This window comes from Gadus chalcogrammus, unplaced genomic scaffold (genome assembly GCF_026213295.1).
Source record: "Gadus chalcogrammus isolate NIFS_2021 unplaced genomic scaffold, NIFS_Gcha_1.0 GACHA068, whole genome shotgun sequence".
NCBI lineage: Eukaryota > Metazoa > Chordata > Actinopteri > Gadiformes > Gadidae > Gadus > Gadus chalcogrammus.
In genome coordinates, this window is record NW_026613503.1 from 116,275 (window position 1) to 188,079 (window position 71,805).

The 71,805-nt window shown below is 41.0% G+C and overlaps 4 protein-coding genes across 13 annotated transcripts; 1 reads left to right on the top strand and 3 right to left on the bottom strand.

Moving 5' to 3' along the window:
- Window positions 1–9,495: 9,495 nt before the first annotated feature.
- On the bottom strand, window positions 9,496–13,457 carry LOC130378170 (uncharacterized). Its single transcript, XM_056585064.1, has 8 exons — window positions 13,413–13,457; window positions 12,981–13,019; window positions 12,466–12,617; window positions 12,118–12,214; window positions 10,853–11,200; window positions 10,500–10,641; window positions 10,273–10,397; window positions 9,496–10,073 (listed from the first exon to the last, which is right to left on the bottom strand). Exons 1-8 carry the CDS (start codon window positions 13,416–13,418, stop codon window positions 9,825–9,827), a joined length of 1,158 nt encoding a protein of 385 aa, XP_056441039.1. The 5' UTR covers window positions 13,419–13,457; the 3' UTR covers window positions 9,496–9,824.
- Window positions 13,458–15,558: 2,101 nt separating this feature from the next.
- LOC130378164 (uncharacterized) lies at window positions 15,559–26,706 on the bottom strand. Of its 4 annotated transcripts, XM_056585047.1 has the most exons (13): window positions 25,869–26,706; window positions 24,726–24,776; window positions 22,143–22,190; window positions 21,355–21,532; window positions 20,854–20,994; window positions 18,975–19,130; window positions 18,630–18,722; window positions 18,321–18,422; window positions 18,057–18,149; window positions 17,462–17,511; window positions 16,933–17,041; window positions 16,616–16,641; window positions 15,559–16,443 (listed from the first exon to the last, which is right to left on the bottom strand). In XM_056585047.1, the coding sequence occupies exons 2-13, from the start codon at window positions 24,764–24,766 to the stop codon at window positions 16,125–16,127; spliced, it is 1,356 nt and encodes a 451-aa protein (XP_056441022.1). In that variant the 5' UTR covers window positions 24,767–24,776; window positions 25,869–26,706; the 3' UTR covers window positions 15,559–16,124. The 4 variants fall into 4 exon arrangements, with proteins under 4 accessions (XP_056441022.1, XP_056441024.1, XP_056441023.1 ...); XM_056585049.1 differs by lacking the exon at window positions 18,630–18,722; XM_056585048.1 differs by lacking the exon at window positions 25,869–26,706 and having other exon boundaries at window positions 24,726–25,795.
- A 5,639-nt stretch (window positions 26,707–32,345) lies between these two features.
- On the bottom strand, window positions 32,346–39,317 carry LOC130378163 (uncharacterized). Its single transcript, XM_056585046.1, has 5 exons — window positions 37,095–39,317; window positions 36,916–36,985; window positions 36,466–36,643; window positions 33,386–33,546; window positions 32,346–33,020 (listed from the first exon to the last, which is right to left on the bottom strand). The coding sequence occupies exons 1-4, from the start codon at window positions 38,088–38,090 to the stop codon at window positions 33,387–33,389; spliced, it is 1,404 nt and encodes a 467-aa protein (XP_056441021.1). The 5' UTR covers window positions 38,091–39,317; the 3' UTR covers window positions 32,346–33,020; window position 33,386.
- A 1,881-nt stretch (window positions 39,318–41,198) lies between these two features.
- On the top strand, window positions 41,199–52,982 carry LOC130378166 (uncharacterized). Of its 7 annotated transcripts, none has more exons than XM_056585057.1 (8): window positions 41,199–42,899; window positions 44,264–44,416; window positions 44,635–44,827; window positions 44,943–45,047; window positions 46,542–46,646; window positions 47,262–47,366; window positions 47,854–47,916; window positions 48,284–49,390. In XM_056585057.1, the coding sequence occupies exons 2-8, from the start codon at window positions 44,388–44,390 to the stop codon at window positions 48,380–48,382; spliced, it is 699 nt and encodes a 232-aa protein (XP_056441032.1). In that variant the 5' UTR covers window positions 41,199–42,899; window positions 44,264–44,387; the 3' UTR covers window positions 48,383–49,390. The 7 variants fall into 7 exon arrangements, with proteins under 7 accessions (XP_056441032.1, XP_056441027.1, XP_056441029.1 ...); XM_056585052.1 differs by lacking the exon at window positions 41,199–42,899 and adding an exon at window positions 52,851–52,982 and having other exon boundaries at window positions 42,909–44,416; window positions 48,284–48,397; XM_056585054.1 differs by lacking the exon at window positions 41,199–42,899 and adding an exon at window positions 50,545–50,650 and having other exon boundaries at window positions 42,909–44,416; window positions 48,284–48,397.
- The last annotated feature ends 18,823 nt before the right edge of the window (window positions 52,983–71,805 follow it).

The window sequence follows — 71,805 nt, forward strand, 5'->3', positions numbered from 1 at the left end:
CAGCGACTGGTATGGAAATGACACACGTGACAAACCCCCCAGATGTTTTTACTGCAAAAAGATAGGTCATCAGGAGAAATATTGCAGAAAGAAACACAGCGACGAGACCAAACCGTCGGCCCCGCCCACGGAACCAGTCCGCGCCCCCCCACACCATGAAGAACCCGCTACAACGCCCAGGTGAGTATAATCATTACTAGGACCCCTTGGAGAAGGAAACTACGATCCAGGCAACGCTTCTTCAACTGTCTTCCAGCCCCACCGAAAATCCAAAATGCTCCGTGCAGGTAGGACAAAACCATTTTGAATTTCTTGTCGATTCTGGTGCTACAGTATCAGCTATTAACAAAACTGGTATTTTACAAGAAAGTAACCAAACATTGAAAACGGTTGGTATTGCTGGCATTGCGATGAGTGAAACAATATCAAAACCGGTTCCTACTATTGTATCACATGTCCCGTTGGAACAGAAGTTTTTAATCTCTCCCTCCTCTCCTGTTAATTTAATGGGACGAGATATGTTGTGTAAACTAAATGCAGTAATCTTTTGCACCCCGGATGGTTTGTTTATGCGAATACCCGATGATAAGTTGATTCAGGCTTCCCAATTGTTAACGCACACCGAAGTAACTACTGCTTACTTGTGGAGATTGTTAGGAAAACCTAGTGTTGAAATCTGCAGTATCGAAAACATTCAAAGTTTGTCTAAAACGTCCCCATATCTCGCCGTTGGTCTAACGCAGATGTTGCCTTTTGAAACCTTTCATTGTAATGCTACATTGTTTAACGACGTCGTACCAATAGAATATCAACAGAAGACGTGCTCTTTTCTAAATCACGCTGATGCATTTAATCCTATCACGCAACTATACATTGGTCCGGCCGGTTATGCTGCAGTTGTGTCTCTCACAAAAGAACAATTTTCTCTCCTTCACGACGATACAGTACCACACATCATACTAGCTATTTCACCAACACATACACCCAAGAATTAGAAAACATGATTAAAACCCTACACAACACAGAACCCATTAGTTCATCAGCGACCTCTACAGGTATACTGCACACACTACAGTCTGACGGTTGGAGACTAGATTTGAAAACCCCGTTGTTTGCGAATTCGAGTTGTACATTCGAAAAACACTCTCCAGCACCGTCTCCTGATTACAGTCCACCCCAGAGTTTATCCCAGGTACCATCTAAACTATGGGCCATGCATAAAAATCATGCAGGATTTGTAACCTCTTCACCACCTCTTAAAGTTACATTAAAGTCAGATGCTACTTTGCCTTGTATTCGACAGTATCGTTTGTCCCCCGAAGCATTAGATGGGATTCAGCCAGTAATAACTTCTCTTTTATCTCATGGTATTCTAAAGGAAACTACTAGTCCTTGTAACACACCCATATTGCCCCTCCCGAAGCCAGGGAGACCAGATGAATGGAGATTTGTACAAGATTTGAGAGCAGTTAACAATTGCGTTGTTCCTATCACACCCATAGTACCAGACACACATACAATACTGTCATCAATCCCTTCAGATTCCACACATTACACAGTAATTGATCTGTGCTCAGCGTTTTTCTCTATTCCAGTCCATCCAGACAGCCAGTACTTGTTTTGCATTTACATACAAAAGGAAACAATACACATGGACCAGAATGCCACAAGGATACACTGAAAGCCCTACTATTTATGCTGCAGCAGTAAATCGTGATCTAGCTGACTTGCATTTGCTTGGTAACAGCACCCTCATCCAATACGCAGATGATCTACTTCTAGCTTCCCCTTCCAAAGATGTTTGCATTAAGGATACTCTTCTTTTACTCACACATCTAGCAAACAAAGGACACCGTGCAAGCCTCTCCAAAATGCAGTACTGTCAAGAACGTGTACAGTATTTAGGTCATGTACTTCATAACGGCACTCGCCAACTTTCTCAAGGTAGAATAACAACTCTGCTCTCAACTACACGCCCACAGACTAAGAAACAAATGATGTCTTTCCTCGGCATGGCTAATTTCTGCAGACAATGGATTTTTGAATATAGAGCAATGGAAGCTGTGCTGAGAAATGCTACTTTAAACGACAAGCCTGTTAGCATTGAGTGGTCAGAGGAAATAAATATTGCTTTTGAATCTCTAAAAAAAGCTTTAAGTACTGCCCCAGCTTTAGGATTGCCTGATTACTCATTACCATTTCACCTATTTGTCTCTGAATGCAACGGTCATGCTAATGGTATTCTGTCCCAGCAACACTGCTCAGGTAAACGCCCAGTAGCATACTACTCCACCTCTTTACCACCAGTTGTTCTCGGCATGCCAGGTTGTCTCCGGTCTGTAGCGGCTGCTGCAGTTATGGTTGAAAAGTCTTCACCAATTGTTTTAGATCATAATTGCACAATATATGTTCCACATGCAGTTCAATTATTACTTAATTCCGCAGCGACACAACATTTCACTAATGCACGAAGAACAGGTTATGAAGTGATACTATTAAGCAAACCAAATCTACATTTGAAACGCTCCCCCCCTGTAAACCCAGCAACACTAATGTTTGACTATTATGAAAATGACGCATATGAACATCCTTGTGTTGAAACTGTAGAACAATACACCTCACCACGACCAGATTTGAAACAAACGCCATTAGATAATTGCGATCTAATCTTGTATACTGATGGCTCTTCCTCCAGACTGACAGACACTGATTATAGATCAGGATATGCTGTTGTAACTGATTTTGACATTGTAGAATCAGCGTCACTCCCTCCGGGTACGTCAGCTCAATTGGCTGAGCTGTATGCATTGACTAGAGCTTGTGTTTTGGCTAAAGGAAAATCTGCTACTATTACACCGACTCTAGATATGCTTTCGGCGTAGTCCATGATTTTTGGTATGCTGTGGAAACATAGAGGATTCATTACCACCTCTGGTAAACCTATCCAACATTGTGCTATGGTAAAACATTTACTAGAATCTATAATGTTCCCATCCGAATTGTCTGTTGTAAAATGTGAAGCGCACACAGGTGGATCTGATTCAGTTTCCCAGGGTAATGCATTAGCAGATTTCGCTGCTAAACAAGCTGCATTGAACCCCTCCATGATGGTCCTACAAGGTCCCAAAACAGTGCAATCTAACTTGTTACCAGTCCCCTCACTTAATGATGTCACTATACTACAAAATAGTGCTGATGGTTGTGAAAAGGCAGTCTGGTCCAAGAATGGTTGTACACCCTCTGAGTCAGGCTTGTGGCTCCACCCTGATGGTAGGATAGTGGCCCCTCGATCCCTTCTCCACTCTCTGTGCCGGCTGGCACACACCCCTTCGCATGTAGGGAAAGGGGGGATGAACCATGTCATTCGATCTCAATGGTTGCACCAGGACATCCCACTGCAACTGAGCAATATTGCAATCGATGCTTAATATGTGCTCAACATGCAAGAGGTAACATTAAACTGGCAAAACATGATCACCTACCTCCTCCATCAAAACAAGGCTACAAGTATATGTTAGTATGCGTAGACATGTTTTCAAAGTGGGTAGAAGTATTCCCCACAAGAAAAGATGATACGTCTACTGTTGTAAAATGTCTAATGAGAGATGTGATTCCCCGATTTGGCCTCCCCCAAAGCATAAATAGTGACAGGGGAACTCATTTCACTGGCCAAATTGTAAAAAAGATGTGTCAAACACTAGAATAAATTGGCAGCTACATGTTCCTTACCATCCTCAATCATCAGGACAAGTAGAAAGGATGAATGGCACCATTAAATCCAAGTTAGGAAAAACTGTTGATGACACTGGCCTGGCCTGGCCAGATGCACTTCCCTTGGTATTATATACCATAAGAAGTACCCATGCAGAACAACAGAACTGTCACCCCATGAAGTACTCATGGGCAGAGTTATGTCCACAGGAGTTAGCCCACCTCCAACAACTAGCAGAGCAGCTCTAGTATGGACAGATGAAGCTATCACTGACTACACCATAGCTCTAGCTAAAGTGATAAGACAACATCATTTGAAAGTCAGTATAAGCCTCCCAATACCATCTGACAGCCCTACCCATGGCTTTCATCCTGGTGATATGATCATGTAAAGTCACTTAACCCAAATGTTCTCCTCCCCAGATGGCAAGGACCAATCCAGGTGTTACTGACCACGAGGACTGCAGTCAAACTCCAAGGAAAACCAGAATGGATCCATGCAAGCCGATGCCGACCAGCACCTCCGGAAGAGGAAAGCACCAAACGCCTCGGATGGACCAGCACCTCCGGAAGAGGAAAGCACCATCGCCTCGGATGGACCACCCCTACCCTGATCTGCATAATACTCCTGATGAGCCCAGCAGACCAATGCAACGCAACCACCAGCAACAACGACCGACTCCCAACCATAGCGGAACCCCAGCTAACCACATCATCACACAACCAGTTTGCAAGCCTACTTGCTGCAGCTCAAACCCACTTCAACACCACCAAGGTCTGTGGAATCAGACCCCACTCTGTATCATCAGGATTACCCTTGATGGCCGTAGCGCTATCCCCATGTGCTATGGCAGCCGCTTTCTACTCCTACTACAAATCAGGTTTGATTCCATTGAACACATCGGACAAACGATTGGAGTTGGATGAAAACAGAATGCCCTAACATCACACAGTATCCCCTAAGAACATACCCATGTGAAACGGTCATTTCAAAGCCCGGCTCCCTGATCCAGTGCACAAACTGCAAGAAACCCCTATCTGTAAAAATAGATGCAATAATGGGCCCCTTCCCATGGTGTGTCCAAACAACAGAAAAAGAAGACAATAATACCAGATACACTTCAATGGGAGATCTGGACCACCCCTACTGCTCAGAGCTGTATAACATGTTTAATTATACCATACCCATTCAACACAAACACAACGCATTAGAAATAAGAGGATCCCAAGACTTTCCCAAGTTGCCCTGGTGTTCCTATTAACACAAAACTGTACACTGCCTGCACCTCAGGGACTGTATTGGGTTGCAACAACTCAGCATATGATTTTCTGCCTCCAAAATGGACCGGGAAATGCGCTCTAGCCTCTGTAGTCCCAGCCCTACGCCCAGCCCCTCTGGGAAAACTTGTCATTAGAAGGGAAAAACGATCTGACCCACTTCACACACACACACAAACATCATGGTCCCGCATCCTAGGAGCATTAATCCCCAACTATGGAGTCATGGCAGCCGTAGACCAAGTCCGCGATTTATCTGTATCCGTGGAATCCCTAGCGAATCTCACCACTAACTCTATAACTTTAATAAACACACAACTGTCATCTACAAGACTCATGGTGCTGCAAAACCGTGCTGCATTGGATTATTTGTTAGCTGCTGTTGGAGGAACATGTAAAGTAGTTGGTCCCGAATGTTGCACCGATATCACAGATGTTTCAGCTAACCTCACACAAATGCTAAATGACATGAAAACAACCATCGCTGAAATACATAGTCGTAACAATAATAATGACTCTTGGGACCCTTTAGCACTGTCATTAGGGTCATTTGGTTACACTATTTTACAATATGCATTATACGCCGCCGTTGCAGTAAATCATTTTGTTAATAATAATCGCATGTATTAAAGCATTAATTTCAACCTGCTTTAAAAACTGCTACAAATATGATGAATAGCATCACACCAGACCTCTCCACCAACATCCCCTTGACTACTTCGCATTTCCTTCTCAGAATGGGCCCCTTACTCCAATGAAGAGTTACCAAATGGAAAATGAGTGACCTAACATGCTAAACATAATTTTTACTACTGTTCATTTTTATGGCCTTATTACTGATTGACACATAGTTAATCTTAAGCTCTCAATTTACAATTTTACTAATGTACATATTGATTACTTTCTTAATGATTTATTTTTACTAATTTCTTTGACTTTCATATTGATTACTTATTAATGATTTATTTTTACTAATTTCTTTGACTTTCATTGTATTACTTTATTAATGATTACTTTTACTTTTACTAATTTCTTTGAATTTGCAATTTTACTAAAATACATATTGATTACTTTCTTAATGATTTATTTTTACTAATTTCTTTGACTTTCATATTGATTACTTTATTAATGATTACTTTTACTTTTACTAATTTCTTTGAATTTGCAATTTTACTAATGTACATATTGATTACTTTCTTAATGATTTATTTTTACTAATTTCTTTGACTTTCATATTGATTACTTTATTAATGATTTATTTTTACTAATTTCTTTGACTTTCATTGATTACTTTCTTAATGATTTATTTTTACTAATTTCTTTGACTTTCATATTGATTACTTTATTAATGATTACTAATTTCTTTGAATTTGCAATTTTACTAATGTACATATTGATTACTTTCTTAATGATATATTTTTACTAATTTCTTTGACTTTCATATTGATTACTTTATTAATGATTTATTTTACTAATTTCTTTGACTTTCATTGTATTACTTTATTAATGATTACTTTTACTTTTACTAATTTCTTTGAATTTGCAATTTTACTAATGTACATATTGATTACTTTATTAATGATTGATTTTTACTAATTTCTTTGAATTTTATTCCTATTATTCTGTGTTTTAACTTGTTTTACCATCACTTGTAATCCTGTGACATAATATATCACCTGTAATAAGTGTTGATCTTATGATCAAAAAGGGAGGAACTGTCGTGGAAATATCAATCATAACTATAAATATACAATCACATACAAATTATATTAACCTTGTTTATATAATTATTACATTCTAAGGAACTGTATACATTCTCCCTGTAACTTAAGTTAATTCGTATTCAAGCTCCCACTGGAGCCAGGAAGTCTGGTTTTGTGACCAGGCCAATCGACTGACTTCTTTGTTGTGTAAATCGTTTAGAGCCAATTCTGTAGACATGTCCAATACCCACCCATTGTATTACAAATTGACTTGTCCTAAGGTCACTCCCCACTTCCTTCCCACAATGTTAATGTTCCCTATAAGAATCTTGTGAATCTATTGTCTCGTGGAATGTGTTCTTGGTAAACTTTGCTGCCGGTACTTTTCCCATGATCATGCTTTAAGATTAAATCAAATATTTCGCTGTCCGACGTGTCCGTGAGAGAACTTTCTCTTCATCATTTATATTTTAGTATTTTATTGATCTTAGCAGATAAGACAATTATGAAATTATTTAAATCAAGTAATGAGTGCAATAAAGATGAATTCCTGACAGCCTAATGTGAAATTATGTATTATTTATTAAAAATATTGTACACATAAACATTACACAAGTTCATAGCGAGGGTTTACAAAAATATCATTGTTAAATATCAAATGCATTGGTCTAAAATCAATTAAATCTCTTATACTAATTAGTTTAAAGTCCTCTGTTCTCTGGACTGCAATTGCATGGAAATGGTTATGTATTCTTAAGAAAAACAGAACATTTAGATTTTCACTTTCTGGTAAAATGTGCATTACTTCTCCAAAAACCAGCTCCCCATTTTCATTGCGGTTAAGGGGTAATATACAAGTTGTTTGATATCTCTGACCAAACACAGTCACAGAGTGTGCAACATGAACAGAGCTGCATTGTCCAACATCACGACCAATCGCCTTTAGGTTATCAATTAAGCAGACATCTTTTAATGAACCAAGTAAGACTGGAAAACGGTTTGCCACAGTAATTTTATCTTTAAGAGGACTACCCAATTTCCAGTTAAACATTGCCTGTACCTGATGCTTGAAGGCTAATGTTTTTGAGATATTAATAAAATTACACACAACCTGGGCCTGCCGTTTTAGTGGAGCATGCTTACCTTCAAAGCGCATGCACCAAAGTTTACCAAGTGGTCCAAAATACACCATCATTCGCCAATAATGCGTCATGAAATGGTGCTTCGGTATCAGAGGCCTGTCATATAGACTCTTGAACAAAGTGTGGTGATCAATGACTAACTGCTTCAACAACATCGCTAATCCTTTTGTTGCAACAGGTGCAAATATTATATCACAAATCTGCCTAAGTAAAAGAAATAATTGCCAATGTTTGTTTCCCTCATCAATAAAATCCCCAATAAGGAAAGGTAAAAAAAGCAACAAACACCACATCTGACTTGCATTTTGCCTAATGGGATTCTCTGATGTTCTTAAATGAATAATGGCAGTAGGTTTGCTTTTCATATTGTTTAAACCATGGTCGAAGCCAGCTATCCGGCTGTTAAGCTGGTCGTCTGTGAATAGTTGTTCATCATATACAAAATGTCTTAGCATAAGTTTCAATTCCAGCGGGGCTACTCCCTCCAACACGTCATGCATCACGTCGCCACAAACATTTTCAGTGATATGAAAAAAATTCAAAGAGTTAAGACAAGAGTCTTCTTTAATGCCGGTTAAAGGAGGATTGTTAAGTTCAACATGTTGACTGTAATTGTCTCTATTACGTAATTCTACGAGATCATCATTAAATATATGTTGCGCATTTTGTTTATGCACCAGGCATATATGGCAGAACCTATTGGCTGAAAAACTTTCAAAGAAACCCCCAACTGAATGACAGGCCAAATTATCTGCGGTAAATAAGCATAATGTACCATGTAATAAAGAGTTTTTCCCATGTATCTGTACTTCCACCCCTCTTGTTTCAAGAATGTTTAAATCCTCTAACAAAGGTTTGAATATTGAGTTAAACCCATAAACCTCCCTGTCTATGGAATTGAAAAGTAAACATAAATGAATATTTTCAAGAGAAGAGTTAAAACGAGCAGGTATGTTCCTGAGGCAAAAATACACAGCACCCAATTTATGCACCTTGGTTTGGACCCAAGAGGGTTTGTTGTTTCTAAATCATCAAAATAAAGTTGTATTTGTAAAGCTTTTGGAAATTTGTTGTAGAATTCATTATCTCTGAATCGAATACCATCACAGTAATCAGACATTTTAGCATCACTACTTTTATTGGTTTGACAACAAAGCTCCGGCATTTGTTCATTTTCAAATAGAAACCTGAGGGTATCAATAATTGATATGTACTGAAATGTATCTGCTATTAGAGCTTGTTTTAATACACCCTGTTTTCGTTCTGTGTCACTTCGATATCCCAAGAAAACTTATTTTGGCTTCACCAGAGACAGATTTTCTGAAAAATATTTGTTCATTTTGTAGGTGGTATCTAATCCATCAAACATATTCCTCCCACTTTCAAATTCCTCCATCAAACTTTGGACATCTGGATCATTACAAAGCATATCATGACTATTAAGTACAGATACAGTCTTTTCTTGCAACCTATCCAATACCCTGCCGAGTAACTCTTTAGAGCATGTCATGTTTCTTTGAACATCAGCAAGAGTGCAGTTGGAAGATGAGTACATTTTAGCAGCAAATTCTGCCGCGCACTTTTCATAGTTATAAGTTCTGTCTTCTGAAATGTCCATATCAGTTTCAGAACAATCATCAGCCTTAGAGCATGATGGTGGTGACAAGTCCGGCAAAGTCTCAGTGAAATTGGTATTTAAGCTTTGAGTATCAGGATGGTCTCTCCTGAGATGTCTGGCATATGAATTAAAGTTATGGTATGTCCGTTGGCAAACGTTTTGACCGCAAATAATTGTGTAATCCTGTCCATCAGATAATGCATGCACATGTCTAAGATGATTGATTAGTTTTCTTACATCTTTCACTCTAATTTTACACCTGGGACAACAGTACATGTTTGTAAAACTGGCTACATCATAGTTTGGAGCTTTGCAATGAGCTCCACAACTTTAGCTCTCTTCCTACCAGAGAGGGGCACTTCATAAAGACTCTCAAAGAAATGAAAGACAAGTGAGCTGGACAGGATATGCAACATTACACACCCAAATCATTTTGAAAAGTTTGTCAATGGCACAGGTCAAACCGTTATCCTTAAGAGGAATGGCAAGTTTGTCGTTTTCTGCAACAATGATGTATTGGGCGGAGGCGGAGGGATCTCCAATGCACACCAAGTGGGGCTGGCGATGTTCTACTGGTCTATCAGGAGGATTGTTCAGCACACTGGAAATGCTGGTTCCAGTCTGTTATTTTAAAGAAAGAACAAGAACATAAACAAGTCATTAGACATATGCAGGGTTTCAAGCCATTTACAAATTGACAATACTCATTTTACATTATACCAGATATAACATTGCACCATAAAACATACACAAAACATACAATATAGGCGTTCCGTACTGTAAGCACACAAAATAAACATTTACTATATGAGGGGCCTACCGGCTTTATATCCAAAAGGTAGCCCAAAGCTGACTTCACACTGCATTTGGTGTTCCCTTTGCCCCTGCCTGATGCAGTGGGGGGCAGCAGATGGACAAGCTTATGAAGAGCTCTGTAACATGAAACTATAAAAACAAACACAATTTAGTAAACTCTTACTTTCTTGTTAAAATCAAAAGCATTCATTCACTGTAGCACAAAAGCTTAACAGAGATAATTCCTCCAACCATCATCCTCAGGAACTGGTGTCAAGGCAGCTGCAGGTTCACTTGTGGACATTTTTAGTATCTTTGGGATGATGGTTCCCTCCCATTTTCGGATGAACATGTCATCTTTTCCAGGAAACATCTTTCCAAATTCTGTGTCAAACTACATAAATGGACAAAATACAGTCATTTGAATAATTATAATAATATCAGATGGGTTAAAGACAATTCATCCAACTTTCATTATTTTCATCTTCATTTTACAATTGTTATTACAAATAGGTAATTTGAATAATTAGAATGATATCAGAGGGATTAAAGACAACTCATCCAACTTTCATTATTTTCATTGTCCCAACACAATATGCACTCACCATGTATGGCATGTCCACAAAGCGTGGAAACTCTGCAAAAAATTCCTCCAACGTTGGATGTCTAGCAGCAATCCACAACCTTCGGCTAGCATAGGTTTTGTCCATGGCTTCTTTGATGGTGCTGAGGTTTTCCTGACACAGTCTCATTCTTTTTATAACCGTCATCCATTCGTTGACTGAATCATCCCCTTCTGCAGGCATTTCCACCCTAATGGACGCTCTAGGGTTATCAGTGGACTTGACACGCTTGCGCTGATAACGGCGTTGATCATCTTGAAGATTCCTCCTTAGATTTCGGAGTCGGATCTCAAGGAATCCACTGTGGGATATGGGGTCATAGAAATGTTCCTGGAAAAGAAAAGGAACTTAAATAGTTTTCCATTCTCAAAAGTATGTAGAATACATACAAGTGTGTACAAATAATAGGAAACCCTAAATGCTTAATCTCTATGCAGATATAGTGGTCATTATGTCTAGCTTTCAATTTTTTTCTGTCAGTTGAGTCACTCACTCTAAAGTAGATTACCAACTCACCACACTGAACCAGTATGTATGAATGATCTATATTGTACAATAGCAGTAAATATGCTTTAATTGTATAATTTCAAATCTTTTAAAATAAATTAAATTAAGTTATAAAACTCATATCAGAATTATAGTACTTTAACTTTCCCTGTTACAATAACACCACATTACATTTATATAGCGCTTTTCTTGACACTCAAAGTGCGTCACATGGAAGGGGGGACCTCACTAGCAACCACCACCAATGTGTAGCACCCACCTGGGTGATGCACGGCAGCCATTATGCACCAGAACGCTCACCACACACCAGCTTGAGGTGGAGTGAGGGAGTGAACGAGCCAATTACAGTGGGGAATGATTAGGGGGCCACATTGAATGAGCCAGGTTGGGAATTTAGCCAGGACACCGGGGAATCCCCTACTCTTTGCCATGGGATCTTTAATGAGCACAATGAGTCAGGACCTCGGTTTAACGTCTCATCCGAAGGACGGCATCTCCTACAGTGCAGTGTCCCCGTAACTGCACTGGGGCATTGGGATCTATCATTTTGGCCAGAGGGAAGAGTGCCACCTACTTGCCACCCACAAACACCACTTCCAGCGGCAACCTAGTTTTCCAAGGAGCTCTCTCATCCAAGTACTAACCAGGACCACACCTGCTTAGCTTCAGTAATTCAGCTAAGACAAGGTATCTGGCGGCTGGCATAACAGTTGTAATAACAATGAATGAGCACTACTTACAAATCCCTCATTCTCCTCTCCCATCTTGATTTTGAGTGACGGGAAAAGTGCTACCATAGATCTGGCCAACTTGGATTTGTCTTCACTTTGTGGATAACTGTCGATTAAAACAAATAATTCAAATCAGTGAAGTTAAAAGTTAAAAGAGTATACAGCTATCTTACAGACTTTTTAAACAGGCTTTCTTTCAGTCTATAACTATGTCACTACTTTCAAAAGTACTGATATACATTGTATTGATATTTTCAATGTACAATAGAAGTGACGTATTAATATTGAAACATTTTAAAAGAAGCGCTTTAAGTACCTATAAGCTAAAGTGAATTGTAAAATGGTGTATTAACTTACAATCCCTTCCTCTCAATCAACTCACTGACAGCGATTTTAACAAGGAGTTTCCTTGAAGACTCTGAGAGTGTTCCAGAGGCCTCATAATCTGCTAGAACACTTGCACCTTTCCTCACAAGAACTGCTCTCAGAGTTTCAACACCAATGGGATCCTGTTGATGGGAAGAAAACAAACAAATAAAATCCACATAATACATGAACCATTTCTGATGATTTCAGTGTTCATTAGTACAGAAAGTATTCACTGCATGCATTTGTTGACTACTGGATGAATGAAGTAGTTCCCAAAGACCAGTCACACAATTATGACAAGTAATGCTTATTTACTACATAGCTAAGATGTTCACTTGAGTGTTGACCTTCACATCACATGTTTTGTCCTGTCCAGCCATTCTTGTTCTATACTGTACATTCTAGTAGCTCTAAGTACACTTTTGTTTGCAAAGTTGCAAGCCCCATAAATATCTATTTCCAATTAGTATTTTTCATGTTATCACATTAGTTGGTGTACATACCCTGATTTGATTTGTTTCAACTGCATCCGACTGTTCAGTCTTAAAATGTTACAAGAGACAATTATTATTATCAAACATCACTTGTATTGGTCATTGTGTCTATACTAAAGCGGTAGTAGTTATTTAGAATATTCAAATCATAGTGGTACTTTTCTTGTTTCTTTGTTTAATTTGTTATATTATGTTATCACATTAGATGGTGTACATACCCTGATTTGATTTGTTGGGACTATTTCAACTGCATCCGAGTGTTCAGTCTTAAAATGTTACAAGAGACAAATTATTATTATCAAACATCCCTTGTATATATTGGTCATTGTGTCTATGCTAAGGCGGTAGTAGTTATTTAGAATATACAAATCATAGTGGTACTTTTCTTGTTTCTTTGTTTCATTCGTTATATTAAAGAATTATCATTGCAAAGATACATACCAACATTGATGCTTCACGTGTCTTGAAAAACACCTGGAACTTGTCCATGTGTTCAACAAAGTCATGGCAGTCTATATCAATGAATTCATTAAATTCAGGGGAGAATTTGAGAATTCTGTCACATTCAAGGAGTTCACTGTTAAGGAGTAGTGTTGCATTCGATTTGCAGTCATCCACTATCTCTTCGACAGACTCCAGCTGAAATATTTTTTTGCTGATTTCCTTGTCATCCAGAAATATGCTAACAAGCGATTTCGGCATCGCCATGTCTCCTTGTAGCTGCAACAAAATAGATTATTGATATTATCGATCAATATATTGATATTATTGATCGATGTTGTTGGTGATATCACACCATATTGTGAACACATAACTTATTTCAACTTCCATACTGTTTACATTTTAAATTATTCAGCATTTCCAAAATAAGAACACACAATCTTGGTGACTAGCGAACTGGTCAGAAACTAAATGTTACTTTAGGTTATTATCAAAATGCCAGCATTGATTACCGTTTCATTAATGCGTCACATTATTGCTTAACCTGCACCCCAAAAAAGCAAACTACACCCTCTATAAACTATAAACGATAGCTAATCATAACGTTATGCATAGATGTAGTTCAACACTGGGTCTAACTGCATGCAATAACGTTTCATCAAACCGTGTTCACTAACGTTAGTGTCACGTTCGGAATACAAATGTGTTTTCCCTTGGCAGCGCGGTAAATGCATTGAGTTAATTCAACATCGCTAACTTGTAGATTATACAGAACATGTTCTAATGTTATGTCCTGGAGCTAGGGTGGCCATTCGTCCGGCTTTAGGCCGGACAGTCCGGCTTTTAAATGCCCTGTCCGGCTACAGACGCAGCCTTAAGCCGGACACTCATTTGTCCTCCTTTTGAGAAAATAATAATAAAGGTCCGCCTTTTGGAAGTGTCGCGCGAACGTTCCAGATGTAAACAGGGAGCGATCGCCTCCCCCGAAATATCCCGTCTTTCAAAGGCTGTAATAGGGGCTAGAGACCCTCGGGGCGGGAGGAAATAACGCAATTTGCGATCAAATCGGCGATAAAATAGCCGAAATAACGATATAACGGCATATAAAAAACAGGACTACACTCACGTTACCTGACCTTAGGTTCTATGTCTGTTATGACTGTCACTTAAAGCTTGTAACCACCGATTGTTCGGAATAAAACGGTCACCGTTATCTATGCAACTAACGTTAAGTGAATTAAATCAATAACGGTGGTTATCATGATTTATAGTAGTTAGTACGTTAGATATTGTTGTAACTTATCGTAATGTGTAACGTAGATAGTAGTTTGTAGTTTTGACATCCTGAGCCCTAGCATTTCATACCTTGTTACAAGGTCATACCAGTTCCCACGAACAAAGCAAAGTTTCCCGCCTGTAATGTTAGCAATCATAGCGTCTAGCATTAGCATTCTAGCTGCTTTCCACCGAATTCGCTAGCTGAATTAGCTATCTTAAAATACATACCAATGTGGTCAGCTTGCTAACGTTAGCTGTCCATAGCTAAAACTTTACCCAAAATGCGGATTTACCCACATAGTAATACGAGTTGACGTAACGTTAGAATATTTTAGTTTCTACATGTATGCACTCGCAGAAATATTTAACCCTAAATTTTAAGATTTATGTAATTTAATTAATAACAAAGTTCCATTTGATTTTTTTTATATTTTGAACATAAACCTACCTAATAAACGTTACATGATCCATATGCATCAGTGTAATAAAGCCTATTCATTTGAAATGCATATTCCTCAGGTTTATGTATTCAGTATTAATATAATTTATTGAATTTAAATGCATATTATTCAGGTTATACGTTTAGAATACATTAAGTATATTTGTTTGAATTACATAGTAATTAGGTTACCTATTCAAGATTAATAAAGTGTATGTGTTTAAGATACATAACAATTAAGCTTAAATTCAATCAAAATGCATTAGATTTATGTATTTTTATGATTAACATCCATTAATATTTTTCTATTAGGTTACCTATTCAAGATGATTAATGTGTATGTTTTTGAAATACATAACAATTAAGCTTAAATGTAATCATAATGCATTATTTTTATGATTCATATTCAATGCATTTTTTCTATTAGGTTACCTATTCAAGATGATTGTGTATTTGTTTGAAATTCAACAATATCTCAATGATGCATACAATCAGACCACCTTGTTGATTCAACTAATTTATTAACGCTTCTCTTCACACAGACACTGTTCTCAGCAGGTAGTGTAGCTCTTCAACCAAGTCATCTACTGCTATAGATGGAACATGAAACATGTTTTGTAATTTCAATAGAACAGAGGCAAGTTAGTATCTGCTCCAACAATGGCAGTAAAGGACCTGCTCTTTTTTCTAGATCTAGAACAAACAAACAAACTACAGGCTCAACAACATTCCTTACATCTGTATCTGCTGGAACGATCGCAGTAATGGGATATGAAAGGACAGAACAAACTCTACAGGCTCAACAACATTAAACATATAGTAGTAGAACATAGTTAACTGAGCACCTTCCGTTTCTAGCTTTCTGTGTGTTCGATGTGTGAATCTTCAAGGTTGTGAACGTACTGGAACACTATAAAACACATGGTTATCAGCATGTATGGGCGGCCTCTTCCTGTACTTCCTCCTCCCATCACCACCCCACCCCAAAAAAAGAGTCACCTGAGCAATTTGAGTTTCAGTGCTCGTACTTTGGGGGAAGGTTTGGACGATTCCAGGTCCATCAGGATCTTCTGGTAAGCTTCGAATGTATACTTCAAGTTTTTTGGATAGCTCAAATTAAGAGCATAGACCAACCCATAAAGCATTACGGTTGATACTTTGGAGGTTGTTGAGAACTTGGACCCCTTCCAGGACCATACCGACATCTGCAAAGAGTCCACCAGGACCATCATGATCATCACCCTCAGCTTGAACGGTGTAGATTGCCATGGTTGTCCCTGCGACATCTGCCTCGGCCTCACTGCATTCGATGTCCTGAAAGATGGAGGGAACAGAGAACAATGAGCTGTGTCACCCTCACCTTTGACCACCAAATTCTAAGCAGCTCATCATTGAGGCCAAGTGCGTGTTAATTTGAAAAAATTCTCTGAAGGCACTGTAGATATAGCGTTCATGAGAATGGGATGGAGTTCAAGGTTACAATGACCTCAAGATCTTTGACTCCCTAAAAGCCTGGAAAACAAAACAAAAAGTCACGTTATGTATAAATGGAGTTGTACATTCAATGATCATCAACTATTTAAATATGATGAAAAAAAAAAGTGGTGTTTGAGCATTGTTGATTGTTGATCACAATGAGGGTTGTGTCAAAGAATCTAGATGCCATTCCTTACCGTGTTTGTGGTAACTGTGCCGTAAAGAATGGCATGTCGTGTCTCATTGCTTAAAATTAATACTCTTACGGTAATCCTTTAATTTAGTGAATATTTAATGGTGCACATGAAACATAAGAGACTAACTTACATGTTCATAGGTTCGTCCTACTCTGAGGCTAAGGTTTTGTGCTTCCTTAAGACGCAAGGATTTCCGGGAAGACAGAAGAGACTGCACTTTATCCAACGAAGCATTTGACCTGCCACAATAAAAATGAAGTCAACAAAACATCCCTTAAAAATGTAAAAAATCTGTGAGGTTTATGAAAATATTCAAAGTAACCAATACCAAAAAGAGCCAAAGTAGGGTGAAAGGACAGTAGGAAAGAGGCAAACCTACTGCTCCCTCACTCCTACCCTCCACCATCTCTCCTAATCTCCTCTCATAGGGTAAGGTTTACTCCTCCCTCCTATCCAACCCTCTCTCATGCCGTCCTCCCTCTCTCCTAACCTCCTTCTGTTTCCTGTTAGCAAATAGAAGGAACTAATCTCTTCCTATCCTGACTTTCTCTTCCCTAACCCATCAACCCTTGAAAATGCCCTATTCTACTAAATAGAAGCAGCCCCAACAGCCAAAACAAAACAAAGTATCCTTACTACTACACTGTTTTATGACTTACCTCTTCACATCCGGCTTTGGCTTTATAGTCTGCCTCAGATCCTCAGCTGCCTTTTGACAGACAAAACAATAATAATCCCATTATTTCTCTCCACAGATATCAGCCCTAAATACAATACAAGGTATGGTAAAGGATGAAGACAGGAATTGCATTATCTTTGTAAACCTCATTGTAGAAAAAATTGAGAAGTAACAATTTCGCCCTACTTTTACACCTTTTTAAAATCCCATGCTTTATGTATGTGTGAAGTTACACTGTGATAGGAGGTAACACACAATAAAGCTATATGTGTGAAGTGTGTGGGAGACAGAGAGAGAGAGACAGACCGAGAGGGAGAAGACCTAGGGGAAGAGAGAAAAGGAAGGACGGAGAGACAGAGAGAAGAGGGAGACAGAGGGAGATAGTCAGACACAGAAAGGGGGAGGGAGACAGAAAAGAGAGAGTAGGGGGAGACAGACAAAGTGTGGTAGGATAAAGAGAGGGGGGGGGGGGGGGGGGGGGGGGGGGGGGGGGGGGGGGGGGGGGGGGGGGGGGAGAGAGAGACAAGTCGATCAATCTTGTGTTGGTTAGAGTTCCAGTCAACATGTCCACTTACTTGCAATAACATCAAGGACGAAAAGAAGGCTTCCCTCTCCCCGATGTTCTTCAGGCGTTGGAGCTCATAAGCTGAGAGTCCACAACATGCATCCTGTTGACCCCACACACACACACACACACGAGAATCAAGCTGATCAGAATCAAGAATTAAAACCGAACTAACATAATCTGAAAGGCATTTCTTACTAAATAACATTTCCAAAACGGGTGTCAATTACATAACTGCTGCTTTATGAGAACTATCAAGTTTCTGTGTACTCACCTTCTTGTTTGGGGCAGAATTGTTGCTGGCAGATGGGAGACGCTTAGGTGCCAGGACCCGTCCCTTCACCTCAGGCCCCTCCGGACCATTTGGATTTACTTCCTACAAGTGACAGCACTACCACCATTGCCTTGAGGGAATTTCTTACTCAAAACATACAACCCATTGGACCCAATGACGAACTACTGGTGGTCAAGGTCAATGTGACCTAATGCCCATCCCATTCTCATGAACACCACATGTTATCAGGCGCACCTAGAGGGAAATTAATTACATCTGGCACAAAGGACAGAAAGATGACATACTTACCACGTATTCTTTGACCAATGTGTCCAGGTCTTCACAGAGGTAGATGCTGAGACATCTCAAAACGCAATCACGCCTCACGTTGATGTCTTGATTCTGAAACAAACATTGCATGATTCCATGCTGGTCAGTGTCAGATACACACTAACACGCATGTCAAGCCACTAACATTTCCCTCCTTGACCATCCTGAACTCAACTGGTTTCACTACACTCCATTAAAGCAACATGTAATTTCAATAAGTTCTCAATAAACAACCAGTCCAGCCCTTGACTTGTACACATTTTTTAATTTTGGCCCATGGCGTATGAGGTTGACACCCCTGGGTTAGACCAAAAAAATACTTACATTCTCCATCTTTGCCATCATGGCTCCGATTTTTTCCCCTGCAGCTCCCCCTTTAGTGTTGAAAACCCTGATCAGGTCGCCGGTCAGGCGGTCCAGTTCCCTCAAAAATGTTAAGGTCAGTGGTACAGTTGTCAGCCGCATAAACTCCAAGTTGATCTGTAAAAGACAACAGAGACAGGACACAGACTTAAACAGGGGCAGCTGTTGCTCAGTTGGTAAAGGGGTCAATCATAGACCGAAGGTCAGTGGTAGAGCCCGATTAGGCATTTTTCAAACTATTCGGTATCGGCATTATAATGGCCGATAAATGAATATAGAAAAAAAAAAAGTTTGTCCACCAGAGGGCGCTCTAACGCCCCAAACCCGCTGATTCAGGCAGAGTGAATGACGGAGATCGACGGAGATCATCGGTGTTGTTCATAGCTGTGTTCGAAATCATTCCCTATCACGGATATAGTGCACTATATAGGGTGCTCGCCATTTTGCAGTGGTGTTCGAATTCTCAGTGGTTAATTTCATGCACTAAAATTTGAGTGTACATACGATGTTCCCTACATGTTACTCCGTATACCACAATGCAATGCGGTAGTGTTCTTCCGGAGGAGAAGAAGAAGCTGAATAACCGCGAAAACGAATACATTTAATGATGGAGTCTCCGGCTTTCGTTTAGAAATGTCAATAATTTAATTGGGAGTTAACATAGAAAATGTAATATTCAAAATTAATAAAAAAAACTTGATCAAGGAAATGTTGCATTCAACATCAATACAAGCTCCAGCTTTCCTCGGGATTGCCCGGTTTGTTTACATGATGTGGGAGCATCTGTCTGCGTCACAGAAATACCCGGCGCATTTACTGACGCAAATGACGCTTAGAAATGTTCAGCGTAGTGTCCGAATTCTCGTTTGTTCGTTCCCTATATAGTGCACTATATCATAAACACTATATAGGGAATAGTGAGGGAGTGAATAGGGAATGATTTCGAACACAGCTCATGTGTGCAAGTGTGTTCATGGTAAGTTGGCAACTGTCACAAGACATACATTGCTTGAATAACAATTAAAAGAACATCCCCATCAATTCTCTAAAGTCGATAAGCATGACTTAATTCATGACTACCATGTCCAGTTTTGCTGTTGTTACGTGTTAGTTGAGAGTGAAAAGGATTTAAAGGATAACTACAAATAACCAATGTTAGGGAAATCTGTTTGTTTTGTTGTGCGTTTCTGGATTTTTTTTTAATATATATATCGGCCGATATATCGGCATATCGGATTTTTTAATCACAAAATATTAGTATCGGTATCGGCCTTAAAAATCCTATATCGGTCGGGCTCTAGTCAGTGGTTCAAATCCCGGCTCTGACTGTCCACATGTCAAAGGGTCCTTGAGCAAGGCTAGAGCACTGCACAGCAGTAGCATGGTAGCACTTGTGCTACCATGCTGAAAAATGAGGTAGCACACAACATTTTTTAGCAGCACAATGAAAATTCAGCAATTTTGGTAAAGATGTTATTTTGAAACAAATAAAGTACTTTAGCCTAATCCTAACCCTGCTAATTTTTAATGTTATAACTGGCTCTTTGCCTTAACAAAAATCAGGAAAGACAAACAATGCAAATGTGTGTGAGAAAATAGAATATTTATGTCACGGAAGGACTGCATGTACTACAGTTTCTGTTGGAGTCGCACTGATGCGACTGAATGTAATTTGCTATTCGCACTGGAAATTATCAACTCGAAAATGCGAGCAAAACAGTCGCACTGTCGAGCCCTGTGGGATGCACAAAAGCGCTATTGAAGTGCAGACCAATTACCACATGTGTGACAATGTGTGACATTGAATACACAAGTTACTAAACTTCAGATTCACACTTGCCTCAATGACGTCAAAGAGTGCTGGCCATTTATTGAAAAACTCTGGAATCTTTGGCTCCTGGAGAACCTCCTGTCTCCTGAGGGAGAATGTACGCTGCATCTTTTCCTTGATGAGGGCCTCATCCCTTTTCTTCTTTTTTACCTGAAATGGAATGAAACGTCATTGTCATTATACAGTAAAGATACTTGTATAACGAGATATGATGAGAAACTCTCAGCAATGGTACACAATACAATTGGAAACAGAAATATTAACAATATGAATAGGGAGTAAGAATATTTTCCAAACTGAGCGTAATAGATAAAGAAAAATGAACTGTGCAAAGTAACCACAAAACAGCTTAAGTGTCCAGTGCTGTGCAAAATGAACTGTTGGGCTGCTTGAGCTGAGCTGGACAGGAAGTATAGTGCAAAAAACATGACGGGTGAAAAGCTCTTATACTGGCTATGCCGTGAACATGGCGTAATCATGGATAGGTAAGATATGTATTGCACATTATACCTCCATCAGTAGAGCCACCCTTTCCATCTCCAAACTGTGTATTGTTTCACCACTAGGGATGTTCGGACAGAAATGTACATCTCCCTTCCTGGGCTTCTTGATGTTGGCTGCTGGAGACTGCTGGCCACTTCGCTTGTTTTTCAGAGAGTTGATGGCAACCTTGGGGTGTCCAGCTCGGCTGAGGAGAAGAACAATGATATTTTTTCAGCACCTTTCACTGACGATCAAAAATTGCTTCACAATTTAAACACAATGGGCTCCATTTTAGTTTTGTCCTTAGCGCCATGTCTTTCATACATTTATGCTGGTGCAAAGTGGCACAAGACCTTAAATGCAAGACTTCTAATCTGTCGGACTGGCATTTACTATCTTGCTCCACCCTCTGCTGGCACAAATATAAAGCATAAGCCTTGGTACTTAGGACAGCAACAAAAAAAGAACCCATTAAATAAAAAAAGTCTTGTTATTCAAATATTCAATCACTCAGGCAGAATACATGGTCAGGACACAGTCATTGCCTAGATGTGATGAGGCTAGGACAGCGAGGAGGGTAACAAAGGAAGTTAGTAAAGAGGAGACTAGGAGAGAATAGGAGAGTGAGAAGGTCAGTAGAGAGTGGAGACTAGGAGAGTGAGAAGGTCAGTAGAGAGTGGAGACTAGGAGAGTGAGAAGGTCAGTAGAGAGCAGACATGAGTACAGAGAAGTACCCACAAAGTTTATGTGGTGGACTAAAACCAAATTTGTTACTGAAGATTTTTACACGGCACTGTAAATTATCAAAATCAAACCTGTAATGACGATGTGTCTCTTCAGGGTCACCATACGTCTGGATCCGACTGTGTAGCCCCAAGTGGACAGTAATCCGTAAGCTCCTCAAGCTGAACAAGGGCAACCTCTCTTCCTGGTGACAATGTCAACTGGAACGCCCCAAAATGGTGCTGATACCAAGCAAAGTATAAACGAACTATGAAGCTCAACTCATCTCTCACTATACATATTTGTATGATCTCTGCAAATTCAGGCATTCCAGCCGTTGACCCACACGCCAAAAACATCCCATTTCTGTAATTGATCCCTTTAGTGGTGACATTCTTTGTGAGATTCACTTGACTGATGTCTGGATACTTCAGTCTGAGAGCCAATACAACCTCCTCATTCAAAACATCAACTGGGACTATGGAGACATTTGTAACTTCCACATTTGATGCACTGAGACTGGATGAATGCAAGTGATAACTGATCAATTGCTGGTGTTTGCTTGCCAGAGTAAGTGCAATATTCCTGAAATTATTTGTGTGTCGAGCTACTTGTTTAAAAAAACTGTGTTTGGCCTCAAACCTTATAGTCCATACACCCACAAGAGGCCCAAAGCACCTGATCAAGTGTGGGTAATGCTCGATATAATGGTGTTTAGGTTTCACCGTCCATCTGGGATAAGCTCAAGCAACCTGTGTCTGTGCTCAGACACTTTGACATCAAGGTACGCAATGGTCTTGTGCGTGTGAACAGGTGCCACAACCAACTCTACGATTTCCTTCAGGTCTAGTATCACTTGCCAAGCCAGCTCACCCTCTGGTATAAGGTCCCCTATGAGAAATGGAAGGAAACGTATGAGGCACCAATTTTCATGGGAGTTGCCACGTATCGTTTTCCTACTGGAATAGGCAAGTGGATTTTTTTTGTCACTCCACTTATAAGGAAATTTGAGTATACGCGTGTTAAGAGAATCCAAACTGAAGAACTTCTTCGAGATCAGAATGCTCAAACACAGTGCTAGTTCAAATGGGACAATGCCCTCAAACAAATCGTGTACTATATCTGGGGGGTAGCCTGTGCTGACGTGAAAATGTTGAAGATGTTTAGTTAAAGGGCAAGCTCTCTTCACTCCAAAGCAATTATTTTGAGTATCCTGTGCAATCTTCAGATGTGCTTCATGTATTTCTTTGGTTCGTAGACAAAAAGCACCTGAATGAACATCCTTTGACTGTATTTCTACTTTCTGAGCAGTACAAAATCGGCAAATATATTGCCCAGAAAAGCTCTCTATGAAACCAGCCAAACCGTGGGCGCCCAAATTATCAGCAATTACACTATGCACTGTTCCTTTGACAAAAGCTCCAAGCTTTGGAATGAACACACCATGCTCTTCTAGTGTAACAAGATCATGTAAAAGTGGCTCCAAAATTTTTTCATATCCATATGCCTTTACATCGTCACTCTTACACAAAACTGCCAAATAAATTGAGGTGAGTGCTGAGTGAAAGCCTGGTGCCAAGTTATTCAGAATCTAATATACACTACACAACTTGTGCTTCTTTCGTGACGTGCCCAAAGGATTACACAATTCAAAGTCATCAATGTATAAGGTTAAACAAAGTTTTAAATCATCACTTGAGAGGAACAGGTTTTCCTTGAAGTACACACCATCTCTTATGGAGCGATACTGCTGGTTTTCAGGCTGGTCAGTGTTACTGCTCTGTGTTCTGTGGGTATCAATAACTCTATTCAACACTTCAGTAGAATCAAGTATCTGCTGCAACGATCGCAGTAATGGGATATATTGAAAGGACCTGCAATTTTTTTGATCTAGAACAAACTCTACAGGCTCCACAACATTAAACACTTTTTTTAAGTATTCTTCTCTCTTATACGCTGTAGAAAGTGCACCACCTTTCCCCAGTGCATTAACCAAAGGATTCGATTTACATAGTAAATCAGCTAATTCATTAACAACAACACCATCAACCTCAATGTCTTTGTTTTTGAAAAAATCTGAGAGCCTGCTCCTAGTTATCGGCACAGACACTGTACTCAGCAGGTAGTGTAGCTCTTCAACCAAGTCATCTACTGCTATAGATGGAACATGACAAATGTTCTCTAATTTCAATAGAACAGAGGCAAGTTTTTTTTCTACTACTTCAGGAAGGTCCTCTGAATAATCAATATCACTATCTGCATCGGACTGACTATCATCTATGTTTGCAGAAGATGTGGGCCTATCATCAGGACTAGCAGACTGAACAGTGACCTTAACTACACCTGCCTTAAAATCTGATAGACTGTGGGGATTATGTTTACGATTTTTATGTGACTTAAAAGTACCATACACATGTGTCTGAAATGCACATCCCTCAAACATACAAGTTACATTTTCATACTGTCTAAGATGTTGATAAGTATGACTAAAGTAATCTTTCTCAGTTGAAAGTTCTTCACACCCACACGTCTGACATTTGAATGTAGTTGACTGAGCAACTGCTGTTTCTAGCTTTCTGTGTTCTCGATATATGTGAGTCAAAAGTTTCTTCCAGGTTGTGAATGTGCAAGGACACTCTACATAAATACAGGGATATTTGCATGTGCGAATATACCTTGAAGATAATATACTGTCACACAATCTGCATGGCCACATAACACAGCACCTGTGAATGAATACAAAGAACAATAAGTCAGTTACAGCATGTTATTAACAACCAAAAAACAAGTTCCACATGGCTACAAAAACATCCGTTTTCAAAGTGCATGTATAATCTACAGCACTACTGAAAAACCCACACACCCAACCTTCTACAAGATCAGAAATTTTAGGCCATTTGTATTTTCTGTTATCAATGAATTTATCCTTTTGACTCAATTTTTTAGCTTTGATATCTTAAACAATTTTGTGTGAAGGGGGGGAGCGAGGGAGGCGGCAGCGGCGGGGGTTTAGAGCATAGACATCTTATAGATAGACGGAGCATTGGCTCCTGAGACGCGAGAAATACGGCCGCCATCTTGGAGTGGTAATGATTTAACATTACCGTACTATTGGTATAATTAGTATTGAATAATAAAACACGCCAAACCATGTGGCCTTTATCATAGCTACACGTATGACAAAAAACCGCATGAAAATCAGTGGTATTCAGTGAGGTATGATTAATTAAATGCGCTGACAGTTCATTGCTCCAGCCAAACGGATTACACTGAGTGGAGCGGATGACCACTCCAAGATGGCGGCCCCGCATCTCGTCAGCGCCAGTAGGCGGTAGCATTCGATGCTCCGTCTATCATATACGATGTATATGGTTTAGAGGGTTCTAGACCAGACCGGATTGCTTCTGGTGTGAACGACATAATCGGTTAATATGTGCCCCGAAAGGAAAATGGCGGCGCTTCGCGGCTATTCGCTTCCACGTCCGGTGTGTCCCTGCCATTTCAGATACCCGAAAAGTTTTGAATGAAATATATTTCAATTCGCCAATCATTGATCATTTTTCCTACTCCACATCTGGATGAATAATACATCCATGCTCCGCATACAGCACGAAGTTTAGTGAATTGCTAGCTAACGTTAGCTAGCGAGTGCCAGCACATGAGGTAAATTAGTAGGCCTCAAGATAAAACTGCTTACAGTCATCACGAATTCCGCAGATTTGATCATTAGTGAATTGATATTAATGTAATACGATAAAAACTGCACGAATAATACACAGATTGGTGTAAAAATACAAAGGATGACTCGGATTACTCACCATTACACCTGAGCTGGGAAGATGGCGTCCAGTGGAAAACGAGGGTGGCATTTCCTGTTCCGCTTCACTTACCGGTAGCCTTAATTGTATGCGCACCAATCCCATACATTTTAAGTAAAAGAATCGTGTTTGTTTCACAGCTTTGATTATTTAAACCATTTTATTATGTATTAAGTAATTACATTTAATATATTTTAGAATTGACAGAATTACACAGATTATAATTAATTTCAATACATACATTTAAAAAAGATTTAATTTAAATAAAATCTAATAGATGTATATGCATAAATATAAACTCTACCATGATTCATTTCTGTGAGTGTGGCAGTGTTTTTCAAAGTGTGTTAATGTAAGGTCAGGGTTGACTTAACATGGACTAGTCTAGCATAACGATTGCTTATCAATAACCTAGCTGCTAGAGCTACTTGGCTAACAATCGATGCTGGACTTTATTTTAGTTTATTATCGTTTAACCTTTACAATATTGCAAGTTGCAACAGTCTTTAAAATAAACATAACAAATACGTCTGAAGACATGGGTCTACCTTACCTTTTATTCAGACATTTACATCCACTGTGTGCCAGTGCCACCTTCCAACTTCTTCAAGTGCGCGCCAAGATAAAATGAAGTGCTGAGAAAAATAACTTCTCTTCTCAGGGTAACGGCTCATCCAGGACACCAGGGATTGGCCAATAATTTAACACATTTTGTGTTGGGCAGTATATTCCAGTAATATAACACATTAACAACACAAAATAACACAAATTGTGTTAAAATTGTGATAACACAAAAAATGTGTAATTATTTAACACATCATTTTTGAGAGTGCACATAGTTGCCATTGTAAAGATTTTGTGAAAATTTGTGTGGAGTGAAAAAAAGTTCCCACAGAAAGTGTCTAGGAGCACGTTTTAGGGCATTTTGAGTCGTTTGGTGGTGGTCTGTGGTGATTTTTTTTCCACCGCTAGTTGGCGCTATCGCGCCCGACGATTATGGGTGAGTAGCTGGGCTCGGTCCGACCCTGAATCTGCAGGAATTATGTTTCTAGCCCCTTCCTAGGCCGAGAAAATTACTTAAAACCAATCCAAATAAATAGGGTTAGGGTTAGGAAATGTCATCAATTATTTTTTTTCCACCACTAGTTGGCGCAATCGCGTCCAGCGATTATGGGTGAGTAGCTGGACTCGGTCCGATCCTGAATCTGCAGGAATTATGTTTCTAGCCCCTTCCTAGGCCGAGAAAATAACTTACAACCGATCCAAATGAATAGGGTTAGGAAATGTCAGCAATTAATTATTTCTCAACCACTAGTTGGCGCAATCGCGCCCAACGAATATGGGTGAGTAGCTGGGCTCGGTCCGATCCTGAATCTGCAGGAATTATGTTTCTAGCCCCTTCCTAGGCCGAGAAAATAACTTAAAACCGATCCAAATCAATTGACGTTTGTTTAGGTTATTAAAAGTAGAAGGGAGATAGGTAGAAAGATAGGTAAAAATTTGAGAGTGTTTTAGAGCCCCCTGAGTCAGTCTGCACTGAGCCCGACGTAATTTTCCCCCAAATAGATTTCCCCCCATTGACAATGCATGGAGAGGCTAACCCTGAGCCTTAGAGATAGGCCATTGGGCTTGGCATGGCAAAACCCTACAGGTAAGTAAGGTAAGCACAGGTAAGTAAGGTAAGCACAGTTAAGTAAGGTAAGCACAGTTAAGTAAGGTAAGCACAGTTAAGTAAGGTAAGCACAGGTAAGCACAGTTAAGTAAGGTAAGCACAGTTAAGTAAGGTACACTGTAAACGATTTAATGTTAAATTAACAGTAACTTACTGGCAACAATTATCCAGTAGTTGATGTATTTCCTATCACAGTAAAACTACTGTCAAAACTTATAACAGTAGTACAACAGTACGGTCGTTTGTTTTACAGTAGTTGTATTGCACTGTAACAATATCAAACAATTTATCGTATATATATATATATATATATATAGTATCTTTAAAAAATAAATAGAAAACAAACAACAACAATATTACAACAATATTAAAATTATATATATACACTGTAAAAAATAGTTGTGCCCATTAGTCATGATAACTTCTAATTCATTGTCAGTATGACTACAAATTATTGAAACAGTTGGGATAACTCAGAATTTTGTGTTTAGGTCTTCTCAACTAGTGAAAAGTTTTCAAACTAAGAAACATGATTCAATTGAAATTAAGAATGTCAGTCAAAAGGATGTACGGATAATCGCTTCTGTCATTGGCTGCCTACGTCAGCCAATGACAGTCCAAAAAAAACGTTGACAGGCAAAAAACCTTTCTGCTGCCGCTCATTTTCACCATATCGAAGTCGGTTCGGTAGTTTGGATTACCCTGCTAGAATCAGAGATCTCTAAAATAGATAGTTTATTTGAAAATAAAAGAGAGAAAACTATTTTTTAAAGCCTTTTCTGGATATCTCTGATATAGTGAAACTTCAGTGTAACTGCGTGTCGCGTGTGACCCCGCCACTCTATCTCCAGCGCTGCGCGAGGCCGAGCTGATGGCCGAGCAGTGCACCGGGCAGATGAGCTCAATGTGACGGAGAAACCCACAGCCGTCGCACAGAGACACTCTCCTTTCTCCTCAGGAAGAAACTGGTGCCTGCTCCACAGTTTGTCATCACGGTGGGTTGAGTTAATTAAATGTGTTTTGTCTTGTCTTTTGCTAACTTGGTAAGTTAGCTACTGCTAACTTAGCCGTAGCTAACGTAGCTCGTGGTAACAGCTAGCTAGTTTCAGCCCAGCTCGGATGGATAGGTTTTTCAGGGGTATGTCATGATGACCATGAGACTCTAGGTCTCACGTCCAATTTCTCACAAAATTAGTAAGTAGTTAATAAAAAACTAAAACACATTCATAACTGACAATGTCACGGCGCGAAAAAGAGGGGTCATCCCTATGTTCCCCGGGCCCTATTTTCCAGGTTTTCCCAAAAAGGATCATATGTTCCCCTGTAGCCATACATACCGGGGAGCATAGGACCCTTTTTGGGAAAAGCGGGGAACATAGGACCCTTTTCTGGGAAAAGGTTCTCCGACGTCTCTCCCTCTTCCACAAAAGGTGAAGACATGCAATGGTAGTTATCTCGGCCAGAATTTGGCAGTAATGGTGGAAAAAGTAACAGACCGGGGAACATAGAACCCTTTTTTTAAAAAAGGGTCCTATTCCCTGTTCCCCAGTCTCATACAAAGAGGGGAACATAGCATAGGACCCGGGGAACATAGACACGCTCCCGAAGGAGCCACGCATGCGCACAGACAGAGCGGCGCACAACGCTTTCTCTACTGTGCTGTTACTTTATTCAGAGAAAAGAGAAATATTCAATTAAATTAAATTGTATTTGTGTAGCCCTTAATCACCTGTCTCTGATAAATCGCTGTCTAATCAATACTTCATTCACTGCCTCTTCCGTGGTCATTACAATATTATGAATAGACTGCAGTCGAGTTCTCCGACGTCTCCCCCTCATGGCCTGCCCATAACTGGTTCGAATATTAAGGGCTGCCTAATGTTCGTTCGAATTTTGATTTATTTTTTGATATTTGAATTATATTCGAATAACGAAGTTCGGAGTCAAAGCCAAACACAGGAGTGACAGTGAGTTACTGTACTTGAGAGGACGCTTGTGTCTCTGTCACACTGAAACTTTCTCATGATTGGAAAGAAACATTAAGTTCTATTGAAGTAGTAGCCTTAAAAATTGAAAACAATTACCCTACTCTAATTTCAGTGTGATGAGGATTGTAATGGAATGTTGACACACACAAACTGTCATTTCACCATATTAATTTGCATTGTTGCCCGTATAAACTGTTTGTAAATTGATTGTGTTGCAATTGTAGGGTGTATTGTAACTCTTGCCATTATACTGACATGACATTTTATCTTTTAGGTCCTGGTCTGATATGCTCTATTTCGCCTCCTCTTGATCAATGAGATGGATATGTAAGTTTTGCACGTACGTCACAAGAAATCGTCGAAGAATCCTTGAACACTACAGATCCAGTCATGGTCACTATGATATATATTTTATATTTTCAACTTATACAACTACTAATGCTAACACATAGTAGCATTGTTATCAGCAGCAACCTCACTAACTCACACATACTTATACTCTTACTGTTCGTTGATTGTTATTGAAGTGAGGTGTCCTCATGGCTACATCTACTTGACAGGCTAGTTGCTTTAATTGTGTATTCTGTCTCTTAACAGAATTCCAACCAAAGAAAAGAGGATGTCATTCTGAGGGGCCTGCCGTATTTCCTCCGTGAAGATCCTTCAAAGTTCCTCAGGACTGCAGAGGTAAGCTTAGTTATTGTTACTGAATGAATTGATGAAACTGTTGCTTGCTGTAAATGTTTTAATGCCTGTGAAAAACTGTCCCCGTTTTATTCACCCAATCTTTTTGGTTACAATATATGGCATGCCGTTAAGGAAATTTACTTTGAATATATTGAATGAATGTTTGAATATATTGAATGAAAACTGACTCACTGGTGCCATCTTTCGTATGGGCCTATCTGCTTCTACCGGAAGTGTTATTTCAACCAACATCTCCTTCAAGAATGATGCATAATGTTCTTTCAGCAATGTTTTGTTGAACATGATTACTCATAAGAGGGTCTCCTGGCTGGGGGCTTCGTAGCGGTGGTTGAGGCAGGTCAGTAGTCTGATGGCGTGCGGGTAGAAGCTGTCTCTGAACCTGCTGGTCCTGGTTTGGATGCTCCTAACCCACCTGCCTGACGGCAGGAGCGTGAACAGACTGCGGCTGGGATGGCCTGAGCCAGAGAGGACGCGCCGTGCCCTCCCCCCGCAGCACTGGCTGTACAGGACCCGAACGGCCGGCAGCCCACTCCCGACGACCCGTCCCCGATCACTCTCTGCAGAGCTCCGTGCCCGAGGACAGCACAGCCGCCGCACCAGGCTGCGAAGCCCCCAGCCGGGACACCCTCTTATGAGTAATCATGTTCGCTAACCCTAACCCTAACAAAACATTGCTGAAAGAACATTATGCATCATTCTTGAAGGAGAGATGTTGGTCGAAATTTCACTTCAGGTAGAAGCTGCCCATACGAAAGATGGCGCCAGTGCCTTCATGACGTCAGTTTTCATTCAATATATTCCAACATTCGTTCCAGATATATTTAATTTCCTAAACAGCATGCCATAATGCCAAACCTGTTCTTCTTTCTCATAGACAGTTAGACAAATACTGAAGAATACAAAAAAAAACGTAATGCTCAAATATATCTTCCTTTCTTTGTGAAGCCCACAGACATGGAGGACAGCATGACTAGGGGAATGAATGTTGGCATTGTCGTAGTCAAACAAGGAGAGGATCTTCTTGACATATCGGTGGTCCTAGAGGAACAGATCATTCTGCATGGAATCAAGGACTACTCACATGCAGTAGTTATGTTAATGGGGCTGCTATATGCACTGAACATTGACTACCCGAAGGAGCTGCAATACACCTTCGAAGTCATTCAGAAGGTTCTCATGAACATCGGCATTGAGAACTGCTCTGCCAGGGTTCATGGACTGAGGAATAGACTTTTTCGTAAAACTGTGTAGACACTACACTGAGACTGAGAGTTTTCTTTTGAGTTCTGTTACTACTATTCTGTTACTACTATCTGTTACTAGTTCATTACTATTGTAATGGTCACTGACATTCTCAGTTGCAAGAGTTTACAGAAGTAGACTGGGTTTGAGGTCTTTCCTGGAAAGTCTTTTTGACCTGTTTGGTTCTGCATCATTTTATTTTATATTTTTCTCATGTTATGAAAGACGTAATGAGTAGAGAACTAATTTGTGTTATTCTAAATGTGTTATTGTTCGTGTTATTGTAATATTCTAAATAGACACATACACACACACGGATCTCTCTAATTTTTTTGTATACATCCCATATCTGCTTCCTCTGGTCTCATCTCCCATATTGCTAATTAATGTTTTATTTTCTCTTTAATAAAACAGTGACACACACACACACACACACCTCTGTTTAAATATTTCTCTCCCGCCTGCCTCACTTCCCCTCACTTCATCTTGTCATTGCCTGTCAGTAGGGATCCTTCTCTTGCTGGTACTCAATGGACGTAATGAGTACTCATTTGTGTTATTCTAAAGAGGAGATGTTTTACCCATAAGCTTGTGCTGTTTTTGGGGACGTTTTGTACTTGATGGGATGTGTTGCTGTGTTTACCTTGCCCATCTGGTTTATTAAAGCTTTGAAGAACTGGAATTGATTTGGTTTCTTTGGAACAACCAATAACCTATAGAGATGAGATCTTTAAGCATAATGTAAAATAAAGTTAAAAGAGAATTAACAATTATGTAGTACAAATTTAATCTTAAGAACTCAATTATGAAAGTTGACTCAAATAGAAATGTATAATGAAGTTGACATAACATAATAAGTTAGGTAAACTAGATATTGTAGGTAGACTGAAATGTAGATTAATTCTTTTCAGCTTTGGAATTCCAGTTGAAATAAATTAAGATTGTGTTGACTCAACTAAATAATTCTATGGGAACTGAATTTTGATTAAGTTATGTAAACTAAAGGTTCATTTTATTTGACTAGAAAAGTTTATTTGTTTTGAACCATTACACAATTGTCTCAACTAATCTTCACAAGTTCAGCTAACTTAACATTTTAAGGCAGCCCGGACACTAACTTTTGTTAGTTGTAACAACTTTTTTTTTTTTTACAGTGTACAACATCAGTGTGTTATCTCTTTTTTAATGAAGTGTTCTGAATGTGAGTGGTTCAGGAACTAAATACTCAATAAATGGGGAGATATTGAAGAACAGAAGACAGGGAGCGGAAAGCCAACAGGGATAACACACAGGGCCTTTTTTAGACGAAAAACTCTTGGGCAAAAGTAGTTTTGGAGTATACAAATGACTGCAGGGTGGAAAATGCCAACATACCAAACCTGGACCCACTCTCTCATTGTCCATGCATATAAATAAAACACAATATTATATATTATATTATCTATCAACATTATTTATTATTATTATTATTATTTATCAATCGAAGCAGCAGCTCCTGGTACAGCAACGCAGGCTGAAACCCTGTCAAGTTCTGAAAGTGGTCTGTAAAGGGAAAAAAAAATAAGTTGACTCAGCAAAAAATAATTAAAAAGGCAAAACTCACATTATTAAAACAGTGTGAAGGCACAGGGACACTGCTCTTCACTTATCACACTGGACAAGCAATTTTAAAAGGCTAAGTGAATGAAAATATAAGTCTTGACATGATATGTATTGGCCCCTTTCAATTGCATTCTGATGGAGTACAGAGCCAAAAAAAAAAGTCACTGGACTCAAGACTGCCCTATGTGCAGTAGCACTGTGAAATATAGGTGGTATGTTCATTTGGTTACTGTTAATTAATTAGTCTACTTGACTATGTGCACAGTCTTATTTGCCCATAATAGTCATTCAATTAATACTCTTACCTTAGAAATTCTGCCAATCAAATTCGGTGAAGTCCCTTATGAATGCAGCCACGTGGGGATTGAGGGACACCTGCTTCCTCTGCACCATCTTATTTGTCTTCTTGCTCGTCTGGATCTTCGCCGTGCACTTGGAAAATTCAGGATTGATCCTGACGAGAAACCTAAAAAATACAAAAATTAATTAAACCCATCGCTCGTGCACAATCTGTTTTGAGTGGTTTAAATCTGATTGAAATAATATGATAGCAATGTGTGACATGCACGCAAAGATATATGTAACCTAAAATAAAATAAGACTTCTCCTTTTGATCAGCAATCAAATTAACCTAATAGGCTCGTTACGTTAGATCTAAATGCTGGGAATTGTATGTTACATGTTACACATCATAATAAAGTTCATCATAGCCATCTCTACAGTAATAATAAGGGATCTTTTATTAGACCTTTAACTGTCTTTAGGCTGTTACGTATTTTAAGAACCCAAGCTGTATTTCCCTCACTTAACCACTAGGAAGTAGGACCAAACATATAAGCCGTAAATACTATACATAGCCACAAGGGGAGCAAGACCTTACTGAACGCTGCAATAAATACTTCAGCCACAGAAGGCAGCACCACAGACAAATGAGGAAGCCCAGGGTAATACGTCACACCGGCTCCTCTCCCCTACTTCCGGGCCACGCGGACCAGACTATAACCTCCTTTATTTGGATTTGTAAATTAATTTGTATCACTTAAGTTTTTCTAGTAAAATAACAAGAAAGATAAAGATGTGTGGGGAATGGGGAGCCATGGACTTATAAGCCACTGTTAAATATGATCTGCGATTATAAAGGACCTGGCCGTATCACTGACATGTGCCTGGCATGAACCGATCATGCACTCAGTGCATGCTGATTCACGCACTTATTGGTTGGGAGCGGAGCGTATCTGCAAACTGCCGAGGGGAGAGACAACGCAGAGAAAAAAAAGGCAATGGAGCGATTTTGTTTACAGGCTGAGTTTGGAGTTTTCCCTAAACAAGAAGTGTGCGTCGTTGAAGATGTGTAAGTGATGATCACCTGAGTTTGTTTTGTGTGTTTGTATAGATATATATATATATATATATATATATATATATATATATATATATATATATGTGTGTGTTTAGAGCAGCTGTTGAATTCGGTGAAGTTCCGTGCCTCGTGCCCTTACTAGCGTTCGACTTGGAGCCGTCTTGCTCAGACCTGAACAACTATGATGCGCGTCTTTTGCAGAGCACACAACAAAAATGCTGTGCGCTCTGCAAGCCGAGCGTCATAATTGCGCAGACGCAGACATCTCAAACAAGGCTATTTACCGTCTGTATACATAGCCATCTTATAGATAGACGGAGCATTGGCTGCTGGGACGCGAGAAATACGGCCGCCATCTTGGAGTGGTCAACCGGGAGCAGCAACAGCAGCAGAAACAGGATGCCGGGCTGTTGTTCAGCGTATTCCTGCTCAAATCGGCGGACCATCCACAATAGGAATCGGGGGATTACTTTTCACAAGCAAGGTCTAACATTGCCGTACTATTGGTATAATTGGTATTGAATAATAAAACACGCAAAACCATGTGGCCTTTATCATAGCTACACGTATGACAAAAAAACGCATGAAAATCGGTGGTATTCAGTGAGGTATGATTAATTAAATGCGCTGACAGTTCATTGCTCCAGCCAAACGGATTACACTGAGTGGAGCGGATGACCACTCCAAGATGGCGGCCCCGCGTCTCGTCAGCGCCAGTAGGCGGTAGCATTCGATGCTCCGTCTATCATATAAGATGTCTACCCATAGGGTGTGTTCGAAACCGCCTATTTGCTTACTACTCTTACTAACTATGACGTCAAATTGAGTAAGCAGAACGTAGTAAGCGAGTTTTAGGTAAGCGAGTAGTATCCGAATGTCTTCTACTTCCGGAAAGATTTTGTGCAAGCATCGCTAGCTTACTAGACGTACTCAACTGCCCCAGAATGCACTGCGTCTATTCAAAAGAACAGTGGAAGCAATGGCGCTAAACGGGGAGCCGCAGCAGCAGAGCCCACAGCCAAAACCGATGTAATTGTTTAATAATTGTTTTTAACACATCACCGCAAATCCTTAGGTTGAAGATGTACTGTGACGTTAAATGTGACGTTTATAATATTTATTAACGGCGCCCGGCCGGTAGGTTATTGACACGTCATTTGATTCACGTCACCTGAGGTGGTTAAGTAAGGACGGTCTTCTGAACGTCGATTACTCAAATGGATTACTCAATCATTATTTAAGGATTCGAGAAGTAAGCCAAATATTTAGTAGGTAGTAAGCAGTAAGCAAGTAGGTGGTTTCGAACACACCCATATGTCTGTATAGGCCTAGATGTTATGAGCCAATGCTACGACACTTTTAAACATGCTACGACACTTTTAAACACATATTTGCCTCCTTAGATGCTGCCATGCACTGCATAAGGGCACGGCACGGTTCTGAGTGGTAAAGGACCTAACGTTACTTCATCTAAAAAACAAAATGTGCAAATAAGTTCCCTGATGAAGGCAAAGTAGGAAAGCATAGCGCCATTTATGCTAGCGAGCCAACGTGACGCGGTCGGATCGGATGTAGGCTTCAATGAACAAGTGATACATATAAATTATGTAGTATATCATTTCTGTTGTCGTGTTGTTGTACTTATAGCAATGTTTAATGACTTGGTTGTTTTCGGTTCTAAAGCTGTCCGATGCCAAACTTCGTCTTGACTTCGTCATGTTTTTGACAGTTACGGCAGCTCGCAGGCTGTTGCCTGAGCCTGTTCTGTTGTCTACTACTACTAGTATCTCCCCCTGCTGGTAGGTTTTGCCCCCTGGGTACCATACATTCTTTAGTGCTGCCACATAGTGAAATTCATTGCACTGCATCGGGACTCACACTGCGCAACACAACGGCTATTAGATCATAATAATTTCACATGATCGATCATTGATTAATCATGCCCATCCCTAGTGTGCTTTAAAAGAAATGTATGGTGATCATGAATGTGGAAATTACATGATTATTTGTTTTCCTTGTTTTTACCTCTGAATGAAATCCAGGGTAGAAGCTGCCTCGGGCTGGTACTCAATATTGAAGGCATAATGAGACCCAAAGAGGACCGCCAGGGCAGAGGTGAAGTCCATCTGGAGGTTGGTTGGTGTTATAAACACCTTGCCCTCCAAGGCCAGCATCCATTGCTTCGCTGAGAGAATGGAATCTCCTAGCAGAGATATGTATGTGTTAAACTTAATTGTTCACAAAAGTAATTACATATCAGAAGTTAATAAATAACTTAAAGAAGAAAATATTGTATATAGAAAATTTACATCATAAATATTGGTATAAAATAAAAAAAGGTAAAAAAAAAAAGGAGGAGAAACAATTGCCAAAAAAGTGTATATTAGAAAACCCATTTTATTCATCTGTTTTTTCTTTAAAGGATTTTTTGGACTCTGGGAACCCTTAATGATTGTTCAAGTGTAGCAATCTTACCCAGCAGGATTATTCTTGGCGTCCTGGGAAGGGAAAGCTGGGTCTCTGCGTCTGCCTGAGTGGTGGTGAGCTATATGAAAAAGTAACACAAAAGAACAAAAAACAGTACTTGGATTCAATATTATAGTATCTAAGTATACTGTACGTTATCATGGAAATAACATAAAACAATTACTTACATCAGCTAGAATGAACAGGGCGTCCTCTTTTTCATGAAAGAAGGCCATCATGGTCAATACGACAGCAAGGCAGGGGTCAACTTCTGGCTCTTTTGCCAAGTTGGCGAGGACTGTCCTTACTTCTTTTCCCCAACGAAGCAGCTGTGACTGGAAAAATGTCATTACCCTCTTCCCCTTGCTTTCCATGGACTCCCTGAGTCTTGCATCCAGCTCGATCCCTGTCAGCTGGTTGAAGTGATCAAGGAGGAATCTCTTCTGGAAGAGGAATGGCCATTCTTTAATCAGTTCCTGCATAGCTGGCAGCATGTTTATATTGCGCCTTTGGGTCTCGAAAGTAGTCTCCATCAGTTCTGCTACTCTTGCCCTGTCCGCTCCTCTTTGGCCCTCGTGGCTGAAAATGAGCTTGAGCTCCTCTTTTTTATGAAGAAGAGACTCCTTCGTTTCTCCCTCTGGGAGAACGATTGGCTGCCAGTTAATGCAGCCATATGAGTCTGTTTTGGCACATTTTCTGGCTGGCTGACTGTTGCCAGCAGTGGCAGCAGGAGTCACAGCAGGCCTTCTCTCTTTTCTCAATCGAGCTAGAGTGTTGTTTCTGTTGAGATTGTCGACTCTGGACTTCAGCTGCTGACAGAGCGTGTAGTGGCCACTCCCCATCTTTTCTCCCTCTTCTGTCCTGTCTTGAAGGCTATTAGGATATTTTTCTATGATGCCTTTTGCAATAAATGCACACTGGCTGAGGGTGGGGTTTAGGCAATGCTGTCTCATTTCATCCACCATCATTCTAACCATATGTCTCCTGTCCGAGATATCGGGCTTCTCCTTCTCATTCAGCATTCTCCGGAGGCTGGCTCTACACTTCTCTAGGGGTACTCTAAATGATGTGGTCCAGTTGCTGTTTCCAGCTGGAATCATGGGGGACTGCACTGTTGTTTCCAGTTCTGAGACTGGTGTCAGGGTCAGTATTTGTGAGAGGTCTTGATGGCTCATAGTCGTCATTTGTTGGCTGCCTTTATGTACAGATATAGTTTAATGTTTCTCTGCATACCAACATTTAAGATATACAATTTCTATATAAAATATTTACATTTAAAATCTAATTTTGTTTCAATTAATTTATTAATTTAGTTGGTAGCCATCTAGTAAGTGGAATAATGTATAGCAAACGGGTCACAATTCGAGGCGAACAAGATATCTCTGCATACAGATCCTGTCAGTATTATTGTGTTGTTTTTCTCATATTTATTTTTTTAATAATGAATACATTTGATTCATTCCCTTTTCCTCCTTAGTGGGGACAAGGGGTCTGCCAGCGACGTGGCCAGACAGCAGACCCACTGGATTTCTCAAGAGTGACCCTTTTGCTATAAATGATGCCTTACCTCTGTTGCTGAATTTGTGAAGAAGTTTCCTGCAATCAACAATTGACAGCAGGTCTTTTATGTCATCTTATCTGATATACATCATGTCGTCTGCCTCCCTCAGACCCATTGCAGAGAGACTTTCTACAAGTCTCCCGTGAGTCTCGTCATCAATATGGGGGAGGGTGCCACGTATGATGTCCTCCATCACTCGTGACCTAAACAGACTGGTGGAGAACAGCAAGATCGAGATCAAACCTCCTATATACAGGCACCGGGTAATAGTCAGCAAGACTGTCAGCACCTACACAAACATACTGAGTCTCACAGCTATGCTGTAGACTAGAGCTGGGTTTCGATTCACATTTCAAGAATCGATTCGATTCCGATTTTTAAGTTTCAGAATCGATTTTTTTCCGATTTTCTCCGATTCCATCCGATTCTGATCTGATTTCCGATTCGATCCGATTTCGATCCGATCCGGGGGTTAATGTTATTAAAAATGAAAAATGTATTTGAACCGTTTCCTTCACTTCATGACTGTGTAGAGAAGCAACATATTAAAACTAGTATTATATCAATATTAAACAGCAAATCTTACAAGTATTGGTAGTTACTGATGGCTGGAAGACTGATGAAAAGGTTAAGGGTCAATCTACCTTCAAGAAAGATAATTCAGGACAATAAATGGAGGACATCATTGAGGTGACTATATCTGCAACAGTGGATTCCCACTGGGACACTAACCAGTGCATTATTATTACGCTTGAAAATAATTAAGAATTCACCCAAAAGCGGTTGCTACCAAAAGCATTTTTATTTTAAAACTGCTCACACTTAATAAACTGAGAAGTACTGAAACTGGAATTATAAAATGTAAACGTTGAGCATTTTTCTTTAAAGTGCGAACATAAGAACAGAACATTTTAAACTGTAAAAGCACTGAATGGCGTCTATATGAGCATGTTCAAATCTGTTCTAAAACCACACTCAAGATTTGTTTTCAAGAATATGCAGCACCCTAAGTGTTCAGGGGAATCCCATGAATATTTTCCATGAATATATAAAATATTAATTTTTTAAATTTTTTATTATTTTTTTTATTAAAGAAAATCGATCTTTGGACGTACAAATCGATAATCGGTCATTAATATGCGAATCGATTAAAAATCGGAAAATCGATTTTTTCAACACAGCTCTACTGTAGACAGTGCACAGTCCAAAACTGGAACTGACTGATATTTTTCCGAAACAAAATACACCTTTTCCTGTTTGACTATTATTCGAGCAATCTTACCCAGCACATTGCCACTGTCATTGAGATTAAGAACAACAGTCATGCCCTTTTTGTGTGTGGTGCCTTTGTATGTGGCACTTGCTGTTTCCATTGTGGTGTCTTTTGTTAACCCCCTGCACGTCACTGCTTGCTGAATCGCTGCATTGTAGATTTGACTATCAAATGCATTTGCCTGATCAATTTGGAGAACGGGAGCAAAATGTTCCCACTGTGCAGGTAGGCCTGTAGTAACTGGTGCCTTTCTGCCAGAGTGCTACCGAGACTCTTAAAGTTGCGGAGCTTTCGTGCACACTGCTTAAAATATGTGTGCTTACTTTCAAAGCGCAATGTCCAGAGGCGAATGAGAGGACCAAATTTTAAGATAAGGTCTGGATAGTGGAGAAGGTAGTGGTGTTTTGGTTTTGCAGATTTGTCTGGAAAAAGAGACACTCTAGAGTCCAGATATTCCCTGATTAGAATGTTAAGATAGGCCACCTGGTTGGCATGGATTTTGGGTGCACAAATAAGCTCCACTATCTCCCTAAGTTTAAGGCACAACAACCAGACTTGGTCTTCCAGGGGATTCTTTATTCGATCACCAATAAGAATTGGGAGAAGCCGCAATAGGCACCAGTTCTGAGCAGCACTCCCACCCAACTTTTGCCCTTTTGGCCTTACATCACATGGCCGGTTACTGGCATCACTTCCTTGTAATTTCAGATTAGATATACTTCTGTTCAACTGAGTATACGAAAAGTGTTTTCCCACAGACACCAGGTTCTCAATGTACAACGCGAGATCATTGGAAACAATCCCCTCAAAAAGATCGTGCCCTAGGCATGGTGGAAGGCCTGGTTGGCACACATGAAAATGTTTAAGTTAGTTGAAAACTGAGTCAAACTTCACACCCTCAATCATGAATTCCTGACCCCTGGACAACTCCTCAACACAGTTTTCATAGGTTTCTTTTGTCCTTACTGGGCCAAGCTTTGTGGGCTCTCTTTCAAAACTTTCTGTATCTATACTGCAGTATCGACAAAAGTTTTTGCTTCTGCTGAAATTTTCTGTGAATCCCCCAATAGAATGTGATCCCAGGTTATCACCTACGATTGCTATCACTGCCCCCTGCAAGGTCACACCACTGTTTAAAGTAATGCCAGACTCTTCAATCTCCTTAAGCTCATCTACTAGGGTAGAAAATACTTTTTCTTGGCCAAAATGGCGAATATCAACTTCCCTGCAAAGAAGCACCAACTGCACAGGGTCTATAGCGGATCTATTATGTGGCAGTATTTCACCCAGTGTCATGTAAACAGCAAGGAGCTTGTGCTTCTTCTTGCCTGATCCAAGTGGGTTTGCAACCTCAAAAGCATCCTGATATAGTATGATTGACACAGAGGATGGTGCTTGCTGTAACAGGGGGTTTTCTCTACAATCGTGTTCTTACAATCGTGCACATCCTCTAACACATGTGCGGCTCCCGCAGAGTGCATCTTTGTAGCATTGTACTGTTACCAAACTTTAGGGTTGCTCAGAAGTGCTTTTAAAGTGTCTTTAACTGGCACATACTGGCAGAAACGTTCTTTACCATTAGGATCAATTCCAAGATAAACCTGAGTTGGCTCAACGTAACTGAAATTACTCTTGAAAAATGTCTTTCTAGTTTGATCTGAGCGAAAAACACCCTCATTGTGCATCTTCAGTAGATTTTCTTTTGATAGGCCATCCAGTATTTCATTGATTCTATCTCTGGGTATCCCAAGTTTTTCTAGTTCTTGACTTATTATAGTCAGTATGTGTGCCATTCCATTTGAATTGATTTCTTGGAACTCTTCAATTAGAGCTGAGATTGTTGTGGCTGGCAAAAGCATCTTAGCTTGCATTCTAAGATAGAAGAGCGCTAAGTTTGTCAGGAATACATCTCCATCTTCTTTGTTTGAGAAACTCTCCCCAATTTCAGCAAATTCTGCATGGTCTGTGCCATAATCATTCCCATTTCCATCATCAGGATTGTCGGTATTATCACCAGACACTCCGCCGGCAGAAGCTGCTTGCTCAGCTGAATGCTTTCTGCTCATTTGTGAGAGGAAAGAAGACCTCACCCTGAAATTATTTTTGCAACTTTCAAAAGGGCATTCAATTTTCTTGCCATCTCTAATGTGCCATTTCAAATGTTCACATAAGCTGGAAAAGTTTGTTGAGGTGAAGGCACATCCCTCAATATGGCAGGTCAGATCAATACATCTTGGAGACCTGCTGACAGCTGGTTTGGGCTTTGAGTGGTTGCGATCCATGTGAATCTGAAGGGCAGTGGCAGTCCTAAAACTACAAGGACACCCAACAAGCCCACAAGAAAATCTAAAGTTAGCAAGATTCCTGTGTTCCTTGACATGCCTAATAAACACAGAGATAGTCTCTGCAGAGTAACAACATTGTTTGCAAGAGAAACCCATTTCTAAAGATCCCCAATGTATTTATTATTTATTCACATCTTTAGTGCTCACCTTAAATCTACATTGTTTCCTCACTTCCTTTTTTTATATCTCTTGTTTAAATGTTTCTAATTAATCCATGTTTTTACTTTTATTTACTCTGTGCCTATCAAGTAGTCCTGTATGAAATGAATTTAATTTCTGAATTGAATGTGTTGATTGGTGATTTGTAGAGAGGGGTTGGGGGGTATTATACTGTTTCCTTTTATGCTACTTTTGTGTGTGTGTGTGTGTGTGTGTGCTGGTCTTTATCACGTCATGGGGACATCAATCTGTAAACACAGTCACGTCATGGGGACCTCTTGCAGTGTGGGGACAAAAAAGCAGGTCCCCATAAGGATAACCCATTACAATGAATACAGGAACTTTTTCTAAAGGTGCCTGTGTGGTTTTTAGCCATGGCCCATAACACACGTTTACCGGTAGGTGTGTGAGTGTTTGGGAGGGTGCCAAGATGCGCCCCTAAAGGTTTGCGGCTGTAAGTGCACTCACTGCGCCAAACACGGATTCCAAATATGGTTGGGTACCGCCCACTTCCAGGTAGGTACCCGCTAGCAGTAACTGTGCCTGACTGTTCGCTGGTCTGGTAAATTGCTTGGAGCTCATTAAGGATTGATACGGCGATTTAAGGACATAATGACAGAAGAGCTTTTTCTAAGGAGCAAAGGGGAAACACACGGTAGGTACTTTGGCATGACAAACCAGTATTACCAGTATTCATCCCTCAAATGAACTCTAATTAGTTAGCCGGACAGCTAGTTAAATAGCATCCAGCTGCAGCCCTGGAGCCGGAGCCGGGGCCTGTGGTGGGGAAACGGGACCTGTTGTGTGGGACTGGGAGGTCGTTTTTTCCGGCGGTTTTTGCGTCACAGTCGGCCCCTTGGTTGCCCCAGTCGAGTTTTTCAACATTCATTTTTGGTGTTTTATGCTAAAAATGGATAAACTCTTAATTCCTCGAGCTGCTACACCACGTGCCCCGGCCCGGATACCTCCGGGTCTACAGCTGGATGCTACTCCGCTAGTTGGCTGGATTACAAACGTTACCTATCAGAACTATTTCACTGTTTTTTCCAACCAGCGAGGGACATTCACATTGTCATGCAATGCATTGTGAAGGAGTTACACATAATACAAACTAAAAACGTTTGAATGTTTAACAGTGTTAAAAGAGTTATCTCTTTGCGTATCTCATTATGCAGTTTAAAGACTGCGTTGGGTTCTCGGGCGTCCCTGGTACTTCCACTTCCACATAAACCCTGAAGCCAGATTGAACTGTACATGGAGGAGAAAGTGATTGTTGCATTTTGCGACTCCCGGATCTCCTGCGGGGGGACTCCGGTGAGTTCAGCTCCGGGGGCGACGGGAGTCCGCATACGGCAACAATCACTTTCTCCTCCATGTCGCAGTTTCACCTGGACTTCAGGGCGTCAAATCCAAAGTTCCTTTTCCCCAATTCCTTCCCAACCATGGCAGAGAAGCACCACTACGAGTCTTTACTTGTTGTGGAAGTACCAGAGACGTAGGAGTACCCGACCCCGTGATATTATATAGATATCTCCTCCATGCTGGGTTCATTCTGGCATGCAGGGAGTGAAAGATTTCAACTTGAGTGAAGTGCCGCGTAGTGTACTGCGAGTAGGGGTATAGAGGATCTCCACTACTAAACGAATTTAAATTAACTTATGTATTTAAATGTTCCTGTAGTTGAAAATGGCTCCACGCATCAGTCCCCTTAAAGATGCCAGGAATCATGTGATTGCAAAGACGGACAAAACTTGCATGTTGGATGTGCAGTAGGCTACATCAATGCATTGAAAGGAAAGATATTAAATGTGGGGATTTCTCAGTTAATAATTGCTATCATATACAATATTTATGACATGCAATCGGTTATGTCAAATCAGCTGCAATCTATTGTCAGTTTTTGTGTTATCAATCCTTTTTAGACAATATTTGCATTTGTAAAACATTACGGTTAACTTATTTTTAAACCAAAATGGACATGCATGCTTTCTTTTTATGGTGCAAATGTTTTTTTTACAGGTCGTGGTGTATTTGCAAAGGGTTCCATTTCTCAAGGAGATTTCGTTCTCGAATACAGGGGAGAATTCCTGTTGTTGAAGCCCAGAGAAGGAGGCTGATATACCACGAATCATGTACTGCATTCATGTTTAGGTGGAGAGGGAAAACATGGTGGTAAGTATTTATGTTGCGCCTAAACTATACTCTATACTCTATTTTAGGTGAGGCTCTGATTTTGTGGAATACATTGTCTGTTAAATATGACTGACAATGTATTCCAGAAAGTTAAACTGATTGAGCCATGTGATCCTGCATTGTAACTATAACAATTATTTTTCCATGAACTTGTCATGACATTTATGTTCCCCTTTCCTCATGTTTCATCTTTTTAGTATCGATGCCGCCAGAGATGACGGTTCACTTGGGCGCCTCGTTAACGACGAACACAGGCGTCCAAACTGTAAAATGAAAAATATTGATGTCAATGGAAGCCCACATCTTTGTTTGTTTGCCCTTATGGACATAAAACAAGGAGAAGAAATTTCATACGATTATGGAGGTGAAGACTGCCCATGGAGAACAGAAGTATGTGGCGCAATTACAGTTTGTTAAACAGTGACTTCAAATTACTACTTACTAATTTAAGTTCTACTTCTGCTTTCTTGTAAATGATTTTCATTGTTAAATGTATGTCTTGCAGACGACCACAGTTGGACCAAATGCACTGCTGGTAGAAGATTTGCATACTGTTGTCCTGGCAAATACCGAAGTGGGTGATGCTACTCATCCAAACATCGCTCAACAGGTACATGCTTGTTTACTTCAAATGTTATTAATCTCTCTATAGCCTTTCTTTTTCAGTTTTTATGTTTAAAGCTAGCCAAAATAGGAAACTTAAAGGTCCCATGACATGCAAATCTCACTATGAGGTTTTCTAACATAAATATGAGTTCCCCTAGCCTGCCTATGGTCCCCCAGTTGCGTTTGGTGTAAAACGAGCACTAGCTGTTCTGCTCGCCTTTGAAAAAACGGAGGCTCAAGCGCGCTGAGGCTCAAGCCGCTTATGTGGTCATAAAGCATCTAAGCTCCTCCCCTTACTCTGCCTGGCCCGCCCAGAGACGTTGGCCCGCCAATGAGACACGACCGTGCGAGCGCCACATGTGCGTGTGTGAATACACACACTGTAACGCAAATGTTTCTTGTCGGTTCTTTGACGTCTCTTGTATTTCCACAACGAGACAGTGGGGGCTATCTGAGCCATGGTTGAGAAGGAATTGGGGGAAAGGATCTTTGGCTTTGACTCGCTGAAGTACATGAACTGCGATATGCCGCCGGTTGCCGCGAGGCACCATCGCCCGGCAGAGGGCAGCAGGCAGCAGGCAGAAGTGGAAGAACCAGAGACGTCGCAGAACCCGACAAAGTCGTTTGTGATTCATAATATCGTCTGGAGGCGCACACAGCTTTTGGCCGTGATAATATGTATTATATGATATAGATATCTATTTATTATATGATATTATTTAGACATAGAGCTCCAGGACTGCAACGCAAGTGTTGTACACTTCCTTGTTATTTGGATAACTGTTCTGCTTTTGGTGTTATGGCGCATTACACGTCGGACTCTCGTCTCTGGTATTTCTACAACGAGACTCGTAGTGGGGGTTATCTCACCCAAGGTTGAGAATGAATTGGGGGGGAAGGAACTTTGGCTTTGACTCCCTCTTCTTTCTAGGTTAATTATCACTCTATTCTGGACACTCACGACGTCCCCACAACACACCTTTTTAGTCAGTGTTTGGCTAGAAGCTTTGGGTGAAACATTGGAGACAACTGGTCCCCACGAGGAACATTAACATTGTGTTTGAAATGTCCCCACAAAGCATGTTATTAAAGAGTGATCTCAGAAAGAGCAATTATCACTCTATTCTGGACACTCACGACGTCCCCACAACACACCTTTTAGTCAGTGTTTGGCTAGAAGCTTTGGGTGAAACATTGGAGACAACTGGTCCCCACGAGGAACATTAACATTGTGTTTGAAATGTCCCCACAAAGCATGTTATTAAAGAGTGATCTCAGAAAGAGCTGGGCTGGGCAGGAACAGATGTTTTGACTATGAATGTATAGTTTATTTTATCTACGGCCTGGTGTATATCGGCATGCATGTCATCCAAGAGATTTGTCGGAATCTGTCGTTAATCTTATTCATGTTTTACAGTGGACATCAAATCGACACGTTATGTTTTCAGAATGTAAAATAGTCTTTGTGAAATGTTTTTTGTTTTTGTTTTTTTTACAGATGACCACAGTTGGAGACGATGCCCTGCTAGATGGGGGCTTGAAACCTGTCCTTTCAAATACCGAAGGGGATGATGATGCTACTCGTCCAAAAATCACTCAACAGGTACATTCATGTTTATCACTTCAAATGTATTTGTAGTCTCTCTCATAAGCTTGCTTTTTCAGTTTTTGTGTTTTTAAAGCTAGCCAAAATGGGAAAGGAAGTATATTTTGGTTGTGTTCTGGTTTAAATAAATACAGCCAAAAAGTTTAATGTAATGCAACTATAAGATGTATGGTAGTGGGATATTTAAAATATATTTTAACCTTCAGAGGGACTTTCTTTCTTGGTCAATTATCACTCTATTCTGGACACTCACGACGTCCCCACAACACACCTTTTAGTCAGTGTTTGGCTAGAAGCTTTGGGTGAAACATTGGAGACAACTGGTCCCCACGAGGAACATTAACATTGTGTTTGAAATGTCCCCACAAAGCATGTTATTAAAGAGTGATCTCAGAAAGAGCTGGGCTGGGCAGGAACAGATATTTTGACAATGAATGTATCGTTTATTTTCTCTACGGCCTGGTGTATATCGGCATGCATGTCATACAAGAGATTTTTCGGAATCTGTCGTTAATCTTAATCATGTTTTACAGTGGACATCAAATTGACATGTTTTGTTTTCAGAATGTAAAATAGTCATTGTGAAATGTTTTTTGTTTGTTTTTTTTACAGATGACCACAGTTGGAGACGATGCCCTGCTAGATGGGGGCTCGAAACCTGTCCTTTCAAATACCGAAGGGGATGATGATGCTACTCGTCCAAAAATCACTAAACAGGTACATTCATGTTTATCACTTCAAATGTAATTATAGTCTCTCTGATAGCCTTGCTTTTTCAGTTTTTGTGTTTTTAAAGCTAGCCAAAATAGGAAAGGAAGTATATTTTGGTTGTGTTCTGGTTTAAATAAATACAGCCAAAAAGTTTGATGTAATGCAACTATAAGATGTATGGTCGTGGGATATTTAAAATATATTTTAACCTTCAGAGGGACTTTCTTTCTAGGTTAATTATCACTCTATTCTGGACACTCACGACGTCCCCACAACACACCTTTTAGTCAGTGTTTGGCTAGAAGCTTTGGGTGAAACGTTGGAGACAACTGGTCCCCACAAGGAACATTAACATTGTGTTTGAAATGTCCCCACAAAGCATGTTATTAAAGTGTGATCTCAGAGAGAGCTGGGCTGGGCAGGAACAGATATTTGTGTTTTGATATCAATTATTGATAACTGGTATGAATGATAACTTGTATGAATTCCACAGAAAAGGTTCTTGAAAGTGAAGACGAAAGCACACAGGGGGCACACTGTTCATCTACTGTTGATGGTATGTAATGTCAATTGTAAGTGTCATTTGGGGACATATGGAATAACTATTTAGGAATTTAAAGCTAAAATTATGCAAAGAATCTAACATAATCCATGGCATACTTCAATCAAACTTAAGTCCTTAAAAAAACACTTTACTGTATTGCCTGCTCAGGTAAAGTTGACCTCAAGAGTTGGTTGGCACTTGGTTATTTCTAACCATCAACAACTTTAATGATTGAATACACTTGTTTTCACTAAATACAACAAACATCCCTGCAAAAAAGGACATAAATTGGGTTTTGTCTTCAAGCTATAGTACATGTAAAGTATGTGTCTTACTGGTAATGTTGAATTTTGATTATTTTCCATAAAACCATCAGTAGAAGAGACTCTTCCTCACATCGAGAGCCCTGAAATTCCACCAACCAAGAAGCGAAGACAACGGCCGTTGGTTGAAATGCCGGAAGAAGTCGGCGCTATGAGGCCTTCCTCCCAAGGTGAACTCTTTACACATGTCTTTTGTACGTCAGTAAAGATTGTCTGTTCCTCTTTGGAAATGGATTTTATTCAGTGTACCAATTTCAAGTTGTATTAGTTATAACAGCCCTATCAGAATATACAAAGGTTGGGGGATGAATTGTCATTAGTTTATTTTCAATGCATATGCCTATAATGGGGGGATTTATGCAATATCTGTTTGGAAATTGAAAGCTAAGATGATGCATATTAGCTTTCAATTGGCTCACGTGGCATACTTAATCAACATGCATCCTTAAAGAGCCCATGCCATTAAAATCACATTTTTCCTATTGTTTGTTAAATAACATAGGTCTGAATAAGTTTGTGAGCTGTGGTAAGTTTGAAATCTATGCAGTTTGTCTGCTGAATGCAATAGGCAATGTCTGTGTTGATAGAATAATGTTAGAAATAAAACTAACCAAAATTCCGTTTCATTATTATTATCCCCATGGCAATAGCTGTCAAACATCAGATACTCGACTAAAGTATGCTACAACTTGTCACCTTATGCCTTATGACCTCACAAATTTTAAAGGACAATTTTTAAAAACTTACCACAAAATAAAGCAAGGTCCATCATCAGAGTTGTTTGGACCATGGTTCAATGATGTGATGTGATTAAAATGGAGACTTGAAGTTCTTTTTACCGGTTTTTATTATTACTGTATTAAAATTGACAGTAGTGTAATATTTCCCAGAATGCATTTGCAAATCAAACAGTAATTTACTGTCGAACGCAAACACAGTAAGATACATTTGTTATAACAGTAATAGTACTGTGAAAACAACGAAATCGACAGTACTTTATTGCATAACGCAAATACAGTAAGAAACGACATGACATTACAGTAATATTAATGTGAAAACAACAGAAATCGTTTACAGTGTAAGCACAGTTAATTAAGGTAAGCACAGTTAAGTAAGGTAAGCACAGTTAATTAAGGTAAGCACAGTTAAGTAAGGTAGATAGATAGATAGATAGATAGATAGATAGATAGATAGATAGATAGATAGATAGATAGATAGATAGATAGATAGATAGATAGATAGATAGATACTTTAATAATCCCAGAGGGAAATTATTTAATTATTTATACAGGGCTGGTGTGAGTTGAGGATATGTATAAAGTGGTTGAATTCCGCTTCGGATTTGTCCCAGAGGCCAAAGATGTCATCTAGATAATGGAAGTAAATGAAGGGGCGTGACGGGCATTTAAGAAACGCAGATTCCTCCCAGTCGGTTAGATAAATGTCCGCGTAGGCCGGTGAATATTTCCTCCCCATAGCGCAGCCGCATATCTGTAAAAAGAACGATTTGTCAAATAAAAACTCGTTACGGGTGAGAGTGATTTCTAAAAACTTTAAAATAAATGTATCAGGACGAGATGGATCAGGTGACAAACCCAATGCTCTTTCACAGCCTCAAGGCCCAGGACAGTGTCGATTTTAGGGTTAGGGTTAGGTTTAACCTAAGGTTCGTATGGGTTAGTATGTGAGAAATTAATGAGGTGGACATCGATTGTGGCCTGCGGGTATTTTTCTACGGTTTTACGGTGCAGTGCCTGGAGAAAGCCCGTTGTCGACTCAAACAGGTTCTCCCTATGGTTTATGCCCAGAGATAGCACCACACCCTTTGTGTGTGAATTGGGGGGATTTTTATCTAAGATCCGTGTGATGTGTTGGTATTTGGCACTGGGGTAGCTGTCAATTTGGACGTCTATGTGTGTGTGTGTGGGAAGGGATCCGACTCAGGTTTGAGTCACCGATGATCACTACGGGCTTGATGGAATGAATAGTCCAATCCCTAACTTTATGCCCCGTAGGATCATGTCTGGTCATTTCGAATATCGTCTTGTTCGGTCAAGGCTTGGGGTCGGTAGTTACACTCGGCCGTCTGCTCTCGGGATTGATGGTGCGGGGACTTAACGTGGCCGAATTAAGGGTGTGGTGGAGTCTAAGCTGCACAGTGCGCTGTGAAGGTGTAGATAAAGGTGGTCTGGGCTGCTGCGAGGTGGAATCTACAGGAGGGGGAGGAGGAGCAGAGTGAGTGGGGGATGGATCTAATTCTATTAAGGGGGAGGCTAAGGTGACTATGTGGCTGAGATTATGTGTGTCAATGTATAAGTGTGCAGGTGCCGGTGGTGCTGTCGCTGGGCTGGTGGTGGGCGAACGCTGTGAGGACAACGGGCTGCGCAGTGAGTGTGTGACCGTATTGAGGACCCGGAATGTAAGGAACAACAGTTGATTAAGGTAGCCGGAACGGGAGTCAACGTCTTCAATGTTATCTCTAACAAAGGTGTTAAAGGTCTTTACGCAACGTGATTGCTTACGGCTCAAAAGCTGTTTGATACATTTGTTCAGCTTGGTCTGAAGATCATATATGCCAAGTTCCATGAAGATTGGACATAATTTGATATGTCAAAGGGCTGCAGAGATATTGGCGTGTTTCCGGTTTGGCGGCTTCGGGGTCGAATATCGTTGGCTGTCGCGGATATTTCTGCAAGAAATAATATACTAGCTATACGGGGAGGTCTGATAGTATCACCAGACATTGAAAATAAGCTTTAAATGTACTCATGTGAAGAGAGAGGAGTCAAAAGATATCGACATTAATAACAGCGCCACCCCTTTGCTTATTATGCTAATTATGCAAATTGCCCAAAGTGCAAATTTAAGCAACCAAGTTCAATTCCATCCATTTGGCCTATAAATGACATTTCTGCAACAAAACTTTAGGGTACTCAACATTTCTGGGTTCAAGAAATTACAACTAGACTAGAAGATGTGTTGGTGGTTCAGCCTTTGGACCTAAACCTGGGCCGTGTTCCAATACCCGTACTGTCCGTACTTTGAGTACGCAGTACGTTCCAATTCAGATCCGGCGAAAAGAAGTATACTTCAAGGACCCGGATGCCGTACTCAAAACGGGCTAATCGTGAAGTGTGGATCGAAGGACACTCTCCGTACTCAACGGCAGCCATCTTAGCTACGTAGCGGAAGAGGCGGAGCCAGGCTGAGCCAAAGTCGGCGCATTTTCCACATAGCCTGCATTAATAGTCATTTTGTAGTTTTTATAGTTTCTATAGCTTTTTATAGCTGCTAGGCGTAAAGAGTTCACCGTTCAAAGCGGGATGTTTATTGCGGGGGAGGAGCCGCGGCGGCAGTCGTGATCGTAATTTCCGGTAAGTGCACCACGGAGTACTCGATTTGGAACAGCACTCACATCTGAAAAATGACCGTACTCAAGTGAGTACGGATAGTGCAGATAGTGTACTTCCTTTAAGTATACTCATGGAAGTACGGTAATGGAACACGGCACTGGCCTTCCAAGAGTCCCTCACAGATGCCCCGTCAGGTGACAATTAATTAACATCTATGATCCCCCTCTGCCCCACAACATATGTATGTGGACCTCCCAAAATATTAACTAATTCATGAAGTGGTTCATGTTCCATTCAATAACAACATAACTTGTGGGTTGCAAAACCTGCTAGTGTGCCAAGCGCAGTGTTCCAGCTTCCTAGGTTTGATTCCTACTAGGGATGGGCAAAATGATTCTTTTCCGGGAACTAGTTCTTTCAGTTCAGTTCACTATAACGATTCGTTTTGTTTGATTCGTTCGTTTTGATTCATTCGTTACGTCAGATTACGTCATTTGGTGTCTGCATTACAGAACTTTCATGGTCATAAATAAAAAATACGAACTGCAGTTTAATTTCTTTGTTTGTTCTTAAATTGACGTAGAATTGGGGATTGGGAAATGCCCTCCAATAGCAGATGGAGGGCAAGTCTATTTTCGAAAAAATGTAGGGGGATATATGAGTGGCCCCACGTCGAATGGTATGACCCAAGATATGTCAGACAGAAAGCGAGCATATTCGACGGTACCCGCCTTGTCATTTGTTTACCCAGGTGCCATTGCAACACCATTGCTACCTCTCATTGGCTGAATCTTTGAGAACGTTGTAGACTCAATCAATATAAGTCGCGGGGATACGAAGCTCTGTTCGTTTGTATATTTTATTTACGTGGCCATATTTTTGGTTTATGTTAAAAGAAAAGAATCAAAGAACCAGTTCTTCTTGTTTTGGAGAACCATTTTATGTCGTTCACGTTCGGGATCGTTCGTTGTGAACGAATAGGTCGCGACCGACTCATCCCTAATTCCTACCGTCCTGCGGTCCTATGCATTACGTCTTTCCCTCGCTCCTTCAACCAACCCAACTGTCCATTTGAACTTCCTTCCAGTCCAAGTAAAAAGCAATACTTTGTGTCAACCAATCGACCCTGACGCTGACATGCCAACACACCCATAGTGTCGGACTCACAGCTTGTTATGTGTTGGAATTCTTGAAGTTGGCGTGCCAACCCGAGCCCTCTGAGCTCCTGGTCACTCCCCCATGCTGATGCCAAAGCGTATGCCTGCCACAGGTGGTGCTGCTGCAGCAGAGCCCGGGGCCCCCACCCTTGGAAGACCCTCAGGCCCCCCCAGAGGAGCCCCCACAAGCCCAGCTAGAAGGACCTGGACCTGAACCAGAGAGCGCTGTCGACTAGGGTTGGGTATCGTTTGGCTTCTATCCGATACCGGTGCCTACTCGGTACTTTTCAAACGGTTCCGGTGCTAAAACGGTTCTCGAACCGGTAGCCTACTTAAAAAAAAGAAACCGTACACACTTGCATACATGCACGAATTGTTATGAGTTTCACATTAAGCAGAAAGTCAGCGGACACTGAGTTGAATGACAACGGTGTTTGCTAGCCTACTTGATATGCAAGATTTACGGTTGGTATTAAATTACTCGACTTACACGAAGAGGCTGCTGTGAGTGCTGTGACTGATAAATATCTTTTTAAAAAATAATTACAAATAATATTAATTACTGCATGCACCGTTATGAGGAACCGAAATGTGCGTTCTTATTCGATTTCGTTAGAACCGTTTACGTTTAAACCGGTTCCCAACTGGAACCGAGTTTCGGTGCTCAACCCTACTGTCGACGCCCCGGCCAGCTCCGACGCGCCAATAAAAAAGGTACCACATTGTCCCGCAAGTACAACTGTAGTCTCCTCTCTGCCGCCATTTCTATCCTGCCCGTTGAAAGCTTTTTATTTATCTCAACAAGACTTACTTTCAACCATTTGATATTGGTCGTGTTATTTTTTCTCATATTTTATTAAGGGTTAGATAGATAGATAGATAGATAGATAGATAGATAGATAGATAGATAGATATAGATGTATAGATATATATATAATGTATATTTTAATATTTAATTAATGAAATAAAATAAAGGCTTTAAACATGTGACATGCCTACGTTTTTTTGCCACGTGACAAAAAACGCGTCACGTGACTCTTACGTTCGCTAAGGTTGTTGTTAGCCCCCTCTGCTCGACATGGCTCCAAACCACGTAGGCGGCAAAGGAGCTGCCTCAATTGTTTTGTTTTTGTCGTAAACTAGGGTCCGCTGGTTAGGAAATATTCCAAGGAGTCCTTCAAAAGGGCACCTTGGAATATGTTTATATTTTCCGCATTTTAGACTTAGAGATTTTATTGATACAGCTTTAACCTATTTGTGAAAGCAAAACACAAAGCTCATTGATTTAACGAGGCAGGGTTATTTGAAACAATTAATTAAGTATCACATGTGTGAGGTCATTCCTCCTCCTGAGTGTGCTTCCTATTTATGTCTGTAGTGTACCCCAATGTCCAGTATAGGGTGACGCAATGCAGCCTGTGTAGGTGATAAACAGGACGTAGGTAGGCCGTCATGAAAAGTTATTTAGTGCGCTGGCAAAACTGCAATGTAACCCAATTTTCAGCAGATCAAAACGATATAGTTTGTTTTTATATAAAGTATATAAAAATAGTCGGCTAGCCTTTATGGGTTTTACTCAGCCCGCTCTCATGTGGCACAGGAAGTACTCCTTGGCTTTTAACTGTCCTGACGGAATAGCGACAACATGCGTGTCTACATTGACATTACATCTTCATTCTAGAAAGCCTAATTAGCTAATTGCACTGTAAGGGTTTTATTCAATTCTCTATTGATCATACAATTCAGCAGTATGCAATTTCAACAGTGTTGGAGCACTTCATTAGGCCTGAGAATAAGATTCACATAGGGTTTGAATGCAGTTGGCTCTTCTGAAGGGTTCGGTGATAACTTCCCTCTTAACAAATTTGGTACTAAACATGAGCCACTCAATACAGCACACCTGTGTACTCTCAAACATTAAATAGGCTATGTAAAACTATCACCACACTTTTGCTGAGACATTACAGATTGCAACAAGATCACAAGCTCAACACAACATTTTGAACAGTTTGTTTTTATAGATTTTATTATGCGATGAGGCCAGTTAAACATTTTTACAACATATCGTGTCAAATTATCCCTCCTTCCGCTCAATCTGCTCCTGCAGAGATCCTGGAATGCTGTACATAAAAGCATAAGTTATTGTCATTGTGTGCATCCAGTCTTGCCTTCTGACAGCATTGACATTTTTACATCAGACAAATATTTTTTTATAACTACCTACAAGGTAATATTACAGAATGCCAGAGTAAACAGTCAAGGAAAGGCTGCCAAATTTGTTTAAACTTCTTTGCTTTCCCTGAAATCTCATATCGGATATGTCAAAACTGGGTTACATACTTCGTAATAATGACTTTTGTCCCTACATCTGGAGGATTTATTGTTCAAGATATTTATTTGACTTATTCATATTAATTTACCTCAGTTGCTGACCCAGGAGCAGCAACGTAAGAGAGGGGCTCCCAGGTGTTCTTCCACTTTATACCACTGTTTCAAAAGAGAGGGGGATAAGACACACATAATACAGTCAGGATCTGCCCAATCACGTACTGTGTTGACAAAATGAATGGGCTGTGAAAATCTGCCCCTATAAAAACAGAGCATCATATCTAATACCACATGTCTCAGATGGAATAATTTATTTAATCCCAATCATTTTAAATTTGTCCTTGGTTTTATCTAATAATCGTCTTGTTCTTTCACAGCCAACAAATAAATGACAAATAAACTACAAATAAAACTAAAAATACGCCACTGAAAGTAAACTGCTCTGCAATGAAATTTGAATCCAACCGTAGGTATTCATTCTTGAAGTTATAAACCTATACAAGGTAGAAAGACATCAGCCTATTCGATCTAAATGGTAGCTTGTCCAACACCATTCATTATGGGTTCCCAAAGTTGACTCACAAATCAACAAATCATACCTGTTAACACACATGTAAGTAGAACATTATTGGACAATAATCCTACCATGTCTTGCAGGGAAGCCACTGAAGAAGAACCTGTAAAAAACAAGAAAATGTATCGGTGATTTTTTTACCATTTGAATGACATTTTCTTTCCAACACTTTCCACACATTTTAAACACGTTCCCCATAAAATACTTTTAGTCAAATCTAAGACTTAAATCGACATTATATGACACCTTTCTTTAGAATATGAGAAGCCATTTGCTGAAACTTACCTGGTCTTGTGTCCTTTTAATAACTTTGGAATAAAGATAGGACCCAGAAGCGGCTCTGTCAGCACAATCTTCACACCTTCCACCTATGTCGAATTGTGACACTGTTTGTTAGTGAAATGGCTACATCCTTGATCTGCTGGAGAGAACAGTTATATTAATTTATATACAGGGAATTGCATTATCACTGTAATAGTCACTTGTCACTTGACAAACAGGCCACAGGCGGTCAGAATGGGCCCGCCCCTTTCCCCCACTCTGACACTCAGCACAGAGGCCCCACAGGGTTGCATGCTGAGCCCTTTGCTCTACTCTCTGTACATGACTGCGCTCCATCTCACACTACCAACACCATAGTGAATTTCGCATATGATACAACACTGCTTTGGGTTCCTGCATAGGAAGAGCCACAAGAGAAAACTAAATGTGACCACCAGTTCTTCTTTTATATTGCATTGTGCATTTAATGTACTGATGTAATGTGATCATAGGTTTGTGACAACATATATTGCCTGTAATGCATAATGCTTAGACATGCGTAGTTCTGATGTTAGTTCTAGTTCTGATGCTCTTGCTCAGAGGGTCTAGCGCTGCAGTGCACTCTGGATATGAATAGGATTGGGTATCGTTTGGGTTTTATCAATACCGGTGCCTTCTCTGTACCTTTTAAACGGTTCCGGTGCTAAAACGGTTCTCGAACCGGTACTTTAAAAAAAATAAAACCCACACACTTGCATGCATGCACGACTTGTTATGAGTTTCACATTGAGCAGAAAGTCAGGGGAAACTGAGTTGAAGTTTAGGACATAGCACACGTTGTCACACACGCTGTTGAATGGCAACGGTGTTTGCTAGCCTACTTTATATGCAAGATTTACGGTTGGCATTAAATCACTCTACTTACACAAAGAGGAAAGGCTGCTGTGAGTGCTGTGACTGATAAACATATATTTTTCTTTTTTTTAAATAATAAAAATTACTTGCTGAAAGCAGGCAGCTATACTGCTCGCGTTTGGCGCAACATTACTGCCAAAGTCATATAACGCAGGTGCGTAAGGCAGCCACAGGAGACGCCAACATTGTTTTCAACTGCTCGTACCGCACCGTATTAAGTCATACGTTTTGAAAAGAGAGGAAAGTATTTGAAGCGAATAAGCGACTGTTTTTGATTTGTTTATTTGGTTTTGAACAGATAGTTTTTGATGCATGCATCGGCTTTGAGTTAGTTTGTTTGTTACTTTGAAATCACATACGCTCGCAACACGCACAAACACACTCACACACACGTTCATTCATTCACGCACGCACCCACTACAACCTGCCGATCTTCAATCAAAACAACATCAAGTAAGTGATGCCGCAGCACGTTGACAAGTCTGTCCCGAGGCGCCCATAGGCTATGGTTTATATGTTTGAAAGCCGTGACTCTTTTACCAGTTGGCCTGAAATACCACGCCTCGCAGTCATGGACTTATAAAGAAAGTCGCATTCGTAGTCGCACCACGTGTGTTTAGAAGCGCAATATAGAAAAGGGTCCCGTCAGTGTCGTGAGGCGCAGCGTTCCGAACATTGTGTAATCAAATACACGGTATATAAAGAAAATCATATCATAATGAAAATACAAACCGTTATTCGGTGTGAACCAGTAAAGCGCCCAGCACTAACGCAGGTTGACGCCACAACACCATGGCGGCGGGGCAGGGGGCGTTAAAAGAAGTCAGGCACCGTTATGAGGCACCGAAATGTGTGTTCTTATTCGATCTCGGTGCTACCGTTTACGTCTGAGTTTCGGTGCTCAACCCTAGATATGAAGTCAATTTGGGAGTTGTCTTTTCATAAAATTGCAAATTGTATGCCTATACAAATAAGATATGACACCAAAACATGTAGATTATTTAGACATGATCTAAAGATCATTGACTGATCCTGAAGACATACCTGTCTGATGTTTTCTTTTTCTCCTACTTTTCACCATCTTTTCATTCTTGTTTTCCTTTCTCCCTTCCTGCTCTCTCTCCATCCCTACCACATCACTGCTTTGGGTTCCTGTATGCGGTTAGAGCCACAAGAGATAACCTAATTTGACCAGTTATTTTTTAATGTAGCCAAGTCCAAAGAGGATGCACCATGCTGTACCTAAACACTCCCCATAGCTGAGTAGCAGAATTAAATTATAGTTCAAGTGTCACAAGGTATGTTAAATCAATCCTAACAAAGAATACAGATAATAATAATAAACAATCAAGACATGTTCATTTAGGATTTTGACACACTTTTCCAATGTACTTAATCAAATATTGTGTAAGAATACATATCAAATATTAGTTATTAGTTTGAGTTACAAACCTGCTCCTTCTTCAGGAACCATTCCCTGCTCCCCCTCCATCCCTACCCCATCACCACTTTGGGTTCCTGTATAGGAAGAGCCACAAGAGAAAACTAAATGTGACCATTTATTTATTAACATAGCATTATAATTTAAAAAAACGTAAGTTCTGCAATTATAGTTTAAGTGCTAAAGACACAAAGTACCTTGGTCATCCTGTCCCACTACATCGTAATTCCCGTCCTCATACGGGATAATGTCAGGCACCACAAACTCTATGGGCCCTATCTTGCATCCAGCACAAGTGACTTAGTCACTGGCGCATGTGTCGTTGCTAGTTTACAACTGGCGCAGAGCGTTCTTTTCCCACCACCGCCACTCGCCGGTAAATTAGGGATTGATCATGCGCCCGAAGGGGCGGTTCGGCGGAAGGAGGAGGCGTGTTCTGGCGCAAATGGTATTTTGTCGTTTCTGAATACCATTGCGCTACTGACCAGGAAATACCTGGTTTAATGTCAGTGGCGCGTTGTTCAGATGCTATTTTAAGGGCGCATGCATACATGCGCATGCCATGCATACGGATTGCTTGTGCACCTCGCGCATACACTTTGCTTCTCCCATCTACCTAGCCGGACATTCTTGGTAAATTATTTGGGAGAGAACAGCTGATGCAGCGGTAATAAGTTGTACTTTTAAATCAATGCATCTGCAAACACTGTACAGCAAACACATATTTTCTTGACATCGTGTAGGCCTACATGCCCATAACTTTTAGGATTGATGAGTATTTGATCGTGAAAAACATTGTTTTACCGTGAGTGTTAAAAAGAATGAATGAATGCGGGCGTGCGTGTGTGCTCTGTTTAAAGGGACTCTTACCTTTGTTGCATTTTTACACTTTTTTTGGATAAGGTTAAATTGGTATTAATAAGGTAATAACACTCTAATATGCAAGACAGACCCACCAGGAGTAAAAACAAACATTTATTTTACTCTCATAATATTTAGTGAAAACTTCAACCAATAAAATTCTTCGGACCGAATGACCTTATTGGCCGACAGACCTGTCTGTTTGCTGCATGGATATATAAGGTTTTCCGTCTGCTTCTTGTGGCGCATTCGGGCCCGCGTCATCAAGGCGCGTCCTCAACTAGAGGGTTTGTTTTGATTCCACGGCAGACAGTAGCGAGTAGCGACCGTAGCGACTGACGATGGCAGACCAAAGTGGTCCACGGCGTACTGAAACTGCACCATTCAGTCCGATTAGGGGACTCATCTCGGACTCAGACTCACAGAGTTACCCTCCTCTGGAGCCTCAGGAAGACCTCCAGACTGTTGGCCACCAACTGCACCATTCAGTCCGACAAGGGGACCCGATTCGGCCTCAGAAGCCAAGTGGTCCCGCTCCCCTGGATGATTCTCAGGACCTCCAGACCGTTGGCACCCAACCGCACCACTCAGTCCGATTACGGGACCCATTTCGGACTCAGACGCGACGTTGTCCCGCTACTCTGGAGCTACAGGAAGACCTCCAGAACGTTGGCACCCAACCGCACCACTCAGTCCGATTACGGGACCCATTTCGGTCTCTGACGCGACGTTGTCCCGCTACTCTGGAGCTACAGGAAGACCTCCAGAACGTTGGCACCCAACCGCACCACTCGATTACGGGACCCATTTCGGACTCAGACGCGTCTTCTTCGGACTTCTTGTTTACTAGACCCCTGGTAGATATTATGACCCCTGGGAGTCTAAACATAACCCATGGGAGTCTAAACATAACCCACGGGAGTCTAGAACTTTTGTACTGTAGCGACCCTGGGACAGTTAAATAGTTTGTGTGTTATGTGTTACATTATATTTCGTTGTCCGCTATGCCAGTTGTTCTATGTGTATGTATTGTAATGTTCTTCTTGTCAATCAGCGTGGGGGCGAATCATTAGGTCAGCTGGGGGAGGGCCTTGGAAGAACAGGAGGGTGGGGGCCTGCACGCGAGTGAGACCGTGTTGGGGGTTGCCGGGGTAACCGGGGTTTGTTTTGTGTCGATTTTCTGCCGTTGGTTACAATGTTACGGGTTTCAGTGACCTGGTTTTGGTTCATTAAAACTACCTTCAACTACTAATGACTCGACATCATTATGTCACCGGCGAGGTCGTTACAGTACTCTAAAAAATAACGCTTAGTTTTGTACGCTTAGGGGGTGGGGCATTGGAGGAAGGCGGGATGATTTGAATGTGCTGTAATTCTCAAATGCAACAAAGGTCAGAGTCCCTTTAAACACACGCAAACTAAACACGTAACGCATAATACAATCAATGGCAATGTCTATTACCGCGGGGACACATGCATATTAGGATAGCATACAATACTGATAAGAAACAATGTTTATAATGTATTGCGTATATCATTAAATAGAACCACAGTTACCGCATATCATATGTTATATCATATACGTTTTCTTTGCCAACATTTATTTGAGGACTCAGCATTTCTGAAGTTGTGGAAGAAAACCCTAGCCTGGTTCTACCAGACTCTCGTACTTCACTTCCTTTCATTTAATTTGTACAGAGAGTCTGGACCTAATCAATTGACAAACGTTAACTCACTTGAAGGCGGGTGTCTGTTGAAGTTTAAAATGATTGGATCTGCCCAGTGCCACTCTGGATCTGCCATAACCAATCGCTAACGTTTGGTTGTGACGGATGTCATGCGCCGGGAATCACGCGCAGGTTGTACACAAACCAAACACCTTGCGCGTCTGCACGAAAATGTCCGTCAACGACAGCTGCAGGTTTTGTTCGTCAAATTTAATTTATCAGGGATAAATTGCACATTGTAAATCAACTACCGACCTACAACAACAACTCAAACTGGCATACGACTTTATCGTCATTGTTCTCAGACACGCCCTCTGTTCGCTGATTGGCGGCCGCTGTGGCGGCACCAGAAAACCAAATTACATACAGCAGGTCCAGACCTAGTACTGAAGGGAAATTCTAATTGAGCGGAAGTACTTAGGCGGGCGGAGCCAGGCTAAGAAAACCCCTTATTCCATGCGTGAATTAGGCCATATTATTTGGCAATAAACTGAGCCATTTGCAGTTTGAAATTAATGTGCATCTGTCTCATCGGAGACTGCAGACGCACTGTCAAAATATCAACTTGTCCGATTCAAATGCGCTCATGGCTCTTAAAGGGGATGGGAGTTGGCACTCTCATTGGTTTGTTGGACGTTACGCCCAAACCACACCTACGGGTAACTAGGCTGCTTCAGACCAACCCTTTTGACACTTGCGCCACGACGCAAGTGTAATTTATCCGCCTGTAAAATAGCAATAGCGCCGTAGAACCGCCCACAAAGCTACTTGCGCTTTGCGCTTCCCACTTGCGTTTCAGACCGTTAAAATAGGGCCCTATGTCTGTTGGGGCAGAAGATAAAATAGAACTGAAATTACAGAGAAACAGACGATTTCTTACGCAATAAGTCCAAAGACGATGCACCAAGCTGTGCCTAAAAACACCCCATAGCTGTAATAAAATCAATGCATGCCACGATCTTGCCTCCTACAAATTAGAGAGCAGTCAGGAATTTATTTCAATAAAAGAGAGGCTTTCAATGTAATTTGTGACCCAGATATCTAGTGTATCATTCAATCACAGTTCATGAATCACAATGTATGATAAATCAATCATAACAAGGAATACAGATGAACATAAACAATTAAGACATGTTTATTAAGAATTTTTTATCAGACTTTTCTAATGTACTTAATCAAAAATTGTGAAAGAATACATATGAAATATTAGTTATTAGTTTGAGTTACAAACCTGCTCCTTCTTCAGGAACCATTCCCTGCTCCCTCTCCATCCCTACTCCCTCACCACTTTGGGTTCCTGTATAGGAAGAGCCACAAGGGAAAACTGAATGTGACCATTTATTTACTCACTTTTTGAATTGCTATCTTTAAATGTAAAATGTAAATACTTGACACCAGTCAATTGAGGTAAACAACAATCACTAGGTCAAATTGCCAGGTCACCTAAACTGTCCAATAAAACATATTAAGGGGATAAATGTAAACATCTTACCATTTTCAGTTGGCTAGGGAAACCTTTTAAAGTGCACAGAAAAATAAATTAACAATTCAAGACTATTTCGGTTGTCTCTAGGTGTGGATACAACATAAGCTCCAGTAGAAGTTTTTTGAACAAATAAAGACATTATTGTGTAATCATCAATACAGTTAGTGAAATACTCACATTTTAGGATTTTGGCATAGACCGACGGACGGTAAGTCCTCTTGTAAGGATGGATCCAGCTGCATCTGCATGCTGCCGAACACTTGGGCTGTGTAGCTTCTTTTGTTTTTTTCCCTAAAAGCAGCAGAGGAAAGTAGCCCAGTGCAGCAAGCCGGTCCAACTGAAATAATCATTAGCGAAGGACAGTGATGAAGTCGGAATATCACAATAGAAAAGTATGGAGATCCATTTGTTTAACATTGAAACATTATTTTGGGTTGATCTGTGGGCTGTACGGAAAAAAACTGTTGTGCTCAGTCTTATTACTTATTACACACAGAGGGGAGACCAATAGAAAAACCTTAATAAATGTCTGGAATGCTTGATCCCTACTTTGAGTACATCAAGGGGCCCTGTTATAGGTGGGCATTTTTCTTGCATGGTTTGGGTTCACTTGCCCCCTTACAGGTAAGAGTCAATGCAAATCAATACAAACTTATAATTCAATCAGAGAGGTACATTGGAGTTAGATATTTGGCCTCATGTCAACACCAAATCGGTGAAAACAGACTTAATATTACTGAAAACAGAGCTTTTAAAGTAGGCTAAGCCCTCCTGTGAGGCGATCTTTTAAAACTCAGTTTTAGGTCTAACAAATTGGCTGGAGATTCAAGCCAATTTGTTAGACCTATGTCGTGTTCACAACAAATAGTCTGCTTCCTTGGTGGGCACCAAGGAATATGTGTTATTCATTTCATTAAATGCATGTGTTATTAAGTTATTTTGCGCACATTGTCCGAGCATACACCCTGCAACAGTCTGCTGCTATTGTAACGTGGGCTGACAGGAGGAAAGTAGCACTACACTTAATAGATTATGGCTGTTCAGCTAAGACTGCATGGTATTCCATTTGTATGAAACATATTACTATTACTAGGAGGGAACACACAGGCTAAATACTCTCTCTTTAGAATTTCAAGATGGAACATCGAATCTAGGCTACTTACCATTTTTAAGCTGGAGTCTATAACATGACTGCTGTTGCAGTGTTTTTTAACCCGAGCCTTATATGCCTTTCCGTGTTCAACAAATATTTTTCTCTCTCTGACAAGCCGATCTTTATAGGGCTGTTTCGCCTAGCATATTGGGCAGGTCTTGCAGGCCACATACATGGTTTTGCTGCAAGCCACACATGGCTTGATGTTTCGGGCCTTCCCGCTCATTTCTGATAAGAATAGGATGAAGCTATAGTTCTTGATCAAACAAAAACATTATTATATTATTACTGTCCAATTTAATGGTTCAGCATGGTGCTGTTCAGGTATTAGCAGAGGTATTTCTTTCTTTAAGCCTATTGTATGTTGTTTAAAGGTTTTAAAACTTTTCTGTCAAGTTAACAGATCATTAGGCCTATAAGTTTATATTTATGTTTGCATTATTAATTTCATTATTTTAAATCACCATTAAACTGTATGCCTAACTCATAAATTCTGCTCTTGTATGATCTGATACTATCTAAGTAACACATTATATAAATGTCTTACCGTTCAAGGTTTAAGTTGGGGAATTATGTCGTTCTTTCCGCATAAAAAGAAGTGAACACGCGCTCCTTCAACACCCGCCCCCGCCTCTGCTTCTGATTGGCTCTGACCCATATCATCTGACATTCGACCAATCACAGCACAGTAATGCAAGTGCAGTATGGCGTATGTGTTTTTAAACGTTTCTATCATAATTTATTTATTTAAATAAATGAATAAACTTTAAATGTATCCATGAAATATAGTTGTTTCTGTCACACAAATTAATTAAATGCTGACTCATCTATCTAACATTTTATTATTACACAGTGAATTACGGAACACACAGCTTTTACTGGCCTGTAATAGTGCATTTGTAAGCTGGTCAACAACGTTTCGTATCGATACATTAAAAAAGCATATGTCTAAATGATGACTCATAACTGCAACGACCTCCTTGCTATGGAAAGGCAAACATATTTGGTGGGAATCGGATCAGGAGATGAACTTGGGATACATTCATTCTAAAATTGAATATTTGGCCTGATGGTGGCACTGGTCATGGGGTTACAAACAGAGTTTATCCTAGGGGTAATGAATCTGCACAGCAATTAAAAAAAGATATTCATGGAAGATATTAGAGTTCAATTAACAGCCAACGATTTGCATTTAGTATGAGGCTATTCAGGAATGTAATACATTTCTTTAGGTCTGACAGTTGGTGAGGAAGTGGAAATGGTAAATTCTTACCTCTCACGTGTAGCGACTACCACCAAATACATGAAAAAAGCAAGTGAGTAACAGATTTAAAGTTCTTCAATTTGTGGCTCGTTCTCTGTTCCAAGTAAATTCCTAAAGAGTGTTACGTATTTTAAGAATCTAAGCTACCCACACATAGACCAAAATGAAGCAGGACCAAACATATAAGCCGTAAATACTATACATAGCCACTAGGGTAGCAAGACCTTATTGACGGCGGCTCCACCACAGAAGGCATCACCTGAAGAAGCCGAAGCCACCACGCCCACTAGGCCACGCCCACTTGACGGTCCCTTACCTGTGCACACTACCAGAAGGGACCAGAGATTTTCAGCGACACCCGCGAAGGGTCACGGGCCGCTGCCCGTGGCCCATAGTAGCCAGAGTTATTATCTCTCACACGTGTTCTACACGATTCCTCCGTATAGCTTCACTTACCATGCCGAAACATGCCGACGACTTTATAATAAATGAAGTGAGTTCAAAGCAACCCGGGATTGGACAACTTTCTTCGAGAATATGCAATAGATGGTGACCCCGACGTTTGGAAGAAAGTCCCGTCCCGGCGCGACGCTAAAACAACTTCAACAGGCCCGCACGTCTGAGGTAAGTAGAACTCCTTGTCTTAAAGATTTAATCTGAAATAGGATTGGTTATAAGAACATTTAGGTGTAAGTTTGTTTTAGCCACCGTCCGATCGTACGGCTCCAGAGGCCTAGCATAACAACACGTGTCAGTGTTTCCCCTACCATTGTTCAGGCCTGGCGGGCCGCCAGGCCAACGAGCGCCCCCGCCAGGCCAACAACCGGCCAAAAAAATGAAAAAAATATATCATTTTTTTTTAAATTATTATTATTATTAGCCATAATACCATAACCATCCAAGCTCACCACCAGCTATCTCAATATGTATTGGTGCTTTATGCTCCTGTACATGAAATTAGTTTATATTAAATCAACTTTGTTTTTAGAAAAACACTGTTTATTCTCCGGCAGAAGAAATGTTAAGCTTGCTGGTAGTTCTACCAGGAGGACTCAAATCACGCGCGGCTGGCCACCAATCACCAGCTACCATCACCTGCCTACGCCTGCTCTATAAAGAGTAGTCTAACATATGTCTTTGCTGCTCAGGTCTTCGTTCGACGCATGCTGCTGCTTTACTGTGCTTCTGATTATCTCGCATATCTCGTCGCTTAGTTGCTACGTCGGTTAATACACACCAAGAGGTCATAACTTCGGATTCGTGCTGGTCGGCCTACTACTTCTGGTCCCGGCAAGCGAGCGCAGAAAGCCGTTCTTTTCGGTCCCCGGTATCAACAACACCACCAACAAGTTCCCAACACGGACATCCACCCGGTTCTACAAACCCTCGCCGAGTTGGTGCAAAGCATTGGCGCCAGGATGGACGCCGTCGAAACGCCATGCGGAACTCCCGGACGGGTCCAGGCCCCCAACCCGCTGTCGTCGGTCGCCACGGCGCCTTTCTACTTCCAGCAACCATCAGGCTCGGCTTCCTCCGCCTTCACAGGCTACGCACCTTGCACGTGCCCTGCTACCATGGCTACTGCAGTCCCCGCGTTAGCCCCCGTAGCGTATTTTCTCTCACAGCTCTACCAGTCCAGCTTCAGGATGCGGCTCCCTCGGTCGGGTTAGGGGGTTTCTTGCAAGGGCAATGGTTTGCTGAGGGATGGCCAGTCGAAGCTGGTACGTTCGCCCTCGGGTCAGAGTCGTCTGCGCTGTTCGAGCTTTACCCTATCGCAGCAGCTAGCGTTCTGTGGGGCAAAGCATGGCGGCGTTAACGTATAACCATGTTTTGCGATAACAAAGCAGCGTCAAAACGGCTGGGAAGGTGGTCTTCCACAGCATACGGATTTTACATCCGGTTGAATTCGTTGAGTTCGTTGCACACGTCGGTGTGGTACAACACAGAACTCTACGTTCGCAATCAAAGGTTCATAATTATCTTTATACCGTGCACTGTTTGGTTAACTCCTTGTGTCTGAGGTTTTTCCCTTCACTTTAACATGAATGAAGTTGATGGGTTTTAGGCACTGTGGTAACTGATTATTACTAAAAGGTTTTTATTGACGAAGGGCCTTTTAGATTGGTTCAGCTGCTGCTCACTAACTCTCACGTTCCTCTGCTCGCAATGCGATTCACATATCGTTCAATTTATTCAAAAGATCCAAAGACAAAGAACGGGTACATTATGGTATCATTTTATATGATTATTTATAGTCTTATTGTTAATAGCTTCAGTCGCGTTGGTATTTAATTTTTCATTTGCTCGTTTAGCTACGTATGACAGTTAACAATGTTGGTGTAGGCCTATTACAATTATTCACGCGTGTAGGCCACTCCAACTCGCTCGATATTTCAAAAAGATTAGTGTGCTCTCTCAGAGCTGGGAGATTTCATCCTTATTTTAACATATTACTCGAGACGGTGTTTTCTCACAGTTCTACGGGTTCATGCGTTCTCGGGTTCATGCGTTCATGCGTCCACGTCTCCTACTCAGACTTTTCCCCTACACGGGGTATTTAATTTTTCATTTGCTTGTTTAGCCATGTATGTCAGTTAACAATTTTGGTGTATTACAATTTATGTGTGTTGGCCACTCCAACTCACTCGATATTTTGAATAGATTAGTGTGCTCTCTCTGGGAGTTTTCATCCTTTTTTTAACATATTACTCGAGTCAGTGTTTCTCACAGCGTTCTACGGGTTCATGTGTTCTACGGCTTCATGTGTTCTACGGGTCATGCGTTCTACGGGTTCATGCGTTTTACGGGTTTATGCGTTCTCGGGTTTATGCGTTGGGTTTATGCGTACACGTCTCCTACTCAGACTTTTTCCCCTACACGGGGCCTGACTTTCGCTGATGTCACCTTCTCTGCAAGGCATTTTTTCATCTAAAAGCGATAGCCTAGGAGCAGCTGTTACTATTATCATTTCAAGAATCAACAACTCTCTGTCCTTACGCTTCCATGTTCCTTTATCTCAAGCTTCGGCAACGCACGTCCCCGAATCACCTGTTTATTTGCGGCCTGCCAATGACTAAAGGGTGGTTCAGAGTCAATCTCGCGACGGTGGTAGAAGGGTGCGGCCCACCATCTCCCCCCTACATTGGCCACTCCTTCCGGATTGGAGCGGCAACCACAGCCTCTGAACAAGGGTTGCCGGTCGCGTCTATCAAACGGCTGGGAAAGCGGTCTTCCACAGCTTACGAATCCTACATCCGGTCGAATTCATGGTTCTTCCTTCAAGCGCACACGATGCTCTAACGTCGGTTAAGGCAGGTTTATCACGTTTGCTACTACAGCTGTTTTTGGCGGCCTGTTTCCATTCTAGTTTTAGTCTTTGTGTCAAGGTGTCACTTTTGTTTTTATTAGTTTAGACACGTTCATACTCTTTCTAGTGATATGTGATAAGTATTTTAAGGAGCTGCATTTCCCTCACATAGCCACAAGGGGAGCAAGACCTTATTGAAGGCTGCTCCACCACAGAAGGAGCCGAAGCCTTTACGTCACCCCGGCCACGCCCACTAGGCCACGCCCACTTGACGTCCTCTCTAGCGGGTGGTTTCGAACTCGAGAGGCCAGAGATCGGCAGAGAGCCACCCCGGGCCTAAGTAGATCACGGTATTTTCCTCTCACACGCGTTAGATACAATTCCCTCCGTTAAGCTTCAGTTACCATACCGAAACATGCCGACTTTATAATAAATGAAGTCAGTTAAAAGCATCCCGGGATTGGACAACTTTCTTCAAGAATATGCAACATATTGAAATTCCGTTTAGGTATTATCAAAGATACAAGTGCGTAGATTTGTTAAATAAGGTAAACGGTCGAAAATTGATGTTGTTATGTCTTAAACAGTTGAAGTTCCGTTTGGACAAAACGTTATTACAGTTTATCGCCTAGTTTAGGTCTCGTTTGTATTCGCCAACAACATCGCACTACGCATTTAATTATAGTTATTGTCATATGACCAGCATTGTTTTCCTCACGCGATAAAGGTTTGTCGATGACGACATTTAGTCATAATTTTCGGTGTCAAAAGCAACACTATTTGCAACTACTGGTGGTGGTGGTGGTTATCAGGTACTAAACTCATAAAGCAAAATTCGGCTATATAACTCAAGGTTAACCTGCAGCAACCCCGGCAAGTTCGACCACGTCGGTGGATCATCTAGAAAACACTCTTTGAGTTTGGTGTCACGTTGGTGGCATATCATGGAAAAAATAAAACTCAAGGTTCGCTGCGGCGACCCCGGTGAGTGCGTTGACCAAAGCGCAGCGGTAACAACTCGGGCACTCGTGACTATGACCACGTCGGCGGCACGTTATCTATTACTCATGGTTGACTGCAGTAACCCTGGTGGTTCAACGCACAACTGGGGCACAACTCAGGCATTAGTCGTGAGTTCGTTGCACACGTCTGTGCGGTACAACACAGAACTCTACGTCCTACATCCGGTCGAATTCAAGGTTCTTTCTTCAAGCGCACACGATGCTCTCTAACGTCGGTTAAGACAGGTTTTACACGTTTGCAACCATAGCGGTTTTTGGTGGCCTGTTTCCTTTCTAGTGTTGGTCTAGTCTTGTGTCAAGCTGTCATTTTAGTTGTTTTTTTAGTTACATTCATACTCTTTCCAGTGTTATCGTAATTCCATTTGGATATTATCGAAGTTACAAGTGCGTAGTTTTGTTAAATAAGGTAAATGGTTGAAAATTGATGTTATGTCTGGAACAGTTGAAGTTCCAGTCGAACAAAATAACTTTATAAGTCTTTATCGCCTAGTTTAGGTCAACGAAAATGAAGAGACATTTTAGCAGTCTTATTTTCGTAAAACACTTTTTAGTCTTGGTTTATTCGCCAACTATATTGTACTATGCATTTAATCACTGCTATTGTCACATGCCCAGCATCCACGTTGCGTCCAGTCTCGTTTTTCTCACGCGATAAAGGTTTGTTGATGACGACTTAGTCATAATTTTCATTGCCAAAAGCAACACTATTTGCAACTACCGGCGGTGGTGGTTATCAGGTACTAAATTCATAAAGCAAAATTCGGTTTCATAACTCAGGTTAACCTGCAGCAACCCCGGCGAGTGTGACCACGTCGGTGGATCATATAGAAAACACTCTTGAGTTCGCTGTCACGTCAGTGGCGTACATAGGAAAATAAAACTCAAGGTTGCAGCGGCAACCCCGGTGAGTGCGTTGACCACGTCGGTGGTAACAACTCGGGCACTCGTGAGTATGACCACGTCGGTGGCACGTTATCTAATACTCATGGTTTGACTGCAGTAACCCCGGTGAGTGCGTTGCTCACGTCGGTGGGAACAACTCAAGCACTCGTGAGTTCGTTGCGCACGTCGGTGCGGTACAACTCAGAACTCTAGTTCGTTGCAGCAACCCCGGTGAGTGCGTTGCCCACGTCGGTGGGAACAACTCAAGCACTCGTGAGTTCGTTGTGCACGTCGGTGCGGTACAACACAGAACTCCACGTTCGCTGCAGCAACCCTGGTAGTGCGTTGACCACGTCGGTGGGCACAACTCGGGCACATGCAAATTTAATTACCACGTCGGTGGCATAATATCAAACACTCAAGTGCAGGGCACTCGGAGTTCATTGAACACGTCGGTGTTCAACACGGAAGTACACAATATTTGCTGCAGCAACACCGGTGAGTGCGTGACCACGTCGGTGGCACATCAAGGGCACTCGTGATTTCGTTGACCACGTCGGTGTTCAACATGGAAGTTCACAATACTTGCTGCAACAACACCGGTGAGTGCATGACCACGTCGGTGGCATATCAAGGGCACTCGTGAGTTCGTTGACCACGTCGGTGGTTCAACGCGAAAGCACTCAGGTCACGCAGCGACCCCGGAGAGTGAATCGACCACGGCAGTTGGTACAGCACGAAAGCACTCGTGGCTCGCTGCGTAACAGCTGCAGAGTGCTCTAAATTTTAATTGATCTCGTTGAGGTATTTCATGTCAACTGCTTTTACGTGATTCATCGATCGATCGTTTTACGGTATGTATGATTGACTCTTAATATGTCGTATATTGGGTATGCCTTTTATCTTCCAGAAGCAGTATAGATCCTTGTCCACTTCTTCTACGCAGGTATGTATGGTCTCATTACCCCCTTTCGCTATTCTATTTTTGGGGTCGGCTCCGCCCCTGCCAGTCCCGGCAGGACATGCCGAGTTATCACCTATTTCCGGCGTAGGCCTACGTCCTCTCTTTTGGGGAAGGCTCCGCCCCTGCTAGTCCTGGCAGGATACGCCGAGTCCGCACGTCACCCTGGATCAGTGACGGGGCTCATGCCAAAGATTTACCATGCAAAATATTCCCATGTCGTTATTTAAATAAATCCTGTTCATACTTATCAGTGATCGAGTCTTTATGGGAGAACTATACCACGAACCGATCGCGTAAATGCGACGTCTGATTGGTTCAGCCCGCCGTTACCAAGGACATTTTTACCGCCCCCGCGAAACACAAGCCTCGTTCTTTATATGTCCATAACTTAACCAACTTCTGATGGCTAAGCAAGTGTTTTATATGGAAATAACCAACAAATACTCTAGCATCCCGTGAAAAATGTATAACAAATCACACTATCAGCTCTTACCACCGGGCCTAAAAAAAATTCTAGGGGAAACACTGCGTGTAGATCAACGGTTGCAAGGAATACTGAAGGCCCAACCTCCCCCTTTCTTCACACTTGAGTTGTTTTTAGTACTCGTCGTTAACGATCATTCTTGGTACTGGTTGAGAGGTGAAGCCCTCCACTATCGGTCTCTGTATAGATCGGGCCAAAATAGTATATTAACGAGAGTTATCTTTCACTTCTCCGCTGAGGCCGGCACGATCTGTGTTCCTAAGCAGTAGCACCATAGCGGACGTTCGGAGTGCATACTATCTTATCTGCCGATCCGCTAAATGCCACCCTAGACTGCATGCTCGGTCATTTTACATTCAAGTCTGTTGGCATTTTGTTATTAAAGACGATGAATTATTA

Coding starts and splice junctions, on each gene's coding strand:
- LOC130378170 (XM_056585064.1), bottom strand. Junction 12,618..12,980: donor TTGAAACAAATCAAATCAGG/GTATGTACACCA, acceptor TCCCATCAACAG/GATCCCATTGGTGTTGAAAC. Junction 11,201..12,117: donor GAGAGGAGAATGAGGGATTT/GTAAGTAGTGCT, acceptor TTTCTTTTCCAG/GAACATTTCTATGACCCCAT.
- LOC130378164 (XM_056585047.1), bottom strand. CDS start 24,766: ATGTGGCCATGCAGATTGTGTGACAGTATATTATCTTCAAG. Junction 22,191..24,725: donor GACAGTATATTATCTTCAAG/GTATATTCGCAC, acceptor GGGGCTACACAG/TCGGATCCAGACGTATGGTG. Junction 18,423..18,629: donor CATTGGTCAAAGAATACGTG/GTAAGTATGTCA, acceptor TGTCACTTGTAG/GAAGTAAATCCAAATGGTCC.
- LOC130378163 (XM_056585046.1), bottom strand. CDS start 38,090: ATGACGACTATGAGCCATCAAGACCTCTCACAAATACTGACCCTGACA. Junction 36,986..37,094: donor CCCTGTTCATTCTAGCTGAT/GTAAGTAATTGT, acceptor TTTTTCATATAG/CTCACCACCACTCAGGCAGA. Junction 33,547..36,465: donor ACCCTGGATTTCATTCAGAG/GTAAAAACAAGG, acceptor TGTATTTTTTAG/GTTTCTCGTCAGGATCAATC.
- LOC130378166 (XM_056585052.1), top strand. CDS start 44,217: ATGGACATGCATGCTTTCTTTTTATGGTGCAAATGTTTTTTTTACAGG. Junction 44,417..44,634: donor TGGAGAGGGAAAACATGGTG/GTAAGTATTTAT, acceptor TCATCTTTTTAG/TATCGATGCCGCCAGAGATG. Junction 45,048..46,541: donor ATCCAAACATCGCTCAACAG/GTACATGCTTGT, acceptor TTTTTTTTACAG/ATGACCACAGTTGGAGACGA.